The following is a 60,948-nucleotide window of genomic DNA, read 5'->3' on the forward strand; positions in this document are numbered from 1 at the left end:
CAAGCACTGTTGGATCAGGGTGTTGTCTACCCCCTCCAAAGACCGAAATAGCAGTGCGGTGGGCTCCCCAGCGAACCTTTTGAGTTGAGGTCTAGATTTATGACCCACGCTATATCTAGCCCTGGGACCCATTGGTTGCTGTGTTCTCTGCGATACCTCTCCTCAAGACGCATTCTCATCTCAGCACCACTGTCAGTTTTATGAGCCTTTGGAAAATAGTGCAGGATAGAGAGATCCCCGCCTCCTGACGTCAATGGTTAAACTATAAACACAGTTGCATCCCCCAGTGCGAAGTGACAGTTTTCTGTAGAATTGCATCTAGCCCCATCAGGTTTTACAGCTTCAGGACAATATTAGATTTAACAATATAGCCTGCGATGGTTTTGAGAGCTTAAGAGACACAGCAGGCATCAATACTGAAATGCACTGCTTGAATTCCTCTCTGCCCTCTCTGTCAACCCTGCATGAAATACATAGCCAGGCACAAAGGCAATTAAAAGGTCCTGTGCAGCTCTCAGAGGTCACCCATGGTTACAGGCTCTCAGTTGCTGAGGTGACAAATAAGAACATCTGAGCCATTTGATTGGCTGGCAATTCTACTGAAGGGGCTCCCCCTTCACCTTTGCTGTCTTTGTGATTGAGGCCAGCACTACATCCCAGGATAGCAGCTTTTGGTGTTTTTGTTTTATAATTCAAAACAAAAGAGCTGCAACTGTATGTGTTAAGATTCTTTTGGCATTAGATTTACAGATCTGAGCATGACATATAGTACAGTTTAACACTGTAGGGAACCCCTCTGTGATGCAAGTGACATGTTTTGAAGCATGCACCTGCCATATTGTGATTCCCTCTCATCCCTTTATAATCCCAAAGGCTCCCTCTGCTTTTTTTAGGCTGTCAACAACACAGAGCCAGATTATTTTAGCAGACAGAGGATACGTTTAAACAAAACACAATGTGATTTTTCTGTCTGGGATTGTCAAAGGGAAACCCCTTTGGACATGTTTTAAATAAATGGGTTCTTTTTTCAGGACTATTCTTCTATTTGACAGGATAGTTTTTATTTTATATGCGGGCTAAACTCAAGTATTTCCAGCGAAGCCATCTGCAGCATTACTGAAACACTTTCGTGGAAGTCTGGAGTGTGTTTCTAAAGATTTATCTAAAGAAAATGGCCAATTTAATGACGAAGAGGACAAAAAAGACTTGTCATATACACTCACCTAAAGGATTATTAGGAACACCATACTAAGACTGTGTTTGACCCCCTTTCGCCTTCAGAACTGTCTTAATTCTATGTGGCACTGATTCAATAAGGTGCTGAAAGTATTCTTTAGAAATGTTGGCCCATATTGATAGGATAGCATCTTGCAGTTGATGGAGATTTGTGGGATGCACAAAGCTCCCGTTCCACCACATCCCAAAGATGCTCTATTGGGTTGAGACTGTGGGGGCCATTTTAGTACAGTGAATTCATTGTCATGTTCAAGAAACCAATTTGAAATGATTCAAGCTTTGTGAAATGGTGCATTATCCTGCTGGAAGTATCCATCAGAGGATGGGTACATGGTGGTCATAAAGGGATGGACATGGTCAGAAACAATGCTCAGGTAGGCCGTGGCATTTAAACGATGCCCAATTGGCACTAAGGGGCCTAAAGTGTGCCAAGAAAACATCCCCCACACCATTACACCACCACCATAATTGCGTTAATGAGAAATTGAACAGGTGTACCTAATGATCCTTTAAGTGAGTGTATGTCACTTTTTCCTCAGAACACAAAAGGTGAATTTTTATGGCCAATCTTTTTCGATACACACTCCAACCAAGCGGCACTGTTGGGTTAAATTAACCCAGAATTCATTTATTTTGACCCAACATTGGGTTAAAACTACTCAGCATAGGTTAATTTAAGACCTAGCGGTTGGGTTCGTCCCTTGATGACCAAATGCCTGGTTGAAATCAAACCCAGTATTTTTTAGTAGGTAAACCATGACTGGGATAGTCAAGCTCCAAAATGACAAAAAAGTTCATATAATAATCTATACAACTTTATATTATAGAGATTTCCATTTAGTTACTATATACTGAATATTGATACCCAACCTTTCCTTCACAAATTGGATGGGTTTGGTTTACTCAACAACCCAATAATCCAGTCACAGCAGTTTGGTTACTCCTCCCTTTTTGGAGTGTGACCGCCACAGTCCTCATTTACTTTAATTATAAGATAAACCTTTGGTGGAAGAACGTCATGCAGTTCTAGAATGGGTGTGATAATTATTTTACATTTTTTGGTGAACTATTCTTTAAATAGTCTGGGTGAGGCTGAAAGTGTGAGTACGGAAATACTCCACAGGCCTTCTCGATGAGGACTTCACACATGGCTGACCTTAAGGGACATGAACAATTTAAAATGTTTTGGAACGGCCCTTTATTACATAACTAATCCGTTTTTAATCAGATGCTACATGCCTTGCCTTTTTATGGAAATCCTCTTAACCTAATTATTTTCGTCTACAAATGCGCAAGTCTTCAATCCACTTCATTATCCAGAAATATTTAGACAAGCATTATTCTGGCTACACCCTTCCAGACTACAGGCAGGATTCCTGTATTTGTTTGCAGCTTTAAAGGACAGTGTTTCTTCTCAATTAACCTGCTCAGCAGGGTTGCTTTCCTCTCATCCTGCATTCTTAAGATAACATTGAGAGAACCAGTCAGGTGAAATGCAATCGTAACATAGTCTGTCGTGACATTTGGCTTTGTCTTGGAGTTCCACCCACTTGATACCCATAGTGTATTGACAGCCAGAGGTCATGGATCAGAATCCCTGACAAGCATGTGTTTTCTGAGGTGGAGGCAGGGTGTACACCACAACGATCGATAAAATCGATCTCTCTATGGATTTATCTTTTTGGTGTCCCATTTCAAAACAGATGATGCAGATTGGACGCTGATAAATATCTTACAAAATAGGAAATGTAGGTACTGTCTCTTTAAATGTAATACATGTTTAATATATAAAATACATTGTTTTAAAGTAAACCTAATTATCAGTAGCCTATATCATCACTCAACATATTTCCCTGTTACAGGGCCAGGAGTCACATGGCCTTACCATGTTCAATGATCTCATAAATCAAAGGCGTTTCAATCTTCACATTGAATTTCACTAAACCCAGAGTACCAATTAATCCAATCAGAGCAAAGCAGCTGCTTCACTGGGAAGTTGAGAGCAGAGTAAATAGATTTATGTCTGCGCACTGGTGGGGGGTTGGGAGATCTTTAAGGCATTAGCTTGTCAAATTCTATCTGAGGACTATACATAAAGACATTAAACACGGCCGTGCTATTTTATCAATGTGAAAACTATCAACCCCCATTGCGCTTGACTGTGTATTTACATACACAGGAAAACTTTACTAAACGTCTAGTAACAATGTTTTATGTGTCGAATGGGATTTTTGTTGCTCTCGTGTCTAGTTTCTGCTTCATTATGCTATAACACCATAGTTACATCGAACAATGTTCTTTCAGCATTAACGAACACCAATGACATCATCATGAGCGCCTGTTCTATTAATACTTTAACGGGGGCTGTATTCTGTTATGTCACAAGGAATTGAAACCCTATTTTGTATTATAATGGTGGTGGTAGAATAAGATATGATAATATAGTCTAGCACCTTTAAATAGAGCTAATTACCTAAAGCCTTAAATGTCATATGTTATAAGTTGCGAATGAATGTTTTAGACACGTAAAATTGCTTAAATTAAAGTGTCGGAAACAAAAGATTCATTCTATCTAAAAGCGAATGCTCCCCCAGACCTGCCTGAAATGCCTCTTGTAACCACACCCCCACAAATCTACGTCAGTTTGTGGTTTGATTTGATGAAGACCGCCCAAATGTACCGTGGGCGTACCTGTCAGTACAACTGCTTTGGAACCTGATGTTACAAATTTGGTAAGGGGCATTACATTTCAGTCACACGCAGCATTCGACCAATCACTTCAAACTGGTTAGCTGGTCAATCATGACACACCTCGCTTTTTACAGCGATGAAAAATCTGCTCATTTCAGAGAGGCTTGGCTAAGAGGAGATACAAACATGTGAAAAGTACTTAAATTGTGTATACACATTGCATTACATCTAAAACAAAAGATAATATTTGTTTTAGCCGGTAATATGACCCCTTTAATCAGTTTTATAGCACAGCAGGTAAAGACCAAGATGTGCTCAAATGTAGTAGAGCCACTGTGAGAAGTTTACGATTCCCATATTAATGAGTTAAAGTTTGCTCCGACTGTCCATGAATCCTTTTTTTGTCAAGCATCAATCATTCATTTCAGCAAAAAAAAAAAAAAATGCTTTCTAAAGGACGAATTGTATCAAAGCCATCTATAATTTATTATCAATTCTACAGCATTACAAAAACTATTTACAGCATTTAAAAACAAAAATGTTCAAATTAAAACTCAGATCTTACAAATGTGAACAGTGAACCTTAGTAATGTTCTTAAGACTTCAGTTTCACAGCTAATATAGTGTGAACATGTTTATTGGCCCTTTATTATATCGGCACCGACGAACAATTTAACGTATGAGAAAATCTGTTATTCTGTGACGCTTTTCTGACATAAATTCAATGAATTGCAAAGTCTCTTTCTTGGATAAAGAAACTACGTAAAAGACGTAGGCTTGATTCTGTTGATACTTCAGCCTCAATGCTATCACATATTCCTTGATTACAAAGGGTCGCTGCAATTGTTAGACATGGAAGAAAGCAGTTTAATACTGTGTGACACATAAAGGTCAAATCTGTTTTCTCCCGACCACTGGGCCATCTGGAGCATTTTCTTCATTCAGGGATTCGCTGCAAAATCTGACGACAATACAGGGTCCACTGAGGAGCTTCACAGTAAAACAACCATGGCCTCCATTGCTCATCTTTTCTTTTTGCTGTTCTTCAACATTTTCTTTCTTTTGAGGATCATTTCGTACAGTTTTTCCAAACCCATCTGTAGCCCCTGCCCATCGACTGCGCTGCATCCCTCTACATGGTGTAGGGTGGAGGAGCTCAGTTCGTGCACAGCCAAAACCTTTGCCACATCAGATACACCCAGCGCAACTGGAACGTCCTGTTTATTAGCCAAAACCAGTACTGGCACTCCTTGATTCTCTGACGTCCGTGTGATCTTGTGCAATTCCACCTTAGCCTCCTCCATGCGTTCCACCTCTGTGGAGTCCACAACAAAAACCATGCCGTCCGTGCGCCGCGTGTAGGACTTCCAAAGTGGCCGAAGTTTTTCCTGACCGCCTACGTCCCACACCTGGAAGGTCATGGCACGGCCATTGCCGACCGGAACTTTTATCTTCTCAGTGTTAAATCCCTTGGTTGGGATAGTTTCGACAAATTCCTTAAGCTTCAGTCTGTAGAGAAGCGAGGTTTTACCAGCAGAGTCCAGACCAATGACCACAATGTGCAGGGACTGGAAGTTAGGCAGGAACGGTGTGTTGGGGGCAATCTCGGTTAACTGGTTTCCCATGGCAACTTGGTTTCTCACCCTCTTGTAAAGAGCAGCAGATTTGCTTTAATTGTTTGGCATTTGCACCTACTTCAAAGGTACTGAAGGCAGACAGAGGGGCTGTATAGATGGAGACACCGAGCTGATCCTAGGGAAAGAATAAAAACAAATGCTGATTATCACCACAGATATGGGAGCTATTTACAACTCTGCAAAGGGTTGTGATGATTCACCCACCAGGAGAGAGAATGTGAGGACGGAAAACAAAGACATTCAAAATCTACATCACAATTTATAAGTTCTTAGCAACTATAAAAAATATTAACATTCATATATAGTTACAACAGGAAAGGTCTGTATCATATTCACAATGAATTAAATGACAAACAGTCAAGTTCTACCCTGTTACCATTTGGCATCAAATCACAGCTTAACGAAAAAGAAAACGGTTTAATTATAGGTAATGACTTAAGTGTACGTAATGTAACGTTACGCAGTGGCTGCTCTCTGTGCCTATTTGCAGCACATAATCCTCTTATAGAGCCTTAACTAGAAATAGACTTCTAAAAAAGACTGTTTTATCTTTATCTTTATTTAATCTGTTCTTTGAATGAAGACATCAACCATACAATTTCATGTTATGTGTATTCTGCGGGGAATCTTTGCTCATTATGAATAAACCACACTTTAACACACCGCAATGTAACCTACTATAAACAGCAATGAAACATAAATAGTATATAAATCCTGAATGTAAACTTTAATGCCACATTATTTTACTAATACAGACAAAAGTATAAAAACATAGTACTTAGATTAACAAAGTTTTAAAATCTTATAACACACCACACGATGAGCTTGTAGCGCAAATGTATGAGATACATTGAGAAAGAAAACCGCAGTGCTCGGAATCGACCCTATTTAATCTTTCTGAACATTTTCATCACTTACCTAAAATGTGTTTATATCGTAACAGCCAACTTTTCCATTTCTCACAATAAAAACACCATCCAAGCGACTCAAAACAACGATCATTTTCCTGAGTCTATCTCCGCTCCGATGCCAGTGACCCGAGAGAGATGAAAGTGGAGCTGAGCGCACAAGATCTGGAACAACAATCCCGCATGTGACGTCACACACGATACGACCCCGATTCTTTTCTCGCGACTCCCTCTAGCGTTTGTCTGTTCGGCAGCTTGTACGGTTTCGAATGTCGTTTCGTACCGAAACAGCACCGCTCTGTGGCGACCCTGGGGCATCGAAACTGTAATGCAGCATATCCTGTTTTTCATTTCCTATTTTAGAGACCACTGTGATACAAAAAAAGCAATAAATAAATAATATGAATAAATATTAACACAAATTGAAATATAATATTTTTTGTAAATGTAGGGCATCTAATGTAAACCATATATACTGTATATATAATTAGTAATGTCATGTTAAATATATAATACAAATAAAATATAAATATTTTAATTTGATTTAATAGTTTCAATAAAATGCATTAATAATAAAAAAAAACGAAGTGATGGCCTTCTTGAGATAAAGCTTCACAGGCAGTCCACTCTACTCATCTAGTGCACTATAACTTCAATAACTGCAGTAACTTATCTACTGCACTGTAACTCTATTAACTGCATTAACTCATCTACTGCACTGTTACTTCAATAACTGCACTAACTTATCTACTGCACTTTAACTTTATTAACTGCATTAACTCATCTACTGCACTGTAACTTCAATAACTGCATCTACTCATCTACTGCACTGTAACTTCAATAACTGCATTAACTTATCTACTGCACTGTAACTTCAATAACTGCATTAACTTATCTACTGCACTGTAACTCTATTAACTGCATTAACTCATCTACTGCACTGTAACTTCAATAACTGCATTAACTCATCTACTGCACTATAACTTCAATAACTGCATTAACTCATCTACTGCACTGTAACTTCAATAACTGCATTAACTCATTTACTGCACTGTAACTTCAATAACTGCATTAACTTATCTACTGCACTGTAACTCTATTAACTGCATTAACTCATCTACTGCACTGTAACTTCAATAACTGCATTAACTTATCTACTGCACTGTAACTTCAATAACTGCATTAACTCATCTACTGCACTGTAACTTCAATAACTGCATTAACTTATCTACTGCACTGTAACTCTATTAACTGCATTAACTCATCTACTGCACTGTAACTTCAATAACTGCATTAACTCATCCATTGCACTGTAACCTTAATAACCGCATTAACTCATATAATGCACCGTACCTTTAATAACCGCATTAAATCTTCTATTGCACTGCAACTTTAAAAGCTAATGTCTATAATTAATGCACACTTGCACTATTGTATAGTCTAAATTGTTATCTGTTCATAACCACCTGTACATTAATGTTCACAGTATATAGCCTTCTGTTTATGGGTCAATGACAAATAAGAAAATGTCAGGTGGTGCGACCATATATTAATTTAAAATAATATACATTTAATGTATTTAGCACTGAGTATTTTTCCCCTCATATATAAGAAATTTAACATAAAATCATGCCAAAATATTTTATTAAGAAGTTTATTGAGAAAATTAACATTTATTTCTCAGTTTTGTTCTCTGTTTGTATGTTCGGACGGTCACAACACCTGAAATTTTGGTCTTTCAAACACCAAAACTCAAAAAATCTATTGAATTTCAATAAAATGAAAAGGGTTTCTTATAAAGGACATATTGTAGATCCATTTGATATATGACATGTATTTATTCAAATTCTTTTTAGGAAAATAATGAATTTGGACACAAAAAATACATGTCACATCATTGACCCTTATATTGTTCGTAGCACCGACTGTCATATTTTCATAGAACATTCCTTCTGTAAAGTATTTTCATAGTACATGCCTATTGTATGGTATTTTTCCTAATATTGTATTCTGTATTTATTCACACTGTATATCCTGCACTTGCACTTCTGGTTAGACATAAACAACATTTCGTTATCATTACAATCTAATCTAATCTAAATATCAGTTTAACATTTTCAACATTTTCTATTTTTAGCAAAGAATAGTATAAAAGTACAATAGGCTACAAATTGTACATGTAGAAGGGATAGATGACGTAACAGGCATTACAGGTAAAGTGTCTGACGACATATGTGTTGGTGTTGGGAGATATGAGCGTTGCTAGGATACCATCTAGGGGTCCAGGCAGCAAAGCGTCCGAAAGGCAGAGTGCTGTCAGGCGAGGATAAGATATTTCCACAGGACCGCTAACTTGGTAAATCGTTTCTATTGTTTTTGTCAGATTCAGTGCACTTTTGTTGTGAGGTTACTTGATTAGACTACTGTTTATAGTGTATTTTTATTCAAGGACATTATATTAGTTTGTTATCTGTCCATTCTAGAGGTCTGACGCTGGTCCAAACCGAGGTTGTCCAGGAGTGGGAGAACGTCATAGGACTAAATGTCATTACTCCACTGAACTGTTGTCCTATTATTACAATATAAATTGTGTATTTGAGGCGATATTACTGATAAATCTACGTTGTCGTGCAGTCTGTCACAGTTTATGAGCTCGGAAATCAGTTCAGTGTTTATTACATTAAGAGTGTCATGACAAAGGAAACATCTCAGCATGTAGTTTTGAATTACGGTAATCAGGAAAGGGTTTCACGTTACTTCACAATGACTTTGGTCATATAACTCCGTCTCTTTTACAGGTGGTGTAATATGTCAGCAATGCACTGGGAGGCCCGTCGACGTCAGCAATTGCTGGATCGCAGATTATCTGATAGAGTCAAACAGGTGGGCTTGTTAACACCTGTTCAGATATATAACATATGTTTTTTTCATTCACATATACTCAAATAAAGGCAATCAAATATTGCAATAAACTTTCTTTGTACTGTAGGATGAGATGAAAGGAAAAAATAAAGAGCAGTCAGAGGCACAAAGTGCATCTGCAGGATCCGAGTCTCTGGGTAATGCTTGCATGAAAGGTCACACATGTACACTGTAACGTTGTGCACATTGTTGTATGAGACCTTTAGTAAAAAGCATGTATACAGAACAAGTATACAGATTATTTGTTTTCCATAGAGGTTGACAAGAAATGCATTTGCAAGTGTCAACCTGCCAACGAGGAAACATGGGCCAAGAGTAACAAAAGATACTCTGTGAGTACATCGCTGAAAATTTACATTGAATTTTTTTACGTGCTCCTATAATGAAGTGCTGTATGTGTTGGACCTAAAAGTCATTTTGTGCACTTTTGTGTTAAAGATATTTTGTATGCGGTCACATTTGATTGAACACTATTTGGTTAATACTATTTTGTCCAACTGCTGCATACTCCAATGCATAACAGTGGAGTGAATTGTTTTCATAGTTTATAAAGAGGACATCTATATGAGATGTGTGTTTCATTTGATCAAGTCCCTGCAGTACTCCCAGCAATGGTGAAGATGAGGGCAAGAAAGAACTTCAAGACCACTTCAAGATTCACAAGACCACTGAGCAACTTCACAAATAAAGATCTGTATTTTAATCATACCAACATTGATCTGTTTGAATGTTTGCAGTCCTAATTAAAATAGTTTGCATGGACAATTCCTATATCTCAATAATTATCAAACAAAAAATAAAAAACATTTTTTTAATGTGATGTGCATTAAAAAGTTTGTATAATGTATACACTATTTCACAAAACTTCTAGAATACATTCATAGCTCCAGTGACATTAAGTTTATACAGTATGATCTCATATATTACTGTCAATACCCTATACTTGAAGGTTTTGATACTACAATCCCTGTTAAAGCAGGCAAAATATTGTTGGATTGTTATGGCATCGGCATTCATGGATAAACTTTGGCAATTGTCTCAAAGCAGAGGGATGGTATGAGGAATGGTAGAATTGAGTCCACAGTCAATATATTCATAGGCATCTCTAGACATCTGTTCTGAATGGGACAAGTAGGAGACATTGATGGTCAATCTGTTGAGAACAAAAAGGGTTTGTCTCAAAAAATATACAATTATGCTTCTTTCCATTTGAGTTTTGTTTGAAACACCTTGAAATAAAATACAGTCAGGTCAAAGTCCATGAAATCACCAAAAACATAAAACAATCCTCTATTGCCAGTGGCTGACTGCAATTTACTGTCCACTTAAGAAAAAACGTATCTAATATGATTTAGTAGGTGTCACTATGCAGTATGAAACAAGACATCTTAATTCAATGAAATTTTAAATTTAATTTTTAGGTTTAATCTCATACATTTACATTTACCTTTAAGATTTAACAGCAATCAAAGCTGACAGCATCCTGGCATTCAACTAACATTCAATGAGCTAAATACCAAAAGATTTGCTTAGTAGGACTAGGTGGTATGATCCAAATATTTTGTTTGTGGGATGGTGCAGCATACTTTCTTGAGACAAATGTGATTACTTACTGCAAATGCAAGAATAAGGTGTGAATCCGAATGGCACTTGATTTGCAGTAATTGCTGTAAAAGAAATGGGAAGATTAATGAGATTACTGAAAGGTTCTATAAACATTTTATGCAATTAAGAGAGTAAATTATGTCTAGGTATACTTAAAGTGTTGGGAAACAATACACAACATTAAATTAACATTATATTATACAGTACATGTTGATTGAAGCAATAGTATTACTAACTTAAGGCCTGGGTCATCAATAACAATGTCTGATACAACTGTGATCTGTGAAAGGTAAATAAAGCTTAACATTATTAATTTAGATCATTTTTAAATTAGAAACACAATTCAATGAGCTAAAATAACATTTACCGTCTTATGTGCTCGAGGAGGCAGTCCTGTGATATTTATAAACTTGTTCTTGCCAACCACCGTCTCTAAAATCAGTGCTTGCACATTAAGATCCTCTGTTTGAATGCTAACAAAGTTATGATTGGTGATGTTCAGTTTGTTCTAAAAATGGATAATATAAACAAAAGATTACTAGGTTTAGAACTTTATGCTACACAAAAAGCAAGTCTTAAAGTGGGATTAATGTTTAAACTCAATTACCGTGACAACCATTTTAACTGTATTTGGAGTGAAATAGACCATAGATGACTGTAGTTCTACGGTTGACATGTCCATGCTCCGTGGAAACAGGAAAAAGAGGGTCAGCGAGCAGATCAGGAGGCAAAGTCCCACTGATATGCACACATACAGTTTCCTGTGGGGTATTACACCATGTCATACACACATCTGACTGTAAAATAAACTCGCAATAGTTTAATTGTATGCTTTATGTTTAGTGAAGTATACTTTATTGATCCTTGTGAGAGAAGATATTGCATGAAGATACTTAACAGAGTGATACTCACGTGTGGTGAGGTTTCAGTCTTTGATCACTGCAAGGAATGACTGCCACGAGTTGATTCTCCTGACCTGGAAATGTCAAAGGCCAAAAAGTAAGGATAAGAGATGTTGTGCTGGAGATCCAAAGCAGCAAATTAAACAGTTTTTGCTTAATAAAAAAAATAAATGTCAGCAGTCAGTGAAACTTGCCTCTTGGTATGCGTCCGGTGCCCTGGCAGGTAGGGCATCGATCCGAGTTTCCATCCCCGTTAACACTGCCATAATCTGTTAATTTAGAAAGCCTCCTTGTATCTCCCAATTTATTCTGGGTCATAATGGTGTGTTTTCCGAATGATGTCGGGCCTTATGTGACCAAATCCAAACAAGTCTACTATAGGTACAGGATTAAAGAGTAAATCAACATGTATATTAAATGACAACGCTTGTTTTGTTCTAGTTAAACATTACTAAGATGAGCCAGTCTCCAATACATCTGAAGCACTGTAAAACTACAATAAAGGACTAATATGTCCCCAAAGAACAGTAAACTCCAAAACAATAAAAATCCAAAGAATTTACAGAGGATTATAAAAATGTGAAGTTAAATCATTTGATGACAAACCTGGCTGGAATACACTACAAGACTTTTAAAATCTAAACAGATTTTTTTTCAATTAGACATCACACTTGCAAGTTTTTGACAATAAAATGATTAAATCTGCAGACTGCCACAGACTTTCTGCAACAAGTCCAGGCTGAAAATCTGAGCAAAAGTCTTGTAGTGTATTTTAGCCTTAAATGTTACTTCTGTTCGTCAAGTAATCACATAAAAACAAACAGTGTATTTGGGGTGGGAAAAAAACTTTCGTGATGAATATTGATCAACATATTTTAAAAAATCTATTGTTTTAAACGTTAATACAAACAATAACGTGACGTCTTGGAACAAATAAAGCGGAAGTCAACTGCAAGAGCGGTGCAGCTGCCATGCTGAAAAATGCACCCCTGCCAGATTATGCACCCCCTCATCCCCACAATGGTTAGGGTGAGGATTAGGTGTTAGGGGAGGGGTTAGGATGAGGTGTGGGGAGGGGAGTGGTTAGAATTAGCCAATCAGACAGCGTGTGTTTGAAGGGGGTGCTTAATCTGGCAGGGGTGCATTTTTCGGCACAACACCGGAACTTTTTCGCGCAAACACAGCCGGAGCAATAGAGAAAGAGCGAAAACCAAATACATTCAGCCCTGTAGGAATAAACCATAAGATCAGCGAAATATATTTTTAGAAGTGTCTTTATCTGCATCTGCTTTGTGCAAGTGAGTGAGCGGTAGTGAGAAACGGCGCATTCAATTTACTTAACTTATACAGCAGCTATCTTGTCAGTTAGTGCAAAATAGCGCTTCCCAAAACCTGTCAGTTAGACTTAAGAACTGACTTGTATTAAAATATAATATGTGACAATTAAGAGCGTATAACCAAATAGCCAACACTAGTTTGATTTTGAGCACAAACGTCCCGCGATCACATCTAACTATTTGCTGTCCTCAGTTCTTCAAAATATCTTATTTTTTTTATAACAGATACAATAATTTTGCTAAAACAGTTGCTAAGATTCTCCCAAATATCTTTTCTTGTGTTTATGAGAACAAAGAAATGTATACAGGTTTGGGGATGACTAATAATGACAATTTTTACATTTCGGGGTATAGTAACTCTTTAAACATGTCATTAGTACCTTTAGTAAACCAGCAAATTCTAATGGTTTCCATCAGGAACCATCAGCTGTTTAAAGTATAACCACTACAAAATCCATTTTTGATGTGTTATGATCCATATACCAGTAGGATGAAATAGTTTTGTTATAATGCTTTACATTCACCATAACATTCCACTAATACAAGCCAACCCATTAGCAGTAGACCTACCATTATATGTATTAATAAACCAATACAATTCCAATTTACCATTAAATGAAGACATTAGAATTGGGATCTTTTTCGTCCTCGTTACATCAGAAACAGTACATCACTAAACATGTGTTGTGTCGACAGTGCAAACTTTTAAATCTGTAACAATGCACAACATATAAGTGAATAAACTCCCCAGACAGCATGAGTAGGTGTCGCACGCTCATTTTGAACGTGTTATATATGTTGAGTTACAAGCATAAGTTTTAGGACCCGAACACCGTTTAAGAAGATTTACACAACCACAACACAATCAAATATGACAACCTCACAACAACGCCATGACGATGAATGTTTTAAACCGCAGGGCATGTCAGTTTCCTCCTTAAAAACATTACCAAATGCATTGGTGTCGAACGAGAACATAGCATTTTGTGTACCTACCGTGTATTCAGCGAAACATTTTGGCTTGATATTTTGTCGAAATGTTTGTCGCTCGTCTCTTGTGTCTCGTAAATTACTGTCACTCTTCGCTCGAGGTTTTAAAACAAACAGCATGCCACTTTCCTTAAAGACAAACGAACGTTTCGTGTGCGCAGCAACTTCACTTTTTGATTCTCAGCTGTGTGGTGTCGCCGCTCTGTGGTCATAACTGATACTGCGAGAATATCCTCAAAGATAAGTTTTGATTTTGTAAGTTGTTCGGTGGGACGAACGTTTCTTAATTGTATTGTTAAATAAACAGATTGTGTGCTTTTTATTTAGCTTTATAGAACATCAACACACCTATTTCTCTAAACAATCATACGTAATGTACAAGTAGGTGCATATGTTATTTAAATAATAATATTCAAACATTTCAACCATTATTTCTGTATTGGCTTTGGTATATATTAAATGAAAGTTAAAAAAATCTAACAAGACAAAACCCTGATGTTTAAAGATATGTGCTCAGTTCCTGTCTTCATTTTCATTGTTCAGCAGTTAAGATGTGTACATTAACTAGACGCACTTTTGCTGTGTGGAGCAAACTGTACATAAGCAAATGACTCATGGTGCTGCATAAGCAAATACTTCTAGAAACAAATTTTAACTAAAAGCTATCACTTCCTAAGCAAACAATCCATTCCAGCAAATGGTAGTATGGAATCTTTTTATTCACTGTGTTGGACACCAAAAGCCATGTTTATAAGCCTTCAGCTTACTGTAATACATTGGTAGCACATGAACATAACAATATGACCAAAAATCTGTGCCTAGCAAACATTTTAACCAATCAATCACTGGTTTGGTTAAGCATGACTGAAGAAACTCCTTGCAGACATTCTTATATTGTAGTAGCCCAACCTTAATGTGACATGAATTAGTGTCGTCGAAAATAAGCTATACAAATATAGAGGTCACTGTGACAAAGCACAAATCAACACAGGCAATCCTAAAAGTATCCAAACAAACCCTCGGGATGTAGTCTCAAAAAATCCTCATCTTATCAAGCAGTACAAAAGATACCTGAAGCCTTTCTAAGAAGAGAAGTCTATACATGTTAGTAGGGCACATACACAGAGATTGAAGATAGCACAAAGACTGCTAAAAACATATGCTGTTACCCCATTCATAACGTCTTATAAACATTAAACTAAAAGTATACAATCAAGTAATTGCATCATTGCAGCTATTATCAGTAGACCCTTTTGAAGAGTCCACACTATTTCTCTAACAAAGAACATCAGAAGCGTTTAACACCAGCCCACTCTTGCAGAGAATGCTGCAAAATGTTGAAATCATTTACAAATCTTATTCTTCATGTTATACTCATTGAGCTCGCCACGGTGCTTCCTAGTGTCTTGAGATGTGCCATTCGCTGTCAGTCAACTGCACCAGCTCGCTAACAACATCGAGCAAATTGTAGTGATGCTTTCTTAGCAACCTCTGATTCAGCAGCTGATTACTGAAGCCCATCTCCTGTAATACTGCCATCAAGGAGGCATCCTCGCAGGGTGGGTCAACGGCAGGCTGCTGAAAGAAAAAGCAAACTATAGTGAGTATTACAAATGTTATTCATGTGCGAAGTTCAATGATGCGGAAAATCCTAAATTTCGTACACAAATAATTTGAAAAATTGCACAGGGATTGTGTTTCTTTAGCTAGAGTGATTCGACTCTCAACAAACACATAAACTGCACAATAATTCACTTTAGATAACTTTTGAATGATGGTAACATTTACATTTAAGACATTTTATTTTCAGTATCTGGCAGTAAATTATAAATTTAACTTCTCGTCATATAGTTGTTGTGTCATGCACTTTGAAAAAGCACCTGAGATGTGCTCTGGCCTGTGAAGAGTGCTTTGTACGCAGAAGCGGCCACAGAGAGTGCTCCCTTCACCAGACCCTCTGTCAGACCACCGTTTTGCACCCTGTGGAATAAAAAAGCATGTGACGATAGGGTTCTGTGGCCACACTGTTAAAGATATGTTAAATGGCATGTCAAGAAAAGTTTTATGTTAACCGCACCATGACAAAAAGTGAAACAAAAAAGTGAAACAATGTCTGCAGAGCAACTTCCTCTGTGGTTGCACACAAACAAGACCCTTTTCAACATTCTTAATTTGATAATAAAATTGTGTTATATCTGTAATGTTTGGAAGTACAAAACTCTATACTCCTAGTACTCCTAGTAGTTTTCCAAGTAGTACTCCTATACTTTTACCTGAGTTCCTGGGAGCTGCAGGTCTCAAAGGCACTAACAGGGGCCACTGAATGAGACGATCTGCAACCTAAGTTAAAGCAGACACATCATTTTTACACATCACACAAAAGTTCACACATGATATGAAATCAGCGTCAAACTCAACACTTGGTAAGCATCAAATGAGAGCAAAAATATATACCAAATATAACTTTTTGTCGAAAAGGAATTAAATTGGATATAAAAATGCAAAATAAAGTTTTATAGCCAGTAAAGAATGTTTATAGCTAACTTTTATGATTATGAGTTGAAAGTTTAAAAGACTCCCCATGACTGACAACTCACCATTTGAGTCATCTTCAGGCTTGCATGTGTTTTCTTCAGAGGTCCCTGGTTCAAGATCATGAGATCTCACCGATCTACCGAAGCATCATGAATAGATTTAAACAAATTCAAACACAGACACTACTTTATCATCAAGCACAAAAAATAGCAAGTTCTCTCTTTTTTACCTATGGGTTCGAAGTGACCGGGTAGGTGACAGAGCAATGGGTGGAGGAATCATCTCTGGAATAAGAGAGGGGGTGTCCAGTATTTGGGAGGTGCAGAATATCTTATTCAGGCTGTTTTCAAGAGCTGGAGCAGGGGTGGTCTCCTCGATCTCTCCTTCAGCACTGCACTGGATTTGCGGCGCCGCTGGTTCGTTGGTGGGAGGGGCTGCAGGCTGGGACATTGCTGAGCTATACATTGAATCTCCCAGGGGCCTGGAAGTATCGAAGCAGTCAGGCAGGATGACAATGTAGTCCTCTGATGAGGCAGATGACACCTGGCTGCTCACCTCGTCCCACTCTCCTGCTTCTTCCTCTTTCTCGTGACCGTTTCCATGTGCCTTTTGCTCCACATCCTCTTCGTTCTCTTCCTGTGCAGCTGGGTCAGTGTAGATGTTTTCATTTGAGCCAATCAAAGCCTCTGAAAAGACTGTGGAAGTAATAAAGTTAGAATTAAAAGACTATTTGTTTTAGCAAGACTAAGAACAAGTGCAAGAAAGATTCAGCAAGGTGGAACATGAAACAAAAATATGGTGATTTCTACAAATATTATGCATTACCTGGCATGACTGGTTCCCCTGTTATGATTTGCTTTGGTATAGGGGGTGGAGCCTCAGGTCTTTTTATGACTCCCAAAAGTTTATCGTTCTTGGCCAATAACAATCTTTCCTGAACGCGAGTAGTGTCACGAACTGTAAAATAAATAAGAGGCGGAATAAAAATATAATATTGACAAATTAAATAACTTTTTTAATGCACCAAACGGACGCTCACGATTAGTCCTGGTCAGGTTGGGACGAGCCCTGCGCTGAGGTTTGCGTTCTGGCTCTTCCTCTAGAGTAAGCGAACGAATCACAGTCTCGCAGACAAACTGCGTACCGCTGATGTCTTCATCTCCGTCCTCATTGGCTGGGATGTCCAGATCATTTTGTCTCTGAGGCTGCAACACTAAGAAAATACAAGTTCATCAAAACATTATCTATCAGCAGGCTCTACATAGACATATAACGGTGAATTTACTGCCATATAAAATATTAAGAAAAAATATATATAAATATATTATTATTTTATTACCTACAAATTGGTGAATCCTAACTCTAGTGACCATTCCTGATTAAGATTCAAGTCTAACCTTGAGCCTTCTTCCCTCCTGAACGTCCAGCTTTGACTTTGCTCAGTCCTGTCCCGTGCTTTCCCAGCGAGGATCCGAGATGAGTGGCAGGAGATACGCAGGGGGTCATATCTGGAGAAGTTACACAATTGGCTGTAAAACCAGGCTAGTCTAATATTATTTGCTTGACATTGAATAGACCCTGAGGGTATGTTATATAACTGCGACTGAAATGAGGCTTTACCGACTGGAGTGTTGGCTGGGACCTTCTCCAATTCTTGCACAATATTTATATCCAGCAGCTCAAAGGACAAAAGATCCTAAATAACAAAAATTTGGGCATCAGCTAACAAACACATTACACATCAGTGAAGAGGAAGCATCCTCGTTTCCAGTTATACTCACCTGTGCTGTTAGTAAATCTACAGAGGGAATGTAGTATTGTCTCCTGGAACTGGTAGACACTTGAGCATCACAGTCTCTGGTGCCCGACCAGAACACCCCCTCTTTTCTCATTAGACAGAGATCAGCCCTCTTAAAGGGAAAATTAATATTTAATGAGGAAGTACATTATGTTGTAACATTCTATTGAATGAAATAAGGCAACACTCGAATGTCAATATTTGGGAACATTGGCCTCACCAGTGATTTACTGCAGTAGGAGCTGAGTTTCTGCCCTGAGTTTGGCACAACTACAATACTACACCACACTCTCGGTCCAAACTGCACCCCGCAGTGTGCCAGGCGCCAATGAGAAGTGTAGGTGCCTTCCACTAGGGGCGCCACAAATGCCACGCTCACCACGCCGACCTGACCCGGCTGCAGAAAAGGCACCGCAACCTCTTTCTGTTCTCGTGACCCCAGAGTCAGGTTCCCCCACATAAACTTTAACTACAAAGAGAAACGCACAAGCAGACGTGCAAACACGGCAACATTACACCCATAAAATGTGTGGAAACACGTTTTTTCTGTAAACAGAACAAATTCCGATAACAAAATGTCTGTTTGTTTAAAGTACCTTGGTATCCGAGGTCCAGCTAATGTTGCCAGTGTTCTTCATCTTCCAGTACTTGATGAACTTGGTGCCCGGCTCCAGACAAGTGCCATCTGGTAGATTCTCATCCAGAAACAAGGCAGTCATTGTGGGCACCAAGGTGGAGCAGGAGACCTTGGGACCCCTGGTTTGAGTGCACAGAGGATCGTCAGAACAGCTTTGTTTTAGCGTCTGTCTTTTTCTTGAAGCTCATATCAAAAAAAGGTAAAAAAGGACGTAATACATAAAGGCAGCAGGTGTATTTGAGGTAGTTCCATCCACTTGCCAGCGATAACTCAACTATAACAGACAATGTGATAATCTTGATAATGATTGTTCTGGGCTGGGTAGGTAGGTCACCCAGCCCTCACCCCTCTCAGTGTGGCCCTTACTCTGGACTGGAAGTTTGAGGGTCTGGGCACTGGGTCGACGCTGGGGCTGGTCCTGGGCCCACAGACGGGGCGGCAGCGGGAGCAAGGCCAGAGGTGCTGGTCCCGTTGGAGGCTCCACTCCACAGCAGACCTCTCTTCTCCAGCCTCAGCTTCTTCTTGATCTCCTTCACCTCTGCCTTCAACTGCCTCCTCTCAGCTTTCAGCCGCTGTCTCTCGGCTTTACGCACAGTCCGGTCACCCCGTCTCAGAAACCTGGATGAGACAAAATGAATGTAAATTCAATTGTGGAATATATCTGCATACACTATATACGAAAAATAACCATAACCATGCTAGTCACGTTTCAGATTTTGTTTTTCACACTAAATCTATTTAACATTTTTAGCTATTTCAATATATGTATTTATTTTCTATGTTGCTACATAAGTTTAATTTCGTTTTATTTTAGCTTTTAGTTTAGTTCCCATACATTTTCAGTTAATAATTAAAGTGCCTTACTGTAAACTTATTTCTATTTATTTCTGAGGCAACTCTTCAACCTTCAATTAGTTGAAGTTTCATAAATAATATATATATATATATATTTTAAATCATTTATATTTTATTTACTTTCAATTAACTAAAATGTTTTAACAGTTTTGGTTTGCTATGTGTTTGTGGAAGATATAAAACACAGTAATGGTTCTCCATTAGTAAGAATTTTATTTTAGAGAATACGAGGAAAACGTTTTTGTTTTAGCTTGCCTGGGTTCTGGAGTAACTCCACGTTCAGGGACCGACAACGGAGTCCTTGTCCTCTTTAGGTTGTGGCTGGGGTCGTGTTTATGACTACACGGCTCACATAAGATGCAAGATGGGCAAACGCTGTATGCAAAATGAGAGATACTTTTTAGTTCATACATATTGATATTCTCTGACTCACTGGTTTATTCAATAAATATTGTGTCTTAATTAAATATACTTAAAGAATGTTGACACATTAAAAAGTTATAAGCATGCGTCTCTAGAAGCAGATATTGCGATGGTGAACCTGTAGAAACTCAGGACTTTTTTACCTGCACTGATATCCTCCACCAGTGGCTGGTCCTTTGCAGCTACTGCAGTTTGGAGTTGAGCTGGAGGCCCTTTGTGTGGTGGAACTAGTGGTTTTCTGAGTCCCAGAAGTGCTTGGCTCCTCTGTGGGAGGATCTGGGGCTTTGTGTGTGCAACATTGGCCAGAAAACTCACTACACATCCTGTCCACCACCTCCCGTACAACTTGGTCTTTAAACTGTAAAGTGGATGGAAAACAGTTCTGAAACTACTGGACTACTATCAACTACTTAAAAGGGCATCATCAGATCCTGCTAGCTCCCTATCATCGCTAGGGATCACAGGTACCCCTTTCCTCTGGTTTAAATCCTACCTCTCCAATAGATCTTTCAGGTTGTCATGGATAGCTGTGTTGTCCACAGCTCACCACACGGTCACGGGGTTCCCTCAGGGATCAGTGCTTAAACCACTCCTTTTCTCCATCTACACAGCATCCTTGGGACCCATCTGGTTTAACTCACCGATGCTTGCCTACAGGACTATAACTGGCTCTGCACCATCATACATTTCACACCCTCCTACACCCCACCCAGAACCTTGTGCTCAGTGAATGAATGGCGCCTCGATATACCCCCACAAAAGGGTACTAAATCACTTTCCTGCTTATTCTCCTTCACTACTCTTGCTGGTGGAACTATCTCACAAATGCAGTCCGGTCAACCACATCTCTTTCAACATTCAAAAAACAACTTAAAGCACATCTTTTTCATGAATACTTGACTAGTAAATATTGACTTCTCTACAAAGAATAAAAACCACTAAGCCCTTCTCTCTCTCAACAGGTATTTTTCATCTCGGTAGGACTTATTGCCTCCTTTTGACAAATCGCTTTATTGTTTCCTGTTTTCTCTGTTAATTGTAAACTAATTAGAGCAGATTCAAGAGAGACATTTTCACAAAACAATGCAAAACACAAGAGGTTACCACCGGTTATTTAAAACAAAAGGTAGAAAAAGGTATAAGGTACCATACCCTGTCCATGTAAGATTTGAACCATGTTGGGACTGCTTCCTCTTCTGTTTTCATCCCTTTGTTTTCTTTCACTACAGCCTGTTAAATTACAACAAAAACTTCTAAGTCTAAAAATCTTTGGTCAATAGTCACATTCTGTATTAGAATTTTCACTGTCACGTTTGTAAAATCGAAAATGTAAAGGAAATTACTTACAGATTCCCGTTCAGGGGTCACCTGGGTCTCTTTGTCTGCCATCTTGACCCTTGCTCGATACGGAGGAGCTGGTCTGGGGTCTATCTTTAGTTCTTTTAGCTCTGGCTTCACAGCCCCACCCTCTGCCTGGCCCTTCATCTTATACACATTCATGTGTAGCTGGTTGGCTTGTTTGAATGAACTCTAAATGAGAATATTAAAGAATGTCAAAATCTTATTTGAAGCCATTGCAACATTATTTATCATTTTAATTTATGATGTACCAAATATTAAAATGAAAAAAGCTGCATCATACTACTAAGGCATGTAAAGCACAATATTAAAAAAAATCTAATTTCCAGACTTACCTTCAACGCTTCTGTGTATTCATCTGTGATGTTGACATCAATAATAAATACAAAGTTTATGGTTTAATATGAAAATATTGTGACATAACACTGACAACATAGTTGGTTAGTAAATACTATAATTTTATTAAATATAATTTAATACAAACCTTGACTGTTTATGCACACCTGTGAAGATAAAGGTAAGAGGACAATGTTATTAAACCTTTGTTATCAGATTGTAGCCATACTCATAAATATTAAAGAATAAATAAATGAAACCTGTATAAATATGCAAATTCAAATAATAAACACATTAAACTCTTGCTTACCTCCTCGTTGTCCTCGTCAAAATATTTCACTTGGAAATGACTCAAGCAGAATGTAGTTTTAATCTAGATGTTTTAAAAATAACAGCACTGTTAGCCAAACACACACCATCATAAGCTGCAAATTACGACAAATATCTCTAATAACGACATCGAGCATGACAGACTATACAGTAGATCAACGTAAAATCAAAATATTTCCCAACGTTAACGTTCCTAATAATTTACAACCTGTAATCTGATTTACGACCGTACAGAAAGGTCAAAACCAACTGACACATAGTTTGCTATTATTATGGAAGATAACTGGTATGATACAATTGATATGTGTTAAGCCATAGCTGCTAACATAGGATCATTTGTTTCGACTTGAAAAGTCGTCCATTTAAACGTTTCATATCCCCGCTTAAAGGTTTGTTTATGTAGGCCTCGGCTACCTCGGCCTTCCAGGAGCAGAATTGTAAACGTCCCCGTATAAACGCCACCCAGCAAGGCTAATGACTCCTTACCCAGGCCTCTACAGTCTCCCACTGTGCTTTGTTCGTGTCCAAGACGGGAAATTTCTTCACATTGCCCCTAAAGTTCACTTTGACAGTGACGGGGAGGTTCATGGCTGTCAGCCAGAGTCAGGTGAACCGTTTGATGCGGGGATGTGATGCTGTAAATTCCCGTGGTGTTGTCAATACTGTGAGACTTGTCTTTTGCGTTGTTGTTTACATCGCTGGATTTGTACACGCCCCCAACACACGTGACAGGAAGTACATCATCTCTGCGTACTTTACAAATTATTGCTGGAATATTTATTTATTTATACACAAAAAGGTTATTGATTTTAATACCAATGTCCGTATTATCTATCCCATAATTATGTTGTCTCTTTGGGAATATAAGTATGTACATATACGAGTTTTACGTCTAAACAAAATATTAAAAGACAATCGGTGGAGTTAGTTAAAAAATGTTTTTTAATTATAAAAAGTTGTACTTAAGTATTTCATTAAATATTTCAAGTGTGTATATACTCTAGTTTTTGGGTCTTTTTCACCCAAAAATAAAATAAAAACTGACGCATGCGCATGATGTCCTTAGCTGTGTGTACGTCATCTAGAAGCGCGCCAGTGCCTTGTGGCTGACAGCAGTTAGTGAGCCACACGGTTAGTTAATGCTTTTAGGACAATCTCTATATTTTCTCATTTATTGAATTAATACGATGTCTTCGCTTCTTAAGGTGGACAATGAAATCAAAACAAAGGTTCGTTTTTTTCTGTTACACATATTTAAACATGAACGATTTAAGTTAGATGAGCAGCTTGTAACGTTAGCTGGCTAACAGGTAACGTTTATGTTAATAACGGGCAGCCGGCGTGTGTGTATTACGTTCACGTGCCTATTTAGTTTTAAAATCACTCCTGTTTAAAACATTAAATTGTGTTATAAAATATCGAAACATTTAGCTTATAAGGTCTCCGGTTGGAAGGGAGGGTTTTCACGTGGCGTGGTGGAGCTAGTGTTCACCGGTGGTGCGGGGATAAAGCGTGTTTGTAGCACAGCAGCGTGCCGATGCGGCACTTAGCATTGGAAGAAATTCATCATAATTTAGAACGGGTGATCAGCGATTAAACCTTTATTAGTTACTTTATTTTCTCTAGAGATAAAGCTTAATATAGCTAGATTAACCAGTTGTGTGGAAGTGTAAAGTGGCCCTATTAAATGCTACATATTGACAACCGCTCGTCGTGTTTTTCTACAAATTGACTTACATGGAGGTGAAATTTTAAATAGTGACTAAACTTGTTTTGTTTTTGCAACTAATTCAAAATATTCCTTGTCAATTTAGGTCGACGCTTTCAGGGAACGAATTACATCAGAGGTAAGTTACAGCACCGACTGAAAATCAAACTGCATTTGTGTCTATTGTAGTGAATACTTATTGTTTCTGTATTTATATTAGGCAGAAGACCTGGTTGCAAACTTTTTCCCGAAGAAATTGTTAGAGTTGGACCAGTTTTTGAAGGTGTTGCATTTTGGACATTAAAGCTATAGCCTATTTACTTTTTTAACTGTACAATACAAATTACAGTAATTGTTTGTTATAAACTTTTTTTATCATCAGGATCCCATAATTAATATTCGTGAGTTGAAAGAAATTCATTCAGAGATCAATCTGACTGTACCAGACCCAATTCTGCTTACAGACATCCATGATGGACTTGAGGGGGTAAGAAATCACCCTTGAACTATTTTGTATTGTCAACTTTCATTTCATTAGTCTTGTCACTAGGCTGTCTATAGAAATCAATTGTCTTGAGCTGTATTGTGTAAAAATACAAATTCACGTTTGTCACGAGAAAAACAGACTAGTCAGTAACCTTCAAATATTTCCTCAATAGCAAAACGCTAAAAAGAGGAAACTTGAAGATGGTGCAAGAGATGACAAAGGTGAGTTCTCTTGTCTAGAAAACAGTATCAGATTTAGGCAGAATGAATGTCTGAAATAGGGTTTAAAACCCTACTTTTAATCGTTTTTAATTGATTCTGATCTTTTTGCAGTTGGCGGGACCAAGGTCTTTGTAATGCCTGGCGGAATGATGAAAAGTAATGGCAAGCTAGTGGACCTGATTGAAAAAGTCAAGCCTGAAATCAGAACCGTCATTGAAAAGTGCAATACAGTGAGTTCAATCTTATTTATATTCAAATATTCTCACACACCCAAACACTGGTTTAAAAGTGTGCTACCTAAGAAATGTCATATTCTTTGATTTTTAGGTCAAGATGTGGGTTCAGTTGTTAATCCCGAGAATAGAGGATGGCAACAATTTTGGCGTCTCAATTCAAGTAGGCTGCCATTTTTTCACGTGTTCATTTTTGTGATCCATAAGCGGAGTTGTTACCTACCTTACCATGTGAAATCTTGATGACTGTTGTCCTCATCTCCCGTAGGAGGAGACCGTTACAGAACTAAGAACAGTGGAAGGGGAGGCAGCATCTTTCTTGGACCAGATATCTAGGTATGTTAGTCAGTGTCGATTATACATGCTATCAGACTGATTCACCTTTTTAAATACACATTCAAATTAAAATATGTTTTTCCTCAAGATACTACATCACCAGGGCAAAGCTGGTTTCCAAAATAGCAAAATACCCTCATGTTGTAAGTATCCGTCTATAAACTAAGCAAATTAACTAATTTTTGAACCCTTAGTTTTTTAGATCTTATTCATTTTTCTTTTCTTTTTTAGGAGGACTATCGTCGAACAGTGACAGAGATTGACGAAAAGGAATACATCAGTCTCAAGATAATAGTGTCAGAATTGAGAAATCAATATGTAAGTATTGCTTAAAAATTCAAATATTTACCATTTTCTTGTAGATGTTTTAATTTTAATAAAAAACAAAACTGGCCTGCAGGTAACATTACATGACATGATCCTGAAGAACATTGAGAAGATCAAGAGGCCAAGGAGCAGCAATACAGATGCTCTATACTAAGATCACCGTCTCCGTTTGTTCTTAGCCCATTGTTCCACGCTTTGGAGCTTGCATTAGCTTTCAGCTAGTTCCAGAGCTTTCCTGTCATCCATTATAACCAGGCCTGTTCATATAGGCCTCATAGAACATGTCACTTAAGATATAATTGTAAAATATGGTTGCTATTTTAAACCCTTTAAAAGTAAACCCGTTTTGTTTCTAAACGGACAGTGTAGATGTTTTAAGGCAGAGCCTGAACATGCCTCCTAAGGAAACTGTCTCAAATTTGATTTTCTTTATTAAAGAAACATCACAACAGTGGGTTCTTTTTTTTGCAAAGCCAAATTACACGTTCTGTTATTGAAAGAATTCAGGACATTTTAAGTATTTCTGAGCCTCTTTATGGGTAATTTGATTAATAACGGTCATCCACACATGATGATCAGTTTCTCCAGTTGGAAAGAAAGAGCTCTTATCAATGCTGTATTTCACAAGCGGTTGTGTTGTTGTATCTGAAATGTACATGTAGGTTAAAGCGAAATGAAAGCAGTTTTTGTGCAAGATTTTATTTGGAGTGTGAGCTGACAGTTATTACATAATGGAATACATATATTTTACATCTGAAATTACAGATTCATCAATGTCTGGAAGCTTTTTATGGTTCTTTTTGTCCAGTTTAAAGAATGATACATTTTGCTGAATAAACTATTGTTTTTACAAGACATTTAGGGGATGTTCTTCGTTATGATTGTTTTTAATATTATGTAAAGAATTTGCCTTACAATGATGCTGTCCGGTAATGAATATAAGTAGATTAAATTTGAGATACTTGTCACATAATGAATGCAGGCTTTGTCATTTTACTATATATTCTACAAACGGACATTAGAATAATATAGATTTGAAAAAATAGCAAAAAACATTTGATATGGAAAAATACTAAAAACAACCAGTAGATGTCTCCTTTCAGACAGTTTCCTTGTCATTAATGTGCCTTTTTTTTAATACAATCATTGAAACACATTACCAGACACTAAAAGAATAAGGAAATTTGAAAGGTGTTAAGATGTGTGTCACGCAAACAAGATAAAGGTGTTTTAACTAAAACTAATATTTTAAAACTGAAGGCTTATTTTTTGCCTTTTAGTGTACATTAAGCATGTAATTTGGATTTTCAATATACATTTTATGCAAGAAAAAATTCTCAGGTATTGATAACGGTTTTGGGTTTTTTACAATTCATGTATGTGCATTGACTTTACAGACAACATAAACATCTTATTTTATACAATAACATTTGTAAATGTGATAATTCCATATACTAAAAGATTATTCTTCACAAAGCATAAACCTAGAATGAAAAACAAATGTAGAAAATTTCAAAATACAATCTTATAACAACACAAAACAAACACTTCCAGCAGGTGTCAGCATGGGAGAGCTGGTTTCAACACTGTTTTGCTGCCTTAGATTTTTTTAAATTCAATCAAATTTGTGTTAATTCATAACTTTCGTAATTCGTAATTTCAACTTTCTATCAAACTTGTTTTCCCATTATTGCAATTGATGAAAATAATTGATGACTTTTTGTGTTTATTTTTATATGTTACAGAAACTCAACTCGCCACTGGACAAATCAATTCAATGCAATGACTTGTAAATCCGATTTAATTGTTCTTAAAAATTGAAGGTGAAAAAATAATAGTTTTACATAAAAGTCTATGTGTGTCAATACAAAAATATATTCTTTGAAGTCGTATCCACACATTTATTATACACTGACATTTAGTACAAGATAAATAAAATGTTTTAGGACTTTTTTAGTCCTAACGTAAAAAAAGTGGAATGATCATAAATGTAAGTACCTCATAGGATATAAGCAGGATGTAAAAATTCCTTTGGAACAATGCCAATGTCACCATCCAGCTCCCCGACCCACCATCCATGAATGTTATATTCCTAGATCAGAAAGAAAGAGATAGAAAATAACTGTCGATCAACAATCATAAAATACACATTTAATTTTAACTAGCCTCAAACACATTTTCCAGCTGATTTAGTGGATTGATGGAGATGGGTCTTTAAATCATATCATTTTAAAATTATCTTAAATTTTTTAAATAATTTAAGAATTCCATTCCATTTCAATGCATAATTTAAATTAATTTGTTGATTTACCGCACTTCTAGACTTTCACAAACATTACTTTTCTTAGCTACTTTTTTAAATAACCGGTCAACATGGTCACCTTTTGTAGATGAAGTTCACACAGATTTAATATCACACGAACTACCACTGTAACTGTTAATAACAAATATGTGTCCAAACTTGTTTCATCTTTTAACTTTAAACAGTATATTTAATATTTTATAACTGCAAATGTAAAAAAGTCAAATGTTTTGCTTTACAGTTACGAGACCGATGCTGTGTAAAAAAGTTTGATCATTGCAGCTGGGCTTTGAACTTACATTTGAAAAATACATTGAATCTGCAAATGTTTGTAGAGGAACAAAATTAAGTTAATTAATTTTATATGTGAATACAAATGTAATTCTTAAAATGTTTCCCTCCTCTTCTGAATACGTTTCTTTAACTTGTACAGTATGTCAATACTATCCATTGGTGGAGAGCCTCAAATCTGAACTTTAATGGATGATGACAGATTCCATGGTGGTCCAGATCCAACTGGACAGCACGTTATAAATGTGAAGCTTAGAGAAGTGGAGATGGAGCGATGGTGAGATAGACACAAGGTTTTAAGTGCTTTAGTATTCCAGGAGCACACACTGTACATTTAGGCATGATGAGCATGTCATTCATCCACTGCCTGCTGAGGAGAGTAGGAACTAATTACCATCCTCTATTTAAGCACACCCACAGTGCTGAGAGCCTAATGTAGTCTCAGCCCATGCAGATGAGCTGTTTTAATGATGGGATACGGAATAAATTCCATCTGGACAGTGAGATGAATGCCGTTGGGGCGTCAACCCCTCTGTAGCATGAAGTGCGTCTGTAAACTTCCACTTTTTTAGACACATACAGCTATAGATACTGAACTACAAATGAATTTGGTAGCAAAAAAGATATGTATTTATATATCCTTTTTTAAAGGGATAGTTCATCCAAAAATAACTACAAAAACCCTTATGACTTTTTTTCTTCTGCAGAACACAAAAGAAGATATTTTGAAGAATGTTGGTTACCGAACAATGGCAGTACCCATTCACTTGCATTGGTTTTGTGGACATACAATAGAAATGAACGTGCACCGCTGTTGTTTGGCTACCAACATTCTTCAAAATTTCTTTATCTGATTTTCATTCTTAGCTGAACTATCCCTTTAAAATATAACGAAGTTTAAAGAAACAAGGTTGGGATGTGTATTGGCTTTGGATCTGTAAATCCTCAGTTTTCCCAAAAAGGCATTTTCTGATTATCATTGATGAAGTTTTAATGCTCCTCTCAATCGCAGGTGTGCCCAATACTGATCAGCCCTTTGGCACACGCTTCACCTTCCCCCCAACACGCCTCCCCGCCCTGCCTCGCCCCCCTCTACACAGTGTAACTATGGGTTCAAACAGAGTACACACGCAGTACAAGAAAGAGAGTCAATACATTCCATCGCAGTCCTTCTCATTTCGATGACTCGTGTCCTTTTCATGCCTGCCTCATTTTTCCTGCCTCTCTGTATTAGCAATCTGTTTTCTGCAATGCGTCTGTCAACTACAGGCATTTGGGAGACATCCAATCTGTGCCTGACTGTGGAGACGGTTGTTATAGAGATTTACCCAAAAGGACTCTGTACTTTGGACTGAGATAATAGGTGCCTTTTGGGAGGCTGCTGAGCTCTCACGCCGAATAACGGGGCAGGGTCAGGTGTGCTTTAGTTTGGTCTACATCTCAAATGCTTTTAATAGAGGTTGCACTAGGCGGCGGGCAGCTGTTGTTTGTGGGCTGTGAAAGTGAAGTGCGTCGCTCCGATGGCGCTGACCTCCGTATAACCTTCTCAGGAGAAAGGCGGAGTTGGCACAGGGAGCTATCAAGAGTGTGTTGCCATGACAACACCTGCAGTGTGCCACTGTTATCATTTATTTCTGACTCAGGGGGGTGGCTAGCAATGGTATTCAGATGGGCCCATTGCTCTCAAGCGGCCAGGGGACAGATTGACAGCTAATGACGCCTTCAAAAGGAGTGGCTTGATTTGAACAATGTCGTGCCGTGTATGACAGGTTGAATTGTGACTCCTGTCTTTATTAAAACCGGCAGCATCCGTGCCAGAAGACTGAAAATGGACAACTTTGCTGTATAAATAGTTTCGGATGAGCTTTGTTTAAGGAAGTTGTGAATACATATACACACCCATTTGACCGAATGCCTGTCAAGATTTCTTATTTTACAACACGGTTATCATACCCGAAATAATGCGGTAATGCTATTGCAATATCTGATGCTTTTTTAATGGTGCTATCAGTAAAAAACATGTTATTTGGTTTATTTTGTCTTTTCTCCTTTGTGGTCAATTAATTAAACTAAAAATACAAGTGTTTGTGAGAGTTTGTCACCATTGTTGCTTTAAATTTTGAACAGGGGCTGAATTATTGACAATATTGTCATGTGTAAAATTAGCACAATATTAATATCACAGTTACTGTCAATACAATGCAATAACAGTAAAAATTCGAATATATTTATCCAATAATAATAAACATTTAAACTATTATTAAACCTTTGAGTCATTAATTGTATTGCCACCATTTTGTAAAATCTCTAAGCTACTAGAGTTGCAGTGATTTCCGCTACAGTGACTTTTACTGCGTGTAGCGAATGCTAAAGCAAAATGCAAGATGCTCATGTATTATTAGTTTATTTTCCCCTCTCTCTCTTTCCCTTTATTCTTCCCTCTATTAATTTTCCCGTAACTCTACGCATTTCACACAAACGCCTCCTTCCTCGGTCGCATTTTAATCATTTCCCTTATTTGCAAACTCTCTCTCAGTGCCTCCCTACGTTCATTTTTTTCTGTCGTAAGCAGAAACACATTCACACACACATACACACTGCGGAGGCAAGAGCCATGGTAATAAGAATGAGACATGAGGCCTCTGCCTCTGGCCACCAGCTGACTGAGGTAGACCTTGGGTGTGATGGAGCACAGGAAGTCTCTCATTGCCCTGCCGCTGAACCCGCTACTCGGGTGCTACAATCCCCCCTCCCTTCATCTCACTCTTGTCTCTCATGCTTCTCTTTTTGGAACGTGCGTTGTCGGCGTTGCAAGGAGACTCGCTCATCCAGCCATCCCAAAAAACAAACAATCGTGTGTCACGTAGTTTGCTGCTCCTTCCTAAGCAGCCGACACGACAGGTGGCAAACAGGTATTGATCTGCCTCTTGAATAACGGCCGTGGTTCAATTTATCTCAATCAGTGCGTTTCTTTTGCATTTTCATCTTAGCCGGATCATGATATTTGTTGGTTGTAGATTTTCCCGAATGCGCAGCGTAAATTTCCGCAGGCTTGTTATTTAATACGAAGCCCTAGTGATGCAGCACGATGGACGGGATGGTGTGACAGTGGTCAAAATGTGAAAGACGAAATAATCTGCCAATGTAAAAATACGCTTGGGAATTACTGATGGCACTTAAACCTAATAGGCATTTAAAGTGGATTGTGTATGCTGCTGAGCGCCTGTAATGATGGCTGTTTATGTGGCCTTCCATTTATAATAATTATGCAGAGTGTGGGGAGGGGGGTCGCCGTGCAGTTCTGGACTATTGGCTTAGGCTGAATAATGACCTACTGTAGTTGACCGGGAGATGACCGCTGCCTTCGGCATGACCCCAGAACCCCAGACTCACCCCCTGATGCCTCTGCTGGTAAATAGAACACTCAATATGTCTATACAGCTCTTCTGCGTCTATTGCCACAAAGAACACTGGTGCGTAGATGAGTGTGTGAGAACTAGTAAAAAGGAGGGTCCAAAGATCGCCTCTGTCTGTTTCCACTAGATTTTCCTTTTCTTTTATGGCACCTTTTCCTTTTCTTTAGGCATTTTGTAGGAGACTGACCCCCTGGGCAGAAGGCCAACTGGAGCAGCCATTCGTCTGAAGTTTACGAGGTTGTGTCTCACAAGACTGGAGATAACAGGCACTCAAAAAGTCCTGTCTATGAGAACTGATCTCTCGTATGCAAATTCGTATTTTTATGTCTACCTGTATATCTTGTACTATCTGATACATAAACGTATCTGAATTTGGCGTGTTTGTGCACTTTTCAGAAGCAAACTCAAATTCTATCTACTACTAAATGCAATTTGAGTATCAGAGTAGAATTTGAGTATCATCAAATATTCCTGTTTGGCATAGTGTTTGCATTAAAAAAAAACACAAGATTGGACCCTCATCTTAAAGAACATTACAACCAACAGCCAGAAGGTGGCAGTAGTGTCCACAGACGCAGTTGACTCTTCTTTAGACTGACACCCCAGATTCCAGCCCCTATTGGTGAAAGTGTTAAACACAACCCATGAAAACGCCAAAAATGAAAGAAAGGGATGTTAGTGGGCCTTGCATGTTAAAAGGGTCCTGGAGAAGTTTGCCTCACATCTTAAGAGTCATAAATCTCATCGCTTCTCAGTCCAGGATTTTAAGGGAATTCCAATGGGAATCCTGGCATGTGTTGTGTCTGACCTTTGGGAGTCATGTACTTTGAATCTAGGGGCATAAATTAAGATTCAGGAATGCACTAGGATGGCACGGACGAGGGAAACAGACCAGTTTAGAAAGAATCTCCGTGGGCCCCCTCGGCAACACAAGGGGAGAGTGAACACAGCATGCCACACAAACAAACTACAACATGAGAATTTCACAATCTGCTCCATAAACAGTCAAACAAATTAAAGGATCGAGCAAAATTGGTGATTAGAGCAATGAGTAAAACATTTGAGAATACTTTGCTCTCCCGCTGTTGTTTCTTCAGCGCTGAGGATTGAGTAGGCAGCACGGAGCAGCCAGATGGATTTTTGACGCTATTTCACGTTTGTGTGTCCTGCATTGAGAAGTCATGCGGCACATTCATAGGAGGAATGACCTGATCTTAGGAAACCAGAAATTGAAAATGTATGTCTTGCACAAATTGAAGATTACATCTTGGATGAATTAGTTGGCATTGCATTTTAGTACCTTTAATTTGCATGATTTTACTTTAGCAAAACAAAATACTATAAATACTATGGTTCCTATAGCTTATATATAAAAATATAATACTGTGTACTGTGTTTTGTTTTATTATTATTTTTAATTGTTTTAGTATTTATAGTTATGTGATAAGATAAAATTATCATTTTTGTTTCATTCTTTGAACTACTAACAATATTTCTCCCAAATTTCAAAAATACACATTATTATTTGCATAAAATAAAAAGTGTAAATATGCTTTGTATTTTTTCAGACCTCAAAGAAAACAAGTTCCTATTCACTTTTCATAAATACAACATTAATATTTGTATTTATGAAAAGTGAAGAAAATATTTGTTTTATGTGATAACCTTGATTTTTATCACACTTTTCATGTGTCTTGAAATGCTATCAGTATTTTACATTGTGGTTTAATGACTTTACGTCGCTACAAAGGCTTGATTTTGTTGAAATTCACAGACGCTTGACTGAAATACAACTAGAAATGCTGCTTAAATGAAAATGAAAAAAATGAAAATGGTCTCTTGGATTTTTTCCTCCTCTATAGATATGAATACATGTCTAGTGCTTTGTGTTAATGAGCAGATTAGCTGTTTATTCACTGTAAGCGATGGATCAATATAGGCCAACGCGAGAGCTTTTTCAATCTGTATGCTCTGCTTACACCAACACTATGACAGGCCCGTCGACCTCTTTGATTTGTGGCTTCACAGCGGTCAATCATAGCACTGCCTCAAAAACCTGTTGGTTAGCGGAATTGATTTAGCACTTTTCACGTCTTTATCACCTTGTAATTATGCTTGGTGTTGACACAAATATACTCGGCCTCCCCTCCACGCCTCTGCGCAGCCAAATTTATGCACTCTAGTTTTATGACCACTGCTTTATGAGTGGGTCCTCCAGAGTTAGACTTGAGTTCTAGCCGACGGCCTATATTTCATTCGGTGAGGTCAATGTTCCTGGGAAGCCCCCGTAAAACAAGAATTGCGGCGAGCCTAACATCACGTGAGGATGAGCATCTGAAGAACTCAATGAGATGAGAGCGATACAACGCTGCAGCAATTTCAGAATTACTGCCATCAATAAAAGCTATTTCAATTACACGTCAGTCACAGAGGGATTAAAAGTAACTGCTGATAAATCTACTGCTCTGAATAAAATAAGAGAATGATGGGAAAGGGTGGATACGCTCCTTGTTTGCACACATTAGAAATATGGCTAATGATAAAAATGTGCACATCATTATTATGCGAGAATCAGATGTAAAATCCCTCGCCTTTTCAGAAGATCTTGCCTTATTTAATTCAGTTTCAAGGGTTCATTAACGGTCATATCTGTACATTCCATTGGTTGATCAAGCGATAGATAATGGTAGCTTTGTCTTTACACTTTATCTGAAATAACATTGAGCTCAGTAGGGAGTTAAAGGCAAAATTAAAACCCATTGATTTTATCAGTGGGGTATTTTTAAGAAACAGCAGCACTATCTGTCCCTGCAAACATCCTATTTGTAAAACACAAATACATATAGATTACAGTGAACGTATCAAATAAAGTGGCTTGCATGGCTGAACACTCAATTTTCCACGACACAACTACAGTAATGAATCAACAGCCTATTATTGAGAATGTGCCTGTGTGACCACAGCATCGCAAGCGGTCTAAAGACAGATACAGTGTGTTTTCCATTATGTCAATATGAAATACTACAAAACGCGCTCGATTTGTTTTCAGCAAACCTTGCCGCTATCTGTAAGGACAATCTGTACAAATGCAACCGCTTTGAATAAATGTGTTGCTGAAATGCTATTCATTTTTAAAATGGTATGATCGTCATATGATGATCAACAGAAATTAAGAAGGCCAAAGCCCTGAAGCATTAGGCAATGTTTGCAATACGTTTTAATCAGAAAGTACTGACTGAGAGGAGACCGTCCCAGCTTTGTCATTTAGAATACAGTAAATGAATAGTTGCCATGAGAAAGTCAGTAAGTATTGACCGATATGACTCATCATATGACCAGCTGCGTATTATTCATCATTACTGAGAGAATGGGGAGAAAGAGATAGATAGAGAGAGAGGGGGGAAAGACAAGATATGCTTTTCAACTAACAAATCAGGCAATAGATCTATCTGACCTTGCGTGAGTGTGTATTTGCATAAATGTGTGTTAAGATGTTAAGAAAGATGGGAGAAAACACAAACCTTGCTGAGGATGTATATGAGATCTCCTCTTTGGAAGGCCAACTCATCTGGTCCCTCCGCTTCACAATCCCACAGACCTTGGTAATAGTTTGCATAATCTGAACCTAATTTATTTAAAACACAGATGTGAATAAAATAAACGTTTTCAGCAGTTTGCAGAATCTTAAATATACAAAGAACATACTCACCAATTTTGTCACAGCCTTCGTCAACATGGTCTAAATTTTCATCATCTACAAAAAAAAATCAGCACTGATCAACCGAGCATGTAAATTCATCTTTTGGCACCCATCTTATTCAGCTCATACGCCACCCATTTCTACTGTATATTAATGCTATGCTACATTTGACTGCTCTGCTTTATGGTCAGCTTATTTGAAACTCTATTAAAAGAATATTAAACAATATCAGCGGTGCTGGAAGAACAGCTAACTCAGGTTTGATGTATAGGGGAGGTGCCAGGCTGGGTTAGATGGCTAGTGTGTTTCAGGCAGACAGGCATTGATTCTGGGCGTGGCACCTCTAGGTCTATGAGGTGACAGTGATAGCCTAGCTTTCTGTCTCCCACATCCATCCTCACGCTGTCAGCCTGCCGATAAAACCACCGTCCAGCAACCCTATACTTCCCACTGCTCAAGCGTACCCTGAGCTTCCAGGAACAGCATGGGGGGAAAAACCTGTAAAACTAAAGTTGCAGTTCCTGCAAATGTGTGATTTTAAAAATTTGTTTTAATAAGACTTTAAGGTGGCTATAAACATTAACATTGTCGAAGTAAGCTAGCACCTTCAATTGCAGTATGGAATATCAAATTTGAACGTGAACGTTGAATTTTTGGGCTGGTCGCACAATATAGGCCTTTCTGTGAGATTGTAAAAAAATGTCAATTTATTAAATCAGTTAGGTTGAAAAAAGTATATATTTAGTTTACATTTTAATAAATAATCAGGACATATTTATTCATTTGCAAATACATAAATATTTGTTAATACTTGACCTTTTAAAGGACTTTAAATGTATTTATATAATAGTAACCATAGTAGTCATCTATAAAATAAATAAATTATAATATTTCTTTATTATAATAATAAATAATGCAAATACATTGAAATCTAAAATAAAGTTGCAATACATACATATTTACAATAACTATAATACTAATTGATAGTTGATTTAAGTTTATTCATAATAAATTAAATACAAACATGCATTTTTTTAGACTAAAGCTATTGAAATAACCTATATATAAATATTGTATTATATATATATTAAGAATATTTTAACCCTAATGAAAAATAAATAATAATTGTGTTTATAAAAACAAATATGAATAAATTCTGTAAAAATATGATGCTAATTGTTAGTTCACGTTAACTAATGCATAAGTTAATGTTAACTAATTTAATCGTAACCACTTATTTGCTTTGCTTGAGTGATGCTTAATACATGTCATAAGTTCTAATGAATTTTCATTAAACACTTCTGAAATGATTTGTTTGATGAGATTATTTAACATATGAGCGTCCTTAGTTCAGCACTTTTAGACAATATGTCACAGCAGCAAGAATTGCTCAGCACTTTTCTAAACTGAAAATCCGAGAAGATGAGAAAGAGATGAATGATGGGTGGAAAAGTGAGAGAGTTGGTCACTCGATCTGCCATCTGTGGCCAGCTCAACTGCCCAGCACACATGGCAAAGTAAGGTGAAAATGACAGCAACCCAGAGTGATGTATTTCTCCTCAGAGGTCCCATTAGGTCCCTCTGAGGGTCCTGCTATCACTTTAGGTGACCAGATCTTGATGTATATGCTCTTATTGACGACATTCAACAATGTAGACCTGATGGTTACAACATCAGCTTTTCACAGCTGATAATCCTATTATGAACAGCGAAAACTAGTAAAGTCATTTAAATCTATTTTATTTGAAGTGACCAGTCTGAATATCTGATATGATTGTATAATACTGTATATTTTTTTCTTTACCTGGAAGCACCTCATAAATATCTTCTTCCTCCTCGTCATCAATCTCTTGGATTCTTCCTATGTCCTCCCATTCTTCACGGGAGCTCTGGAGTGGTTGTCTTTTACTTGGAGTTGTCATTGATGCTGGTGCCGGCCCAGGACGTGTTGGTGGTGGTGTGGTGGCTCGCTCAATGTCATCATACGTTTCTTCCACCTCTTCAACCTCTTCTTCCTCATCATCATCAACGGGGATGAAATTAGAGCTCAGATCTTGGAAAGATGCCATAAAACATTAGCACCTTTAATAGTATAATAATGAGAGCTTTAAAACAAGGAGGACGGCAAATGTCAAACACATTTTTGTTAAAATTATATGGTAAGCATAACAATTTAAGAGACATTTTGAGTAGAAAACTATACAATTCTGATTTGCTTTGTGTATATGTCCCTCTTTTTCTTTGATAAAATAATAGACTTATGGGGTGTTTTGGACTGGGTATAACACATATTATCCCAGCATTCTTTTCGGTTCCAAAGTAAAAAAATACCTTTTTTTACAACAGAGATACAAAAATAAGTCTTTATCTGTGACCCCAAAAAAATCTAAAACCTTAATTCTTTCATGCAGTCTTTTCTGACAAGATTTCATTGCTCTTCCAAGGGAATTTAAAACAAAAACGTTTTTTTTAAATATTTCTTATTTTCTAAAGGCTTTCACTGTAGTGACTTCTATGCCTGAAAGGGTTAAAATTCATCAACCTGTGTAAATGTCTTTGTCTGGTTTAACACAGAGAAATATATTTGGATGAATGCTTGCAAAAAACAGTTACATAGTAGGACAAATAACAATGGTGGTCAAAAGTGCCCCAGAACTGTTTGCTGGCCTACATTCTTCAAAATATCTTCTTTTGTGTTCAACTTGTTGTTCCAAGAACTGTTGTAAGCATTCTTCCAAATATCTTTCTCTGTGTTCATCAGAACAAAGAAATGTATATAGTTTTGGAAAAACTCTAAGGTGAGTAAATAATGATAGAATTTTCATGGGATAACCCTCCCGTGAAATCTTAATTTATAATATCTATCATTGTTTCAATATTTCTATTAATGATCATATTTTGAATCCAAACATTTTATTGGAACCTGACTGTTCTGAAAGCTATGAAATCTGAAAAAAGAAATGTGTTCAAGTGTTGGCAAAGGAGCGTTCAAGTTGACATTTATTACAGCGTTAATACCGAATGATTTTCGTGCCATTTGGCTGTATCTACACGTGCGAAGGGGGATGGGGAGGGAGAAAACTATCTCAGGAGTGTCTATTACTTCCCGCAAATCAGACGGCCGCATCGAGCCCATTTTAGAGTGGCGAGGGTGCCTCAGATCTGTCTCAGATGAAGTGAGGGCCTGATTGCAGGTGACTGAGCTCTGTAACACAGGCTATCGTATCCTCACTGCCTGGATGCCAAGCAGGACCAGATCGATGCCCGTAAAGGATGACCGTGCAAATCCCAATCAATTTCCAGTAAAGAGCGCTGCGCTACGGGGAAGAGGAGGCAGTCTGAGCCACGTTGGACTCAGGAGCTCTGTGACGTGCTTGATGAGGAGGTCTACAAACTATCTTATTGGTTGTGCCGCAAAGAACGTTATTTGTATGGCTTCTTTTTTTATGAAAACTGCCCTTTTCACCTTAGGACGATCATTGTGGGGCTCAACTGAAGTCAAATGCGTTCAGCATAATATGTACAAATGCGTTCCATATCTCCCATACCTTTAAGGACAAAATTGATCTGGTCCACCCATTCCCGGGCCTCACGGGGACTGCTGGCAGTGAACTGCAGAGAGAAACAATCGTTTCTGAGTTGGGGGCTGTTCTTAGTGAAGATTTATGACAGAAAGATGACTGAACAAAGCTTGAGCTACGTGAGTGTGTGTGTGTCGAACCTGGAAAGAGCGCCTTCCAGGAGAACTCAACTCAAAGCATGAATTCTTCCTGGAGTCCTTGCGTAAACTCGGTACCAGCTCAGCACTGTAGCCGTTGATATTAAAAGAACCCTTCTGCTGCTTGTCTGAATTAAGAAGAACAAATTTAAAGTCTCTCAATACTTTTGTCTTGATGTTGAATTAAGAGACAACAAAAAGATGTGACATACCTTTGTCACTCCCGAAGTAATAAAATATGGTGTTGTTCAGAACACACCAGCGCTTCTGCCATTCAACGGTGAAGAAACTATGCTCTAAAAAAACATAAAAAAAGTATGTGATGCCATGCTCTTATGTTATTTGTTGGTATTGGAATAGGACTCAAGAGATTTTGAAGATTCTTACCGCGCCTTTTCTTCTCCAGGTAACCTTGCTTTAGGATGTTGGTAAGGTCCTGTGCAGCCACCAAAGGGATTTCTTCAAAAACTGTTATGTTAAAATCAAAGGAACATAACTGTTAGTCAATAACGGGGCAGTTGATTGTATATTAAGACAGTGCAATCCAATACATTCTCCCATTGTTAATTTTCAAAATGATATTGATTATTGTAAATAATAATTTATATATCTGATTTTCCAGTTTGCATACCTGTAGCACAAGCTTAATAGCAAATTCAATGCTATGCTGTAAATTGATTAGATCAAATGCTGTATACTCAGCAGGGACACATTGCTTTAGTGCAGATTTTCAAGAACGCAGATCAATGCACATACTGTAGTGCAGACACATCAGGACAATGTAAAAAAAGATGTAAGTGTCATGCATAAGTCCCATTGCTTCTTAAAGGGATAGTTTACCCCCAAAAAAAATTTGATAGAAACAAAAATAATTTATTTACCCTCATGTCATTCAAAACCAGTATAAATTTTTTTTGAGAAATTTCTCAGTGTTTTTGTTTCCATGCAATGCAAGTCAATGGGGGGAAATGGTGTTTGTTTACCAACATTCTTTCAAAATATCTTCTTTAGTGTTCTGCACAAGAAAGTCCTGCAGGTTTGAAATTACATGAAGATGAGTAAATGATGACAGATTTTTTTTGGTAAAGTATCTCCTTAATATACTATAAAATACACAGATGGTTTATTGCGTAAACGAATATTCATTCCGAATATTACCAACTAAATAAGAAAGATTGTGCAACATCTGTGTTCTGAAATGATGACAAAGTACACGGCTTGCTGTACTTAACATGCAACAAAAAAACACACCCAGAATTTTTGAGCATGTTTTCTAGGGCACGTGAGATTGGCATGGTAGGTCAACGGTTCTTCAGACAGAGACACAAATCTTCAACCTTTTGATCCAGCTTTCATCAGCGTCAAAACTCAGAGATAAATAAGAGGGCAGGTGGGTCTCTGGGCACGATACCAGACTTATTTAAAACCCATTTAGACAGGAGCAGATGCTTCCCCCCACCCCACTGATGACAGCATAAACTCTGTGGTATCTTTTCTATTTGAATTAAAGCTGCCATCGAATGCAAATTAAACAGTCAACTGCGCTGCCTTCCGAAAAGCTCAAAGCTGGGTTTAACTTCAACTATGTCATTTTAAAAGATCACAGTAACAGTAACTCGAACAACGAGGTAACAGCTTGGAGAATCTAATGTTCCTATAAATAAGACTCATCTCATCAAAGTTCGTCACTACAACCCCTCTTGTATGTGACATCACCACAGAGCACAGAGACCGGCCATGTTACACGTCCAGTTTACCAGACAGATGACGATCTCAAAGAGATGCCCTGTGACCCTGAAACGCATCCGTACATCAGCCGCAGACAAACACATGTAAGCCTTTTCCATACACACGACCACAACTCGGCCATCATAAATACAACCGAACTACACACTGTTTGTCAAGTGTAAGTTGATGTATCATCCAAAAAAGGAGGCCTCGGTCCAACCACTTCTCTCTTCATTTTTCTCGTCCTTCGCTCTCGTCCCGACACCTTTTACTCCCCTCATCCATCCACATCCCCCTCTCTTCATTTATCTAAAAGGTCAAGCCCTGGTAATAGTTCAGAAGAAACAGAATAAACACAAGAAATGTGAGAATGGTGTACAATTAAGAGTCTCTCTAATCTGCACACACCTACTGACAACTTTCTTCCACCGAGCCCTTTCTGTCTGACCCCATGGTGCGGTCACTTAAGCATTGACAAAACCAACGTTGAATGAATAATACACCTTCAGTCTTTCTTCACCTGCGGTTGATTCTCAGGAAAAAAAGGTGGTTGTGTGTCTAGACAGCTGCTGTTTTTATAATTCTTCCACAGGGTAGCAGTGTAACCAAACATTTCACCTATGGAAAAAAACGTCATGGTTTTGTATTCTGAATCCCAACCCTCTCTGAGGAAATGGAAGATTCTGATTGGAGGTACGCACAGGGCAGACAACTTCAGTCTTCTAAACCAATCAGATCTTTTTTTAAAGTCACGACACGACGCGACACGACAAAAGACATCAAAAACGCATTATAATTTGAAATTTTGTCCACACTGGATGTGGCGCGATACAACAAACCCATTAAGAACAAGCAGATTGTCATGTCGTGCCTGTTGCTTCCGGTGTGCACACGGTTTAAGGAAAAGAGCGAGAGCTCTAAAAGTGTTTCTTGTTTTTGAATCATGCAGGTTTGCCCAAACTTCTACATGTTGTTGCTTCTGTCATGTTATGCATTACATTGTATAAACAATATTTAAATAACGTCAAAAACACACATATTCAGTTACCTCTGCAGAACTGCAGTCTTATGTTATCATAAAAAAGGCACGTGGCAAGCACCACGTCTTGGAGAATTTCATTTTGGCTATAAATTGCATTTTTAATTATTCAAAACATTGAGGTTTCTTAACTCCAACCAGCCCTTGCATTCTCCCTACTCAATTAACATCGGCCCAATCATTTTCATTTCAATGCGTTGTGGATGTTTATGAATATTTCAGAATGTTACATCACTGCCGTGCTATGTGCCGTCAGGCCTTTCCCAACTTTCATTTATTTTGTTTTCCCACATTGTTTGTGATTTCATTTGTTTGAAAATACTGTTTGCCAACATCAATAATCACAGAGTATTCAGAGAAGAGCAGAAACGTACACATAAAGGGAGCACGGGCGAGCGTGGTTTAATCAAAACGGATAACTTTTACAACCGCTTGACGTGCGTCTCCAAGCTTAATTTTGCTCACTTTGTTGGTTACTCTAAACGAGGAGGAGATGTGGGAACAGGAGAAAAGAGAACGACACAAAGCTAATGACTTTCCTCCAGGCGCTCTCCGCGGCTGCTGGGCGCTCTGTGGTGATGCATGGCACGGCGGCTGCGATGTGGCAGGGCAAGATTGGTGGAGTGAGGCATTGAGCGTGCCACGCGGGGGAACGTTCATCAGTGCCACAGAGGACGAAAAGCGAGGACTGATGCCATGAGAGGAGCTCGACGGGATACCAGAGAACCATGAGATGGCTGGCCCAGACACCTCCCCCCCACCTCCTCCTTCTGCAGCATGGAGGTAGGCACAGCTCCAGGTCACATTGCTCCTATCACTCTGCAACACACTGCCTGCAGCTGCCAATGGGCTTCTGTGTTTACTCCTAACAGACTCATTACGCAGAGAATTTCTCTGTAACAATGATATAAAAAAACTAATTTGACGGCTAGAGCAGCGGGTCTCAAATGAGTGGTGAAAAAACAACCTCATATACAATTTTTATTAATTACAGGTCCTCGTAAGCTCATATCAGTTATTCATTTCGGATTATGAAACTGCGGGCTCTGGGCGGATTTAACATCAGCGCCAACGTGGCAAATATTGCGCTCACAGGTGACGTTATGAGCGCAGTAGTTGATCCAGTTATAAAAATATGATTGATGTTATAATGAGGAAGTTAATGTATGCCACCGTTAAATAGCATCACAGCTTGGCAACGAGTCAATGACAGGCCACAGTCAGGGCTGATAGGTGCAAAGGTCTGGGTTTGCCAACGGCATAAATGAGACAAAATGTAGTTCGGACACATTTCACTTTTCATTTTGAAAATGCAAAATTGGCCCCAGAAAAGCCAGAGCAGGAATTTGTTCAGGAAGACACATGCGAATTACCAAATGCAAAAATGCGTTGTAGGGGAGAGCATTTATAGTAAAACTGTTTATAAAATAAACATTTATTATAATGTAACATCAGTAATTAAAAGCACAATGCATCAGTGGTCAAATTAGGTGTGTTCAAGCATAATTCAATTCTTCGTATTTTCAGCTTTAGTAACAAATGACATAATAATAACTTTTAGTTTTCAATTTGAGCAACTTAAGTAAAAATGTTCTTTTCTTAAATAACATTTATCTTTTTCCTTTATCTCACTAAACGTACAGTTTCATCGTAACATAATACATATAATAGGTATATAATAAAATCCAATTCAATCAAGTAAAATGAATAATTAAGTTACAAAAAAGTATTTCTTTATTACTGTAACAGCCAATTCTAGGCAGATTGAAATATTGCTTCTTATGAATATAAAGAATAAACATAGAGCAGTTCATGTCTCATAAATGTTAAAATGAGGATAAACTGTAGGTTTTAAACTATTGATATATTTCATGTTCTTCGCCTTTTAAAAAGTCTTCTTGAGGGTTAAAGGTTCATTAAAATTTATTAAAATGCACTTTTCATTTAGTTTCTATGCAATGCACTTATAGCTAATCTTATGACATTATGATGTCCTTCATTTTAAAACATGTTTAATGCTTGAATATATCAATGCTGTCCTTCTGTAACCTCTTATCTCCAAATTCTGCAGTTTTTATTTTTTGCCATGAATCATGATTATAAGTCAACCCTTATGTTTGTCACCGGGTTTTGCAAATATTTAATCAAAAAAGTATTAAAAGTGCAATACCTAATCATATAAAAATACTTTGTTTTTTTCATGTCCTGGAAAAGCTGTGTATATGGACATTTACAAGATTTCATAAGGACAGAAACGATATGTTATTGTTAACATGCTTAATCGACACAAGTAATCACTGCTAATATGTCAAAGATATCTATCCTATAATTATCTCTGTTAAAAATCCTTGCAGGAATTTTTGAGAACTTATGGCTGCATTACAGGTTTGACTTTGACATTTCCAATAGCGATCAACGACGCAGTATGATGATTACTGTATAGATACAATCCAAGAAAATCTGTAAAATTCCTCCATATACCCCATATATAAAACACTAAACCGCGCAAGAAATCGATGGTAACATCGGCAGCCGCTTCAATGTCTTTCACCAGCAAAACCGCTGCATGCAGAGGATGCACGGGCCTGCAGCTGACCTCGCCATGAACCTCGGAGATGAGGTGAAACAGAAGGCATGAGGGTCCCTGGGGGGCCGAGGGGAGAGGCAGGGGAGGAATGCTGATCAGAGAGAGATGGAGAGAGTGGGATTACTGTGCTCTCCTGTACAGCACTTGATTAGAAAAAAGGAGCACTCAGAGCATCCTTAACCCCCCCCCACACAATGTTCAACAATATACAAATTGCACACAGAGAACAGCAAATTGACACATTTTTCCTCATTAAAAGGCAAAAGCACTGGCTTTTGTGCAATGCCTAAGCATAGCAAACATTAGGAGGGCGAGAAAAGGAGTAAAAACAATAGGGAAGAAGAGAGCAAGACAGAAAGAGAGAGAAAGATCCCTAGGTGAATGGCTCGATTGAACATCACCTATCTAAATTGCTCTTAACAAGAACTGATTCGATTTGAATGAAAAGGATCTGTTATTCACAACGTGAGACCTGAAATCATGCAGCCCCTGAACCGTTTTGCAGTATTACTTATTATTTACAAGAGTCTAGGATGGACCCTCAGTCAGCCCCTGTTTAAAGGTGCAATTGTGGGTTTCACACATTATATGGGAAACCATTTAGCATGCTTTAGAGCCACAACATTGTTCTTCTACTTACGACCCGCACCATACAAGAAGACAATTTATAGCCCAGCAATGAGTAGGGAAAGCACAGGGGGCCCTCCGCGGAGAGGCCGGAGCCTATAAATTTACTCCCATACATTATTACATCCATTCAAAAGTTTAACTGCAAATACCATAATCCTGAGATGGGAGAGGGAGGTGGACCGAGGTGTATATGACTGGAGAAGATATGATTCAAAAACAGTGTCATCACACAATTTTGTAATGAAAAATAAGTTCAGAAGGATGTGGAAATGCATTGAGAAGCTGACGCATAAAAAAAAGCATGGAATTCAGGTAAATGTTGCCTGTGGTTATAGACAAAGCAAAGATAATCATCCAAATATAAATTCCTATTTTAAATTGTGTATTTCAGCAAGAATTATGATCAAGTTTCTAAGTAAAATATGCTACAAAAGATAACATTTTGAAAAGACAAGAAGGGAAAAAGCCACTACAACTGGAAGTGGCTATTTAAGGATTTCTACATCATTCCTTTTGTTTTAATATGGAATTGTTATTGAAATGCTTTCCCACCAAAACATAAAATGATTTAATAAACTGTTAATAATTTTAGATTACGTGGCATTAAATGCATTGTTCAAGGGAGAATCTTCGGGAAACATTTGCATTTCTTGATTTAATATCATCTTTATTATTTTAATATATAGCCTTGCATTCTTGTTGTTTTTATTAAACGATCACGTACATTTTTTTAATTTTAACGTAAGAGGAATGTTACGAGAAACCGAGACGTTCTTTATAACAGATGTAAAAATAGGCCTATAGACTACTGCTGCTATCGATGGACTAAATTAATCTTAACTTAAATGAATTTGATCCAAATCTGAAGTTAAAAATTAAATATGAGAAATCTGTAAAAAACTATCTCTTGTCAGCGTGTTTTTTTATTTTATTTATCTAGAATGTGACATGTGAAATATGCCAGCAGACACGTGTCTACTGTCGGAAGACGCAAATCTTGATTCATGATATTGAGCATCGATCACATCAGGAATGCATTGCTGGTCGTAAAGTTTGACGTGTTTGTTAACGTTCCACATGCAAGTGTGCCAAACAGGTATTTATGACTGTCTGATAAACTCCAGAAAAACTGTTGTGTGCCTGTTTTTTTAACAAAGCAAGTAAAAAAATCTGATTTTGAATTTCAGCAAAATGTTAAATTAGATCAAGGTAGGTGTCTTTCAGGATGCACATTAAAATACGAGTATAGATAAGTATTTCGCTTTTAAAAAATAAATTGGAAAAAGGCTAATACAATCCCACCAGGGGGCGTCATGTTAAAAGAAGGTGAGTGGTGTTCTCTGAAGAAAACTGAACTTCAAAAGCATTAGGAACACTATAAATAAAAAACAATAAAAACAAAAATTCTGATTGAATGTGAAATAAAATTAACCAAATGACACCATAATAAATATAACAGTAATATAACATGTATCACTGTTTGTATGAATAAAAGTAAGGCCTGTAAAAGGGACTTATAAATGAAAGTCTCACTATTTGTGAGAACAGACCTTAGCCGTTTACTTGCACATTCCGTCACGTTTTACTCTCATTTAATTCGATCCAAAAACACCCAATTTACGGAATGAAGTGAAAAATATTCATTTTATAAACAAAGCTGATATACAACAAGCAAAAAAAATTCTCCTCGGTATGTGGAAGAAGGGTAATCGTACGAAATAATGACTTTTAAAGTACCACGCTTTTAGAATAAAGCTTCATGATGAAATAATACGTCTAGAGTTTATACTAATATTACTTTAACGCAAATAAGCATAAGGAACAATGTTTCTTTTTCAACAAAAACATAAAATATATTTTATTAACATTTCTTTCTTACAATTCAAAAGTCAGGTTTTATTAAATTTAATTATTTATATAAAATTGTAATAATATTTATTAAATTATAATTAATTCTAAATTGTTTTGGAAATTATACATTTTCGTTTTACACCAAAAATTTTATTTACATTAGTTTTTACCGTAGCCACGTTTATCATTAGACTATTTCGGTTATCTTTTATTGTTTTAACAATTTCACCGTCGCTCAACCAATGGGGGTAATGGATTAAACTACCTGTTTGAATGGTACAGACCTGTCAACATATACACAATACTATTCAATAATCAAAACATTTATTTACGTCCTTTGAAATGCTTTCTAAATAAGGAATGCGCCTGTTGCATTGAGGGGTCGCCCACACACCAGCTGCGCGGAACTTGAAGAAACTGGGTGTACTTGAGTAAATAAATAGAAAGTTCAAAGGCTTTACTATTAAATGGAAAATTGCAAAAGCCAGCAGTTTCACATCTGTAATCTTCATCCAGCCATATGGGAACAGCGCTGTCATTTTTAAATAAAGCTTGTGTTTTATTTGAATAAGTAAAACGTATTACAAATGCTGCGATTTTTCCATCTTATGCGTCTCAATAAAAAGTTAGTCAAGCAAGGTAAGTTTTCTTGAAGTATTTGTATTGGCTGAGAACATCCTGGGACTGCAGCCAGGCATTGTTGTTATAATCACTCCACAAAAAATCCTCCTGTGATGGAATCAGAAAGTTTTTTTAAATCTTCCAAATTAAAGCCCTTACATTATTGTGATACATTTTTGGTTCAGTTGTTACCATTGGTTGTATAATCACAAAATGCAAGAAATGCAGGCCAGAGTATAAACCTCCCATATTCAGAAAGCTTGTCACTCGACACTCTAATTCAGAACCAAGTCAAAACTCTTTTATGATTATTACATGTTTCAACACTCAGTGGAAAACATATGGCAAATCTCACGTTTGACATAGTATTTTCCATGTTAAAACAGATAAATGATACCCACACAGACTGACAAATCAGATTGTAGAAAGACATTTAATGGAAAGAAAATCTCTGGCAGCCTCTCCTGCTCATTTTAAAGATATGAAAATACTCTAAAGCTACTCAAAGAACCTCAGAAAGAAATCTTGACTGGATTACATTAAACATAAAGTAGAATAAACATTCTAAATTAGCCAATGTTAATTTTTTAGGGGGGATTTTTTTTTCCCAACTGCCATGAAAAATGACGAACATTAAAATTGCAACAGACTGGGCAAATCTGCATTTAGCTAAAACTAAAAACAGACATCTGAACAGTACTCCCTCTCTGTGGGTGTACCGACTAACACACCTACACACACTTTCATTTGTTTCCCAATGAAAGCATCAGGCCACCTGGGCCTTGCATCGAAACTTCATCAATCTCCAGAAATGGAATCCAGTGGAGGGAAAAATCAAATTCTCATTTGCAAGATGGGTAAAGGGGGAGAGGAGAGAGAGAGAGAGAGAGAGAGAGAGAGAGAGAGAGAGAACTGGAGGTACCTGGAAAGGCTAACCTCTAGCTGAACCCACAGCATTGAATCGTTTTGCCATTTGTCTGCGATACTGACAAGCTGCAAAGAAGATTAGACGCTCAAGGTTGTGACTTCCTATTCTGTCCATGCCATACAATGCAAGTCATGAAAGACTTCCTCTCCTCACCCATTGTAACTTTACTAGACCTAGAAATATTTAAATGAACAATGCAAGATAACATAGCAGAAAATAAATGATGAATATTGCAACATACGCGATGTTGACTCATCAATGCACAACGATATTACATTAACGGCTGAAAATCTCTTCTGAATTGTCAGTTCACTGGGCAGGAGGGAAAGTGAGAGCCTGTTTGGGTGAAGCAGTGAAATTACAAACAGAGAGCGAGGGAGAGAGAGAAAATTTGAGCATCTGCAGCAGCATCACAGTCTTCAGAGACTCAAGTGAACTTTTGAACCCTTATGGTTGAAGCAGTGATGCACTAAGGATGCTCGGTTCTCATAATGTGTCTATTTCAATTAATTAATGCGGAGGGAAACAGGGACTGGGAAAACGGCATTGCAGAGGATGAGGGGAAAAGATGGTGTCATCTTTGCCAAAATCATTTAACATGCCCCGTGAAGCCTGCCAATGCTTCATACTTTACTCGTATTAACTGCACACAAGCATGTAGCCATATTAATTGCGGCTGGAGGAAGTTAATGGATGATTACAGAACAGATGTGCGGATAGATTGACGGGTGGATTCGATTTCATTTATTTATTTTCATTTTTTATATTTGAATTTATATTATTAAAAAATTATAATCCTGTCCCCGCCAAAGGAACTTTATTTGAACTTTGATGTTGCTATGGCAACAGAGGACGACAAATGTAGACACTCTTGCCCTAGACGCAGTTCAGACAGGTCACGAAGTGACCAGAACAAGACCCAGGGGTCAAAAGTTTACTGTAGGGAGGAAGAAACACTCAAAGAAGTGGGCACTCACAGGAATGGGCTGCAACCTTATGTTTAGTTGAGAGGCTACACGGATGAGTCCCAGCTGACACAAGCACTGAGGTCAATTAAGGTGCATCCACTGCTTCTACAGTACATCTGCATGCCTCTATGCGTTCTTATACAAGCATCGGGTCTAGAAAACTGCGAAAAGGACCAAATTAAACAAAATGAGACTGCAGGAGCTCTGTCGAAATAATCCCTGGCAGTAATTGTGCTTATGATGATGTACATGACACGATAGATTTGCATATTAGGCTGGTCACTTTGGTTTGTGAGTGGTGCTTAACAAGGCTAAAATGTCTTTTTCATTGATGTAAGCTTTTTTTGGACTCTCTGGAGATTAATTACACAAATCAATTTCCTAACCAACTCAGTCATTCGTTTAAAGCCTGTAGGATCTTGAAAAAATCAAATTTACATCTTGATGATCTAATTTGCGATAAAGGCGCAACTTAACTCAGAATCCTCGCCTTGTCTGTGATTGGCTTCTTTTTGGCCCTGCACGGGGAGACGTGGTGGGGTAAGATAACAGGAACGAGAGGAGCTTTTGTTTCTGGACATAAATCAAGTCAATGAACACAAAGGGCCTGGAGCATGTGCAGCCTTTGATAGTCCATACATTGATATAGCGTCTTGAACATACAAGCGGTCAGCAGCTAACCGTACATTTTTTCTGCTGCGTTTGTAATTACTGTAATTGTTTGTGGATCTTTCGGTTTGAATCTGTAAATCACTAAAACGCAAAGTGATATTTTTAGATGGTGATGTTTGTAGTGATTGACCTGTGCATAAACATGCACTGCTCTTCAAAGCAACGAGAATGCTTTTTCGCTATTTTCTGCATTTCCTAAACTTGACCTGGCTAAATATCCACCCCACTGTGAAGCTCCTCCTGCCCTGAGCTTCCCATCTTCGGCTGCAGGGCTGCTGTCATCCAGACGAGGCTGCAGGCACGGTGGGGTCAACCGTGCGGTCTGCGGGTGAAACTCAGTTCACATTACCATACAGACAGGGGCCCTGACAATAGAGCGCCCATCTGTTCCTGTCAGCTATAACAAATCTGGTGTCAAACCTCCCTCTGGAGACGAAGAGGCAGCCCTGGCTAAATGAAATAAAACTGACTCCTCCCACCAACGAGTCAACTGCTCCCCCGTCCTCCACTCAGGTTAGAGCATGAGCAGACACAGTCAATTTCCCTTCCTCACACAAGCAAGCATATGACATCACAGTGCAAGTAACAGAGCAGGAATTGAATGCCTATACTGAACTATATTTACCCTCTGGTACGATGGGGAAAATTTGAAAATATCAGCATGCAAGGACACCAGCTCGTTCATATTACATATGCATTGGCTTTTTTTCATTCACTTCAGATAAAAAAAATTTGTTGAAAAGCTCCCAGCACGCAGGGTCTTTATTGAATAAAGAGCAAATGAGAAAATCTGAATTCTGAATTGCTGAAAATGGAGCACATTGAGACTTTAATCTTCATGAACGTATTCATTTTTCTCATTCTAATTTCATATGCTCTGAAATGGTCTCCCGTTGAAATTTCAAATGCCCTCACATAGGGTCTGATGTGCGATTCCCGATCGGTGAACTAAAAGTGAACCCTGAACTGCACTTGCCCTTGATGGTCATTATCTTTATTGAAAGGGCGACATGATGCGAATCTTCTTCGAGTTACTACTCTTTGACTTACACGCCTTTTCCGGCAAAGATCCCAATAAAAAGGAACACACACGGGTCTGACCCCTTTTGTTCTTAAACTGCAACCATATAAAAAAATAGGATGATGGAGGATTTATTTTTACCAAGGAGGTTAGCGGTTTTGTGTGAATGGACAAGTTTTACTCGCAATAAAAACAATAAAATGTACTTTTTCAACATTACATCACCTCAACTTTTTATAAATTATGCAGCAATCCTTTTCACCCTTTTAGTATTTATCTGTTTGATTGTGAATGTTATAAGAAGACTTTACCTATGAACTTAAAATACGTATCACCAGTATCATCTTGGAGCTGATTACAAGAGATCAGTGCTAATGCATTGAAAGTAATTAATTTATTAATTGACTATTTTTACTTTTTCTACAAAGCTTCAGGCTTTTGATCCTTCTGATAAAACTGTCAGTTGTATGATGACTGATAAAAAGAGAAGATTGATAAAATAGCCCTCAGGTAGAGAGTTGAGTTGCATGAGCAGCTGGACAAGCGGCAGATAATCTGTCACAAATCTGGCCTGAAGCCATTGCAAACTGCCCACGTTCGTAAAAAACAATCCGCACAGCACACCAGAATGCAAACACAAACCGATTTCAGACTGGCCATTTTCAATCTGCTGTACATCCTGTTTCTCATTTTCTCTTGCTTTCTTTCTTTTGCATGCTCCTTTTAAAGTTTGAATTTCAGATCGGGGAGCCAAACTCTAATACACATATTGTTCAGAAGGACAAGAGGGATATAATAAATGAACAACACTCTTATACAAAGGCAAACAGTGTAAACATACCACAACCCCGAAAACCCCTCATAACTCAACAGCCAGCTCAAAAAACACTTCTGAAGCTCTGACATCCAGCTCTCCTGCCACTGGAGGGAGCTCTTCCTCCCCTTTCCATGGAGGTAAAAGACCACCCTCTCATTCCCCTTCACACACTCCTCACTGCCAGCAGCATGGTTGTGGGAATCCACTAGAGGGTGATCTGTTACCAAACACATCCACTGGGGTATTTCATCATTACTATAGAAACCATCACATACCTTATAACAGATAGCACTACACAATGTGCTAAAATGCTTTAGAAAAGTTTCCTGTAAATCCTACACTCCTTAACGTACATACATTCACACGGTACTCACACTCCGGATTGGCGTCGTCTTGGTAGTCAGAGGCCACCGACACATTGTCTGAGGGGGCAGAACGTCCCAGACTGTTGCTCCGGTTGTCATCTGAACTATCCTCCTGACTGGTTTCAACTGGGGTTGAAAGAAATAAGAAAGAGCTTCATATAAGTAGAAATGTTGTTAAAACAGATGACTTATATAAATACCAGGCGTGGGAGGAAACTCTAATCATTTTTGTGAAACCAGACAGTTTTCTATAGAACTTTTGTTCCAGGAAAGACAGAACAAGAGTGGAAATGTGGGTGAGACACTTATCTGCATAACACAGTGATGCAATTAATAGGAAAAATGGAACAGCTTACATGTGTGGGGAAATTCTTGTGGATGTCTGCAAAGCAAGAGAGGATTAATAAAACATTTTGAGAGAAGAACTGCTTTTTATTTAAAATCCTAAGAATTGAAAAGAAACCTACTACAGTAATGCTAAGATTTTTATTAATATCATATAAACATAATTATATTCAGATAGATTAAATTATCCACACAGGTACCAAATGTAAATATCTATACTGCCAAGTAAACAGTGACATTAAATATCCCTAATGTCACATTTAAACACATTGTTCTTCAATCTTTGTGAAAGAATGTTTCAGATACATAATGAATGCAGTAATATAAATTGTTAAAGATTTACAGAGCCCTCAGATCTGGTAGATCTGTTGGTTTGATATCTGAATCACATGCATGCAGCTGTGCACGGCAGTCTTTGCAAATATTGCAATAGATCGACGCTCATGTGACCAAGTGCTGAAAAAAGCATGCATGCTCTCCTTGCAAACACCTTGTTTTAGCACAGCAGACCACAAAACCACTCAAGTGGGTAGATAGGTGTAATTGTTCTACTAAACTCTAAAAACAGAACAATAGAAGAACAATCCACTTCCTGCCTGTTTAACTGTCGTATGTTTAGTTTCATCATTACTGGAAGAAAGAACCTCATGTATTTGCTTCTAAACTAAATTTACATTTTGTTTCTTGGTCATGTTTGATCCTAGTGTCAACTCTAAGTGTGTGATCACATGAATTAAACATACTGCAATTCTTTCACCTTTTCTGGATGACAAAAAAGTTTCGCAGGAGAATTTCCCTGGCTTCATGAGCACCGGTACTGAGTTCCTCGTCCTGAAGTATGTCAAAGATAAACAGTTCACAGTCTAAAAAAACAGATGTTAGAATTTGGTAAAAGGATCATACAAACATTAAAAAACGAGCAAACAATAATTATGAATAAAGAACTCAAAAAGCTAAATTGTTAAAACTTTTCTCTTGTATTCCAGGTGTGATAAGAGCAAAATTGACCATTATCCCATGTTGTACTGTATTATCAAAGAAGCACATGTGTTTTAAAATATGCAAATAATTACAAAAAGAGTGCTTCTTTATGCAAATTACATAGAGAACAGAATGTGTGGATGACAATAGTCATCCTGTCTGTGTGTTAGAGAAAAGATACCAATCTTGTGATTGGCATCATTCATAAAGGGCCATTTTGTACAAAATGTTTTTCTCTGGGGTAATCACAGCCTGACAGGATAATTACAGAGACAATGAAACCCATTAAATCATAATGTGGTGTACAGTGTAGTCTACTTTAAGACTTAAACCACAAGCTCAAATGTGAAATTTTCAAATGCAACTCTGGTTAAGCAGTAAGAATGTATATATTACAGTTGATTTTATACACAGGAGCATTTAGTGAATAAAATATAAATTGACACGTTCTCACAATGTTGAGACATAAAATACTTATATATTCTTTCAATAAACAAAAGTATTCGTATACCCCCGTTAACGATGGTTTTAAGACTAACTATGGTATTTATGGTAAAACCATAGTAATGCAAATTGTCGAATCTGTCACAAAGAACAACGTGGCTACACTTGCACTATAATAAACTTTATTAAGTTAACATTGTTAACTTTATTAAGGGTACACACAGCCACACTCTATGTTATTTTATAGCATATAAATAGCGTAATTTGCTTCAGATAATAATTTAAAAAACGAAAATACCTTTTAATAGTTGTCTGAAGTCGTCAACTACCGTTCCCATCACGTCAACAGATGTTAACGTAGATGAAATATAGGCTAATGATGTCAAGGACTGACACTCAAAAATGATTCTTCATGAATCTGATGCCACTTGTCATCCACAAAACGAAGTCGCGTTCTGAAAGAAGTTGAGATGACACGAGGAAGTTCACGGAGGGCATAAAAGGAAGTGCACATGAAAACATGTCATGTAAATGAAACAAGCATGTAGCCCAGTAACAGCATCCAATAATGTGACTTGCAGTGTAACGGTCTGAAGTGAATCTTTAATATTTTGAGGCCATCCACATTACGGACTATTGATGACACAATGTTGAATCTGTTCTGATGCCTTTAGGCGTCTAATAAGATTTTAGCAACCCCATAAACAGAAACATCACATCGCAACAAATGACAAAGGAGACTCTCACATCTGTAGCATCAACGGTCTAATGTGTAAGTAGTACCCACAACAATCTCTTCACTTTGAAAGAATCAAGAAGATAAGGTCGCAATAGGCCCATGATTCGTCGAGTCACGTGATTCTACATTAGTATTGAAGTGCAGCGTGTTACCGAGATGCTACACAACGCTGTTTACGTTGTACAGTTATGAACCAGTGTGAGGTTATCATAGCCAAACTGTCATAGACTACACTTCTCTGTGATTCATTTGTATCATTTGGCAAAAACATTTCACAATTGTTTTCAGAATTGTGAATCGGCCCTTCGATCCAATAGATGTGAATGACTGAAGGTTTAAGTCACACAGGGAATCTAATCTTCTGTTGTTGAAGTTATTACATTAATTACTACATTTAATCAGACCAAGAACCGTTTGTTTTGATTATACAGATTGATTATGAAATTGTAGCGCTGTCACTAATCTGTTCACATTAAGTAGGATATATTTTACCTTGAAGATTATACGTGGCCAACATAAACCGTGCATTGGACTCCAAATTCAGTAAGGTGTAATACTAGATTTTTACTTTTTTTGAAGAAAATGTGAAAGCTGCTTGTCCTAACATTAACCAGGGTAGTTTGTCCGTATGCCTATAGTATTTTTAATGAAACTGTGGTAATACAAATAGTAATAAATCTGTTCAAAATATTAAAATGGGAAGTGGTTTGATGAACAGTCAATATTTGCGTTGTCATCTTGTCAGTGGTTTCCAGTGTATTGTTATGTAGTTTCTACAGTGTTCTGTATGATTTATAGTGCATTTCTGTGGGGTTTTAGGAGGTTGCTTGGGTGTAGCTAGAGGATACCTTAGCAAACACCACTATTAGTATTTTTTGATATTTCCAAGACAAGGGATGATGGTTTTTATTATGGAGATTTTTACATTAAATTAATTTATTCATTTTCCATTCGTTTTTCCCCTCCTTCATTTATTCATGAGGGAATCATTCTAATTATTTGACGCATATTACTGAAATAATTGTAGTGAATCTTGTAGTCTCTGTGACAGCCTAAGAGTCTGTAAACACCAAACAAAATTGTGTTCATGGCCCATGATCACCTTATTTATTAACTCAAAATGCTTTGAGGCACATACTTTATTTGATATAGGACAGCCTTTGTATGAGAAGCAGGGAACAGAGAACATTGTTTTTTTATTGTGAGAACTATACTTTTTTACAGTTGTTTTGACAACTGAAACCTACATTTTTATCTTATTTCCTCGAGTATTTTGTTCACAGTTCCCATGGTGTGTTATTAAAATCAACATTTGTTTAAATAAGCATTTCGTTTTTGTTCGTTACTGTGCATGTTCAATCTTTTAATTGATATTTATTTCGTTTTAAATTCCCTATTTGTCTGTTTTTTGTGTTATTTCTTTTTACACACTAAGTAAACTTTATAGATAACATATAAACATTACCAGGGATAAAATTGTTCAATGTGGTGGAAATGACACCAAAATAATTTCAAAAAAATATTTAAATAGGCCTACTGGAATATGTTTTTTTCTTGTGTATAGATTTTCATAGATTTAAATGTGATTTATATTTGATGTTGCGAATATTTACAGTTTAATATTAATTCTTAATAGGTGAAACATGTAATTGAGACAACAGATGAATTAGCATTAAGAAATAAATAAAAATCAATTCAAAGGTGTATTAGGACCAATGATTACCAAAAAAAATGGTAAATAAATGTAGATTTTAATAACAAACCCTGGTACATAAAAGTGCCAAGCAATCGCAAAAGAGATTATTAATGTATTATTTTACAGGCATGCCCTACAAAAAAGTAGGACAACGTACTGTGATACTCTACAGTCAACCCATTGCGAAACGTGTAACTTAATTTTAGATGCGTTCTGTTATTTATCTGCGCGTGGGTTAGATGTAAGGTGTTTTCCGCAGGTACTGGGTGGAGGAAGATCTTGAAAGAAAAACATCTGAATGGAAAAGGGGGAGTAGAATTCCAAGGAGAGGACATGACCGAATGACCCCTGCGTCACTGTCCCTGCAGCTATTGGCCCCTTGTGAAGGTAGATAGAGGAATGAGCGTGGCCCTCAACTCCAGCATGAGCTCTGCCTCCTGCCTGCTGGGCACAGCCATATGAAAGGATCTTGCCTTTGTAATCCGCCCAGGATTACACCTCCCAACAATGCACAGCTGAAAGGGCGACAAAGACCCAGTATCAAACACCGGCCCGGGCTGATGAGAGGAACCTGCTATGATCTCCTACCACCAACACTGCCATCAGCACCTCTCATCTCCCCAAGAGAGCTCCTTTAGCATTCGCCCTCTCCTTTCTTCTGTCCCCTTATCTGTGAACACTGGCTTTTTATCTCTGCATTCCTTTTCATTTGCGTTTCACTTGGGGGAGGGGCAGAACTCTGTCATCTGAGAGACCCCCCCCAGCCCGCCCGCCCAACCTGACAAAAATCACACTCCAACACGGTCACACACCCCGTGAGAGACCAGGGGTCAATGTAAAGACACTGAAACAGTTTTGGAGTTTAGCGTATTCCATTATGAGATTAAATTACTATATCAACCAGTTTATGATGCTTTTGCTGTTAAACGGTCTAAAACACTTTGGCCTTTGACAAGCCTCTGGCTCATTTCTGTTTCTGATTTGACCACATGATCTCAGATCAGCTACTTGCAGCTAATTAACATCCGCACACATGCATGAGACACTTTAGGCACATACAAGCAGCACTTAGAAGATGTTTGTGTGGATGCTTAGGACCTGTGTGGTAAATATTTGCAAAGGGGGAAAAGTATTATAGATGCTTATAGGGATTGTCAATGTATGTTGTCACCCACATATGTGAATTTAATTTTAATTTAAGTTTTTTATTCTAGTTAGTTTTTCTACTAACATTTTTGGTTCCTGAATGCAAAGCTTTCCTAAGATCGAAATAGCCCGGAATCACTTTATTGTATAAATTGTTTGATAAATGCAGAAAAAGCTTCATTTGTATGTCGTGCATGCACAGTTATTTTCTATTTACATATTCAGAAAAGGTTTTTTTTTTGGAATACAAATTATGGACTGAATACAAAAACTATTAGAGACAAAATATGTACAAAATGCACATACAGCCCTGGAAAAGGTTATTTTCAGTTTTTCTAAATGTATGTTTTACAGGTAGGTGTTGGGGTATAATGATCATTTTTGTTTTAATCTATTAACCGCTGAGAATATCTCTTCGAAATTTCAAATAAAAATAAGTGTTTATTTGCAGAAAATGAAAACAGATTTTTTCAGACCTCAGATACTGCAAAGAAAACAAGTTCATATTCTCTTGTGTGTCAGGTGTGTTTGGGAAAAGTAAAAAAAATGTAATTTGTACAATAACCTTGATTTTTATCACAGTTTTCATGTTTCCAACATTGCTGTTGGAGTATTGTATGTCACTCGTGAGGTTTCATTTTGTTGAAATTCAACAGACACTGTAGTGAAATGGCCACAATACAACTAAATGCTTATTTCATAAAAATGTGGTATCTTAATTTTTTCTGCATGTGTATTTACAGATGCTATGAACAACTTTATAGAGGGTAGGGATTGTTTCAGATATAAGAGATATGAATATGTTAAAGAAATATACATGTGATATCCATGATGCCATAAATGAAAAATACTTTAGTTATATCACTGTATTCGTTTGTATCTGTTTTAACTTATTGCATATGCTGTAAGCTTCTATGCAACTGATGTGTGTAAATGCAAATATGCATTAAATAATATTATTAATAAAATCTCACACATCTTTGCTTTCGCAGACTTCATTGGGTCGTACCTCATATTCTGCTGGTTAGAATATAAAGCCTTTGGGATTCAGAGCCGGGGCGGTGTGTTGTATCAGTATCCACTAATATTCAGCCTTCACCGCCTTCTAAAAGAGACCAGGGAGGGAGTCCGTGAGATCAACGATCTGTCCCTGATAAAATGATCTGTCAGCTTTCATTTGTCTCCCTCTGGCGCACACGACTTTCCTCTCGAACTCACGTGACTGACGGAGCACCACACTTTGCCAGGCTTGAAAATCCAAAGAGCACATGCAGGAAATTCCTCAATTCAAATATGACGTCTGTAATGTTTATTTTCCATAGGCAACTGCAAAACCCGTTCTGAGCAAAAGTGATAACTTCACTCAATCAGTGCTATGCTATAAAAGTGTTTCACACTGAGCTAGGCCAATATCTGTTTGCTGCGAATTGACAATATCCCAACCCTTGTGTATGGTCTTGGAGGCAAAACCAGGAACCTTGTTCCTCTCAGTTACTTTGCTTATAAAGTATTGCGCTGATTGAATCGCCTCGTGAGGACGTAGATACAGTTGAGTCAGAGGGGGATGGTTGTGTGGGTCAGTATGTGGAGAGCGAAAGAGGAAATCTTCCTGTTCTTCCTGTTTGCACCGAATGGAGGAGGGCGCATGTGGCCAGTGTCTTTGCTGTTGACTGTATGTCTGTGAAAGGCAAGACACATATAATGACCCTCTGACCCCATGAATAGTGTATACAGTATTCTTTTTATCTCTTTGAGGTCACGCATCCCAGCGGAGTGACATGCTTCAGAGGGACTTGAACAAGACTCAGGAAGTCAAGCCAGGCATTTGATTTGTAAAAGACCCTCTGACAAGCACACCCAGCAGGGAGAGCATATACACTGCATGCTTTAGATCTCCTCAACATCACCTTAAAAGTGACCTGACAGCAAAGGCGGTGTACCTGTCAATATGATTTTATTCAAGGCGTTGAATATTTAACGCAAATTTTCGCTGTTTTTAGAGGGCTGATGTATTCTCCTTGTTAAGATGGAATACATAAAATACCAGATCCTAGATATTCATACATGTAAGTTTCAGTTGCTAGTCAAATCCAGGATAGAATTTATCTGATTTTACTGTTTTAAAATCACATTAACAAACAATGTTATTAATTATTGTTATATAATTTATTAGTATGTATAATGTTTGCCTTATGCTAATTTTAAAAGGTCACTACACTATTCACCAAATTAGCTTTAAATGAGTGTCGCTGACTGCTGCAGGCGCTTTTCCAGACACATTTATATCTTTCTGTCTTTCCTGATTAAGCCACTTCTTACCTAGATCAGTGTTTAAAGATTTTTGCTATTTTTGTCTTCCCCTAACTCTCCAGTATCTGGTCTGCTCTTCTTGTCCCACATTCTACTGTGAAGGCTTTTATGCAAGCTGACAACCTGGTGAAAAACAGCCCCCTCCTCCTCCAGGCTAGCTGAACATCTGTCTCTGCAGCACTATGGCTGTTCCACTGATGCCCACAGATGGGAGACCCAGTAGGAAACCTAAGGTACACAACTCAAAAGGGCCTACGACAAACATTATGTTTCTAATGAACATTCGATTACATTCTAAAAACATTACATTGTAACTTTTCCTTGACCCACAAATTCGATTGTATGGATATTTTTCCAATCAGTTTTTCGTCCTTGAGATCACATAATACCATATCAATGCATTATCATAAAAATGGCAAAACAAAGGTGTTTTGGTAATACGTTACAGTAAGGTTGTGTTTGTTAACATAAATGTGGTACCCAACAATAGTTTTTGAGCATTTATTAGTCTTTTTTAATCTTAGTCAATGCCAATAATATTTTTTGTGTTAGTTCATTGTGCATTGATTTATGTTTACATAACTTTTATTTTAAAAACATAAATGTTGCATTATTAACATAAATTAAGATCAATAAATGCTGTAGAATTATTTTTACTTCATGTTAACTAGTCCACTAACTAATGTTACCAAATACAACCTTGAGGTAAGGTGCAACTGACGATTTTTCTGGCCATTTGAATCGGATTGACATCGGTTTGGCAGATTTAGGTAACGAAATGCTAAATTGTTTCAAACCATGGTTGAGTAAAATATGGACA

The 60,948-nt window shown here is 37.6% G+C and overlaps 6 protein-coding genes across 12 annotated transcripts; 2 read left to right on the forward strand and 4 right to left on the reverse strand.

Annotated features, from left to right (window-relative positions):
- Positions 1-4,377: 4,377 nt before the first annotated feature.
- arl4d (ADP-ribosylation factor-like 4D) lies at positions 4,378-6,634 on the reverse strand. The gene is made up of 2 exons (XM_056771360.1): positions 6,483-6,634; positions 4,378-5,679 (listed from the first exon to the last, which is right to left on the reverse strand). Exon 2 carries the CDS (start codon positions 5,550-5,552, stop codon positions 4,950-4,952), a length of 603 nt encoding a protein of 200 aa, XP_056627338.1. The 5' UTR covers positions 5,553-5,679; positions 6,483-6,634; the 3' UTR covers positions 4,378-4,949.
- Positions 6,635-8,734: 2,100 nt separating this feature from the next.
- On the forward strand, positions 8,735-10,102 carry LOC130438907 (coiled-coil domain-containing protein 200-like). Of its 3 annotated transcripts, none has more exons than XM_056771192.1 (5): positions 8,735-8,828; positions 9,271-9,355; positions 9,462-9,531; positions 9,650-9,726; positions 9,986-10,102. In XM_056771192.1, exons 2-5 carry the CDS (start codon positions 9,281-9,283, stop codon positions 10,010-10,012), a joined length of 249 nt encoding a protein of 82 aa, XP_056627170.1. In that variant the 5' UTR covers positions 8,735-8,828; positions 9,271-9,280; the 3' UTR covers positions 10,013-10,102. The 3 variants fall into 3 exon arrangements, with proteins under 3 accessions (XP_056627170.1, XP_056627168.1, XP_056627171.1); XM_056771190.1 differs by lacking the exon at positions 8,735-8,828 and adding an exon at positions 8,934-9,016; XM_056771193.1 differs by lacking the exon at positions 8,735-8,828 and adding an exon at positions 9,047-9,203.
- An 89-nt stretch (positions 10,103-10,191) lies between these two features.
- Positions 10,192-14,537, reverse strand: tmem106a (transmembrane protein 106A). Of its 2 annotated transcripts, none has more exons than XM_056771189.1 (8): positions 14,235-14,537; positions 12,096-12,273; positions 11,912-11,975; positions 11,607-11,760; positions 11,367-11,507; positions 11,236-11,279; positions 11,008-11,061; positions 10,192-10,547 (listed from the first exon to the last, which is right to left on the reverse strand). In XM_056771189.1, exons 2-8 carry the CDS (start codon positions 12,217-12,219, stop codon positions 10,433-10,435), a joined length of 696 nt encoding a protein of 231 aa, XP_056627167.1. In that variant the 5' UTR covers positions 12,220-12,273; positions 14,235-14,537; the 3' UTR covers positions 10,192-10,432. The 2 variants fall into 2 exon arrangements, with proteins under 2 accessions (XP_056627167.1, XP_056627166.1); XM_056771188.1 differs by having other exon boundaries at positions 12,096-12,276; positions 14,235-14,532.
- Positions 14,538-14,929: 392 nt separating this feature from the next.
- nbr1a (NBR1 autophagy cargo receptor a) lies at positions 14,930-23,204 on the reverse strand. 4 transcript variants are annotated; one of them, XM_056771184.1, is made up of 21 exons: positions 22,988-23,204; positions 22,482-22,544; positions 22,320-22,338; positions 22,171-22,193; positions 21,824-22,006; positions 21,629-21,706; positions 20,620-20,834; positions 20,309-20,428; positions 19,565-19,816; positions 19,158-19,317; positions 18,782-19,030; positions 18,545-18,673; positions 18,384-18,459; positions 18,161-18,271; positions 17,803-17,976; positions 17,589-17,720; positions 16,993-17,458; positions 16,826-16,899; positions 16,502-16,568; positions 16,109-16,208; positions 14,930-15,803 (listed from the first exon to the last, which is right to left on the reverse strand). In XM_056771184.1, exons 1-21 carry the CDS (start codon positions 23,087-23,089, stop codon positions 15,627-15,629), a joined length of 2,970 nt encoding a protein of 989 aa, XP_056627162.1. In that variant the 5' UTR covers positions 23,090-23,204; the 3' UTR covers positions 14,930-15,626. The 4 variants fall into 4 exon arrangements, with proteins under 4 accessions (XP_056627162.1, XP_056627161.1, XP_056627163.1 ...); XM_056771183.1 differs by having other exon boundaries at positions 14,930-15,806; XM_056771185.1 differs by having other exon boundaries at positions 14,930-15,806; positions 22,916-23,005.
- Positions 23,205-23,592: 388 nt separating this feature from the next.
- On the forward strand, positions 23,593-26,670 carry psme3 (proteasome activator subunit 3). Its single transcript, XM_056771962.1, has 11 exons — positions 23,593-23,730; positions 24,316-24,348; positions 24,430-24,492; positions 24,592-24,696; positions 24,869-24,917; positions 25,029-25,147; positions 25,245-25,313; positions 25,419-25,486; positions 25,575-25,629; positions 25,718-25,804; positions 25,887-26,670. Exons 1-11 carry the CDS (start codon positions 23,689-23,691, stop codon positions 25,965-25,967), a joined length of 771 nt encoding a protein of 256 aa, XP_056627940.1. The 5' UTR covers positions 23,593-23,688; the 3' UTR covers positions 25,968-26,670.
- A 143-nt stretch (positions 26,671-26,813) lies between these two features.
- On the reverse strand, positions 26,814-55,083 carry skap1 (src kinase associated phosphoprotein 1). Its single transcript, XM_056771960.1, has 14 exons — positions 54,985-55,083; positions 54,536-54,692; positions 53,570-53,675; positions 52,824-52,849; positions 52,477-52,593; positions 39,628-39,708; positions 39,453-39,536; positions 39,244-39,368; positions 39,071-39,134; positions 37,327-37,575; positions 35,532-35,576; positions 35,344-35,447; positions 27,812-27,905; positions 26,814-27,297 (listed from the first exon to the last, which is right to left on the reverse strand). Exons 2-13 carry the CDS (start codon positions 54,573-54,575, stop codon positions 27,813-27,815), a joined length of 1,134 nt encoding a protein of 377 aa, XP_056627938.1. The 5' UTR covers positions 54,576-54,692; positions 54,985-55,083; the 3' UTR covers positions 26,814-27,297; position 27,812.
- Between the last annotated feature and the right edge of the window lie 5,865 nt (positions 55,084-60,948).

The sequence above is a fragment of the Triplophysa dalaica genome, chromosome 17, assembly GCF_015846415.1.
Source record: "Triplophysa dalaica isolate WHDGS20190420 chromosome 17, ASM1584641v1, whole genome shotgun sequence".
NCBI lineage: Eukaryota > Metazoa > Chordata > Actinopteri > Cypriniformes > Nemacheilidae > Triplophysa > Triplophysa dalaica.

What these genes read in the sequence shown, in the direction of transcription:
- LOC130438907 (XM_056771190.1), top strand. An exon ending in TGCAGGATCCGAGTCTCTGG is followed by an intron (nt 9,532 to 9,649) that starts GTAATGCTTGCA and finishes TGTTTTCCATAG; the next exon opens with AGGTTGACAAGAAATGCATT. An exon ending in AGAGTAACAAAAGATACTCT is followed by an intron (nt 9,727 to 9,985) that starts GTGAGTACATCG and finishes CATTTGATCAAG; the next exon opens with TCCCTGCAGTACTCCCAGCA.
- arl4d (XM_056771360.1), bottom strand. Translation starts at nt 5,552, where the DNA reads ATGGGAAACCAGTTAACCGAGATTGCCCCCAACACACCGTTCCTGCCT.
- psme3 (XM_056771962.1), top strand. Translation starts at nt 23,689, where the DNA reads ATGTCTTCGCTTCTTAAGGTGGACAATGAAATCAAAACAAAG. An exon ending in ACAATGAAATCAAAACAAAG is followed by an intron (nt 23,731 to 24,315) that starts GTTCGTTTTTTT and finishes TTGTCAATTTAG; the next exon opens with GTCGACGCTTTCAGGGAACG. An exon ending in TCCATGATGGACTTGAGGGG is followed by an intron (nt 24,697 to 24,868) that starts GTAAGAAATCAC and finishes TTTCCTCAATAG; the next exon opens with CAAAACGCTAAAAAGAGGAA.
- nbr1a (XM_056771183.1), bottom strand. Translation starts at nt 23,089, where the DNA reads ATGAACCTCCCCGTCACTGTCAAAGTGAACTTTAGGGGCAATGTGAAG. An exon ending in TGACCCCTGAACGGGAATCT is followed by an intron (nt 21,707 to 21,823) that starts GTAAGTAATTTC and finishes GTAATTTAACAG; the next exon opens with GCTGTAGTGAAAGAAAACAA. An exon ending in CCCAGCCAACACTCCAGTCG is followed by an intron (nt 18,272 to 18,383) that starts GTAAAGCCTCAT and finishes TAACTTCTCCAG; the next exon opens with ATATGACCCCCTGCGTATCT.
- tmem106a (XM_056771189.1), bottom strand. Translation starts at nt 12,219, where the DNA reads ATGACCCAGAATAAATTGGGAGATACAAGGAGGCTTTCTAAATTAACA. An exon ending in CACCGGACGCATACCAAGAG is followed by an intron (nt 11,976 to 12,095) that starts GCAAGTTTCACT and finishes TGACATTTCCAG; the next exon opens with GTCAGGAGAATCAACTCGTG. An exon ending in ATTGATGACCCAGGCCTTAA is followed by an intron (nt 11,062 to 11,235) that starts GTTAGTAATACT and finishes TTTCTTTTACAG; the next exon opens with CAATTACTGCAAATCAAGTG.
- skap1 (XM_056771960.1), bottom strand. Translation starts at nt 54,575, where the DNA reads ATGGGAACGGTAGTTGACGACTTCAGACAACTATTAAAAG. An exon ending in TTACTTCGGGAGTGACAAAG is followed by an intron (nt 39,369 to 39,452) that starts GTATGTCACATC and finishes TTCTTAATTCAG; the next exon opens with ACAAGCAGCAGAAGGGTTCT. An exon ending in CGAAGGCTGTGACAAAATTG is followed by an intron (nt 35,448 to 35,531) that starts GTGAGTATGTTC and finishes TAAATAAATTAG; the next exon opens with GTTCAGATTATGCAAACTAT.